This window comes from Malus domestica, chromosome 01 (assembly GCF_042453785.1).
Source record: "Malus domestica chromosome 01, GDT2T_hap1".
NCBI lineage: Eukaryota > Viridiplantae > Streptophyta > Magnoliopsida > Rosales > Rosaceae > Malus > Malus domestica.
The window spans coordinates 30,958,396-31,028,957 of record NC_091661.1 but is presented as its reverse complement, the minus strand read 5'-3'; the positions used below and the strand labels follow the sequence as shown (position 1 = coordinate 31,028,957).

General features: G+C 39.2%; 6 protein-coding genes across 8 annotated transcripts; 1 reads left to right on the top strand and 5 right to left on the bottom strand.

The window, feature by feature from the left end:
* Window positions 1-1,678: 1,678 nt before the first annotated feature.
* LOC103444340 (caffeic acid 3-O-methyltransferase-like) lies at window positions 1,679-12,522 on the bottom strand. Of its 2 annotated transcripts, none has more exons than NM_001328989.2 (4): window positions 12,017-12,508; window positions 10,258-10,568; window positions 10,018-10,082; window positions 1,679-2,209 (listed from the first exon to the last, which is right to left on the bottom strand). In NM_001328989.2, exons 1-4 carry the CDS (start codon window positions 12,433-12,435, stop codon window positions 1,907-1,909), a joined length of 1,098 nt encoding a protein of 365 aa, NP_001315918.2. In that variant the 5' UTR covers window positions 12,436-12,508; the 3' UTR covers window positions 1,679-1,906. The 2 variants fall into 2 exon arrangements, with proteins under 2 accessions (NP_001315918.2, XP_008380838.1); XM_008382616.4 differs by lacking the exon at window positions 1,679-2,209 and adding an exon at window positions 9,359-9,893 and having other exon boundaries at window positions 12,017-12,522.
* A 29,652-nt stretch (window positions 12,523-42,174) lies between these two features.
* On the top strand, window positions 42,175-44,365 carry LOC103443707 (pentatricopeptide repeat-containing protein At3g49240, mitochondrial-like). Its single transcript, XM_029104441.2, has one exon. It carries the CDS (start codon window positions 42,248-42,250, stop codon window positions 44,201-44,203), a length of 1,956 nt encoding a protein of 651 aa, XP_028960274.1. The 5' UTR covers window positions 42,175-42,247; the 3' UTR covers window positions 44,204-44,365.
* On the bottom strand, window positions 44,339-47,154 carry LOC103443714 (E3 ubiquitin-protein ligase SINAT5). The gene is made up of 3 exons (XM_008382606.4): window positions 46,401-47,154; window positions 45,156-45,542; window positions 44,339-44,864 (listed from the first exon to the last, which is right to left on the bottom strand). Exons 1-3 carry the CDS (start codon window positions 46,650-46,652, stop codon window positions 44,502-44,504), a joined length of 1,002 nt encoding a protein of 333 aa, XP_008380828.1. The 5' UTR covers window positions 46,653-47,154; the 3' UTR covers window positions 44,339-44,501.
* A 2,192-nt stretch (window positions 47,155-49,346) lies between these two features.
* Window positions 49,347-54,361, bottom strand: LOC103443696 (CLP protease regulatory subunit CLPX1, mitochondrial). The gene is made up of 15 exons (XM_008382590.4): window positions 53,552-54,361; window positions 53,389-53,450; window positions 53,056-53,156; window positions 52,725-52,804; window positions 52,372-52,422; window positions 51,881-51,955; window positions 51,718-51,795; window positions 51,442-51,498; window positions 51,127-51,197; window positions 50,909-51,008; window positions 50,693-50,797; window positions 50,295-50,357; window positions 50,010-50,132; window positions 49,766-49,921; window positions 49,347-49,674 (listed from the first exon to the last, which is right to left on the bottom strand). The coding sequence occupies exons 1-15, from the start codon at window positions 54,116-54,118 to the stop codon at window positions 49,600-49,602; spliced, it is 1,764 nt and encodes a 587-aa protein (XP_008380812.2). The 5' UTR covers window positions 54,119-54,361; the 3' UTR covers window positions 49,347-49,599.
* A 767-nt stretch (window positions 54,362-55,128) lies between these two features.
* Window positions 55,129-61,979, bottom strand: LOC103443682 (lysine-specific demethylase JMJ26-like). 2 transcript variants are annotated; one of them, XM_008382575.4, is made up of 13 exons: window positions 59,383-61,979; window positions 59,065-59,180; window positions 58,823-58,922; window positions 58,592-58,724; window positions 58,422-58,485; window positions 57,361-58,132; window positions 56,951-57,277; window positions 56,493-56,837; window positions 56,333-56,405; window positions 56,155-56,240; window positions 55,914-56,033; window positions 55,561-55,631; window positions 55,129-55,449 (listed from the first exon to the last, which is right to left on the bottom strand). In XM_008382575.4, the coding sequence occupies exons 1-13, from the start codon at window positions 61,684-61,686 to the stop codon at window positions 55,401-55,403; spliced, it is 4,560 nt and encodes a 1,519-aa protein (XP_008380797.2). In that variant the 5' UTR covers window positions 61,687-61,979; the 3' UTR covers window positions 55,129-55,400. The 2 variants fall into 2 exon arrangements, with proteins under 2 accessions (XP_008380797.2, XP_070676736.1); XM_070820635.1 differs by having other exon boundaries at window positions 55,129-55,365.
* A 1,417-nt stretch (window positions 61,980-63,396) lies between these two features.
* On the bottom strand, window positions 63,397-67,958 carry LOC103443673 (protein DEFECTIVE IN MERISTEM SILENCING 3-like). Its single transcript, XM_008382568.4, has 8 exons — window positions 67,832-67,958; window positions 66,816-66,959; window positions 66,440-66,554; window positions 66,023-66,260; window positions 65,450-65,641; window positions 65,019-65,339; window positions 64,572-64,797; window positions 63,397-64,214 (listed from the first exon to the last, which is right to left on the bottom strand). The coding sequence occupies exons 1-8, from the start codon at window positions 67,850-67,852 to the stop codon at window positions 64,173-64,175; spliced, it is 1,299 nt and encodes a 432-aa protein (XP_008380790.1). The 5' UTR covers window positions 67,853-67,958; the 3' UTR covers window positions 63,397-64,172.
* Between the last annotated feature and the right edge of the window lie 2,604 nt (window positions 67,959-70,562).

Below are 70,562 nucleotides of genomic sequence, written 5' to 3'. Positions count from 1 at the left end.
ATAGTTGCGTTAAGTTATGGGTATGTTATTTGGACACACAAAAACTAATAGTATATGCATTTGTTAATACATTTTTGACTTTTGATACTTGTATAAGAAACTTTGATTGTAGTTTGGCTAGATAATTTAGCTTTCTGCATATCTCACGTGGCTTATATATGGTTTACAAGAGTGAGTTTGAAATAAGATCAAACTCTTCTAAAAAATAACTCATAAATTCAAAAATTCAAACCCCTAAGGTCTTTGAATGATTCAAACTGAGTAGAAGCATCAAGTGATAATGGACTGGATGTGATGAGAGAACTATTTGAAATTTGATTTGGCGGGCTTAGCCTATCAACTCGCGCATAATAATACAGCTCAACTCTATTAGAAAGTGTGTTAGCTAATGTTGCGTGTCCGATAGTTTTATTGTGAAGCCATTCATTGATCAAGTCACCTCCATTAACAATATTGGAACGCAGACAAAATCTTGTTGAAGGAGATGTGACCAATAAAATATATGTTACAATTGAGTGCACGTTAGCTGGCTATGCTTCTCTGTCTTTATCCATTTACATACTTATTCACACTAGTGACCGGAGCAATCTAGCGAAGGTCACAAACTTAATATGTTCTGTTGTACCAAAGTCCTTACTGATTTTGTGCATCAACATTTAACCAAATGCATCCAATAATAGAAAACTACGTAAATTTCCTAAGAGAGCTCTTGAACGGAAGAACAGACAAAGTATTGAGTTGATGATGGCTTTTATACCTACCCCAATGAATAGCTGCTAGAAGAAGTATCTCAGGAATAAGCAATGCCTATAATGGATTGCTCGAAAGTGCATATTCTTCGAATTCCTCATCGCAAGGACAACAGCAAAGAGCACCGATCTCTGCATTTTCACCAATATATACAAAATAGTCAACATTTGAGTTTATATTTTTTTTTCATTTTCTATTTCTTCATTTTCTTCTATATCACTTTCTATACTCATAGTTTAGTTTATATTAGACAGGATCGATCATCATATGCTCATATATATGCGTTTGTTTAATCAATAATGCTATTTAAAGGTACAAAACTAATCCCATTTCTGAGACACTCTAAAATAGCGGTGGACTCAACAAATACATGCAAAACATACATGTGCTAAAGAATCTATAACAATGCGATTAATTTTGGGAGTCTAAATAGTATAACTTGTTATTTATTTATTGCCTATCTGATTATGGCTTCTCATGGCAGGTAGGAATGCTTCTGTAATTTGGTTGATTTAATTTCTTGATCATAATACCAGTTTGAATGAACATCATGGATAATAATTTGATAGCTACGTCAAGAACATAATATGAATGTCATTTTATTATTCCCTTCTTGCCATTTCTCTGTTTTAGGAGAGTTCTTGTGTATGAGCGGTCATGTGTCGAAATCTATTGACGGGTAAGTTCGAGTGATAAGAAAATCCATGAGGTCCGATTTTGTGTTTGTGGCAATACAGACATGTAATTTGTCCGTTGTACACTAGATTCTCTCATTTTTTTAGACCCTATTGCATGGGAATGATTCCAAATTTATAACACACAAACATGTTAGAATAGAATTAATTAATCCAGAATTTTATTCGTAGTTGTCACATGTATTATAGGAATGTAATATTTAATTATAATTAGTGTAGGATCCTATTTCAATAGGGACTAATGTAACCTTGTATATATATATTGTAATATTTTTCACACAACAATACAAAGAGTCATAATTCTACATGTTATCGAAGCAACAAAATCACTTTCGTAGTATTTTTTTCTAACATATGAAAACCTACTTATCGTGTAACATCCACGTATGGATACACGATCACCATATAAAAAACCAAAGCAATATAAATGCAGATGGCAGCATACCAAAGGTAAATTATACTCAATTCTTCTTAAGAAATTCAATGGCATAGGTGTTGAAAGCAGAGCACACGACTCGAAAGCCTTGGAATCCAGATCCCTTAGCCAAGGCCTCGAACTCCTTCTCCGTCCTCTCTTTTCCGCCGGGGTTGTGAGCTAACATGATCGCGTCGATATGGACAACTCCCTTGGTGGCAAGGCTACTGTCCGGAGCTACCGGAAGAATGCACTCAGCAACAATTACCTTCCCATTGTCTGGGAGCGCAGAATAGCAGTTCTTCAAAAATTTCAAGCAATGCTCGTCACTCCAGTCGTGGCATATCCACTGTAAGATTTCATACAGGATTTGATATTAGTTCCAAATATGTTGAGCAACTAAGCTCCTATGAGAAATGAATATTAGCACTACAAAATAATCATCGGTTCTTTTTTGATAAATAATAACTCACCTTCATAAAAATTGCATCTCCCTTTGGAACACTCACAAACATGTCTCCTCCAACATGCTCCACACCTATATTCAACATCCATTGACCTGATATTCATTAGGAAAAATGATAAATAGTACCAATATTATTTTTATATGCAATAATGTTAGGGGAAGAGAAATTGAACTTGAGAGATCGAATGTAAAGGTGAATGCTTTTAAGTAATTGAACTACGAACATTATTAGAAATGAAGAACATACCAGGATATTGGGGAGCATCTTCGATGACATAAGGCAGGTCGAAGTTAATGCCCTTAATCGAAGGGTATTTAAAGACGATCATGTTAAGGACAATGCCGGTGCCACCACCAACATCAACGATGGATGTGAGGCCCTCAAAGCCATTGTAGTTCTCAAGAAGGTTCTTCATGGTAATGGTAGAGTGGTTAGCCATTCCCTTGTTGAATCTGGGGTCAGTGCCATGGTACTCAAAAGCAGTCATTCCGTAGGCCTTGTTGAATGGGATACCTCCTTCAAGGACTGCATCTTTCAAGTTGTACTTGCACAAACCCAAAACAAGCATGCATGACTCATCTGTGTTTAAAGCTTAATCTACAAGGAAAGGGATCCTCTTCAGATCTCTTCCACCAAGTTCATCCATCCGGACCCTTGAAATTTGATCCAACGGCTACAAATAAGAGAGCCCCTTCAAAAATTATAATAACTTTAATTGTTGAATCAAATTTCAATAGTCCAGATAGGTGGACTTAGTAGACTTGGTAGAAGGGATCCGGAGATAATCCATTTCCAATCTACAATACCAAAGTACAAGCAATCTTGTAAACTAGGCCAACCCACCTACCACGTGTTTCAAGGCCCGCGTAACTCACAATAATAAGATAATTTATGGGTTTGTTAAAACAACTCCCCCTTCTTTTATTGAATCCGGATCCTCTTTGTAGGAATCTCAAGGTCGGCCTTGAGGGTAGCCGAAGTAGGTGCCCGCCTAAGGCTTCCACTTTGGAGGGGCCCCAGATTTTTTAAAAATATATAAATAAAAATTTTACAATTAAAATTCAATAAAAATTTTAAAAAAATAATATCATAGGCTATTGAAAAAGAATTGGTTGAAAAATTAGATTATGTAAACTTAATTAGTACATATGACATATTTTGAGGAAGATTCCTTCCAAGGATTTGTGGGGGACGTCTCTAGCTTTCAAAAGAGACATTTTGGGACCAAATCGAAGTTGATTTGGTCGGTCAAAAGTCTGATTTTCTAATAAGTCTGAATTTAAGTTTACATAGAAACCTTTTATTTCAGTTTTATTATTTTATTATGTTTCCTAGTTTTATTCTAAGACTTTTTAGGGTTTTATTTTGTAGTAGTATAAATAAGACTTTTTAGCCGTTAGGGTTAGAAGGGAAGGAGAGGAGGAAACGCACGCATACTTTAGAGAGTTTTTCAAGTTTATTTTTTAGGTGTTTTCTATCCTTATTCTTAATAATATTTTGTTTTATGATTGTTAGTAGGTAGTTTCTTTTGCTAAAGGCGAAGCCACAAGCCTTAGCATGAATATGTGATTTTATTAATTAGCTTATGAATGAATGCATGTTTGCTTGAAATTATTAATCACCGGGTTTTTAGACAAATAATTTGATGCAATTTCTATTGGAACATCACCTTGAAATTGAGGAGGGCTTCTTGTGATTAGTAATTGTAAGTTCACTTAAGGCAAACATCACGTTTTTAAGGGTTGCATGATTTTTCAAAGGGTTTTCACAAAACTTAATGAGTCTTGCATGTTTATATTTGATATGAACATCATAGACGGGTTGCATGTTAGATATACGTTTTCGCTTGAACATCACGAGGAAAATATGCATTAGGAAAACCTAACCTTCAAAGCATGTATGTATAAATTCATAAGTAATTGGTAAAATTGCATAGGATTATTAAGGGGACGGCAGAATCCTAGGCTTTTACAATTTGATTTTCAAAACGTTGTTCTTTTGCTTTCTTTACTTTGTCAAATATTTAATTATTTTCATTTAAATTCGTTTTTATTATTTTAAATTCCAAAATCAACAGTTTCAAAACTTTGTTCTAAATAATTAGCTAAAAATTAGTTTAAATACAAATTATTCATTCAATTCCTGTGGAAAATGATATTGCTTGAGTTGCTATTCTACGACAATCTTGTTGTCACAACCCATCCCGAAAATGTACATTATTTTGTTATCGCGGATGTGAAAAGACTAAAATGCCCTTGAGCGTTTATGGCATTGTGAGTCGTATGTGACAGTTTTAGAAATGGACCAATGTGGTTATTTTCCTAAGTTTTTGGGGCCAATGAGAACTTAACCTTAGTTAGTTGTGATTGGTGTGTAGGTTGGACCACACACACATATCCACATCACCTCAATTCTCTCTCTCATTCCCGTGCACTCTCTCTCTCTTGGACTCACTCTCTTTTCCCTCTCCTCCGTACGGACAAGGTCAAACCAAGCCAAATCTTCACTGATCGAGGAAGAAAATGGCACCATTGTGTTTGTGAGGATCATATGAGTTCAAGGGTACCCATTTCAGGTAAGAACTCGTTCAATATCACGTTGAAAATTCAAGCTCCAAGTTGAGCACTATTCATGAACTTTTAAATGGTTGTGTTTTAGGACAATCCAAGCTTATAGCGAGCTTAGTGAGGTCACAAGGAAGCTCGGAGTGCTTCGTTTGAAGCTTTTGGACGTCGGGATCACGAGGTTCGAAAGTGGCCGGTTTTGACGAGATTTTTCAGAGGTGTTTCCGAAGGATTTAAGGCTCCAAAGAAGTATAACCTTCTTCCTCTTGAAATTTGTGACATTTGGGTGAAAATTTCGTAGAAAATGGTTGAGAAATGAAGGAGAATAGTGGGTTTGAAGGTCTGCCCAGAATCTGGTGCCGGTGAACAGTTCTGGTGTCTGGAGGTTGAAGATGATGCGCGTAGGGGGCGCGTGGGGCGCGTGAGCCACCTAAAAATTTATCTAAAAATATCACGATGTTCGTGAGGTTGTATAGATCACTGTGGTATATTCATATACCCATTTTGAGCAATGTATGAGAAGTTATTAGCTAGTTTTGTATATGTGCTTTAAAATAACGTTTTATAGTTAATTTGCATATAGGTGAGGCTTATCCCGAGGACGAGCGTATCCACGGGCGACTCGGGGGTTACAACCCTTCAACATATCAGTGAGTGGGCTTTTGCTTTCAGTATATAATTATATACTTGATATATTTCCCAGAAATGTGTTTTAAATGAAAATATGCTTTGAAATAATATGTCAAATGCCTTTATATTCTAAATATGCATTTCATGGTTGTATATATTTATATATATATATATATATATAAATGTGGTGTTGTGGAGGCACATGTAAGTTCAAGTAAGTTATGTTTGATTAGGTGAACTACGAACGGCTTGATCCCTGTTTAGGGTACGTAGGCAGTCTAACGAGATGTTAGATGTAGCTATTCAATAAATGAGATGAACATGTTGATTTTCTATATGAGTTATGATTGAAAACAATGAGCTCATAAACCTGCACCCCGGGTGATTGCGATTTAGCCAGAGAGAGTTGGCACATGCCTGTATATTATGTCACCTCTCGCACCATATGCTCACATTGGATCCAATTTAGGTACACAGTCTTGTCATACAGACCACTATAAGTGGTTCCGACTCGTAGGTGACTAACTATTTATCGCACAGCTAGCATGAGGGCGTATCATTGAGCATAATTATATTTCACCCAACTTTGTCGTACAGAACATTTTCAGTGGTTCCAACTTATGTGCAGTATATTGCCGTATAGGTCATAGTAGTGACTCCGGCTAGATTGAGTTTGAGCTATGAATTCAGCCGTACAGACTACCACATGGGTTCCAGCTAACATATCATATTCTATGAATTTATTCTTACCTGAATTGCTTACTCTGTTATATATTAACATGGTATATATTTGAATATGATTATGTGAAGCATGAATTGAATTGTTATGATTTCATATATATTTATATATTATGCATATGCTTATATTCTGATTCTGGGAAAAATTATACATGTTTTACAGCGAGGGGTTAGATATGTTGATAAAGAAAACGATTTTGTAAAACATTTGTTTTTACCCACTCACGTTTTCTGTTTTGCGCCCTTTCAGGTTTTAAGTAAGTCGCTGTTGGTGGCTCAAGGACGTTGGTTGTTCTGACTATTCTATATTATAGTAGGACATTCCTTGTACTGTGTAACTAGTACTTGTCCTACTGGACTGCACCTAGACTTATTATGCTCTGATTAGGAGAGTTTACGGTTGTAACTAACTCCTATCACTCCCTGCTAGTAGTGCACTATATTAATATGGTTTTTAATTATTCGTATGTTTGCTATCTTTATCGCTTCCGTACTATGCACATGACTACGTCACTCTCACGTAACGGCCAGCATGCCTTGGCCTCGGTTGGGGCGTGTCACTTGTACTCTTGCAATTATTTTTTAAGTGTTTTTATCCCTACTTTTGTAGGTGATAAAAATCCTATCAAAAATCATAAATTTTCTCTCAGAAATTCAAGAAACGAAGATTCTCTGTCTGTTTTTATCTATTGTGGAGACCCAATCTGACTTGTGTGTTCTTCCAGGTCGATCTCGGCCGAGGGTTTTAGACCTCTTTATTTTTCCAGATTTTCGGATTATTCCCTCATAATTAGGGAATTAAATTGTTCCTATTATTCGGTAAAATCTAAAACGACTTGCAGCTTTGATTTGGCCTTTGCATGTTTGTGGTATTTGAAATTATGGTTTTTTTGGGGGATTGGATTTTGGGATTTAAGTTGAATTCGTATGGGTATTTTTTCAGAAATTTTTGTTGTTTCTGTGTTGGAATTAAAAGAACTATGCATGTTGGATTTTTACATAAGCGTGTCTCAGCTGTTGTTTTCGTTTTTTTGTGTGATTTTTATGTGGTGTTTATATGTGCAGGCGCTTGAGTTAGTATTTTGTGTTTTTATTTTTGTCCCAGCTGCTGAACTTCATTTTCAATTTCGTTTAATTTATGGATTATCAGATGTTGTGGTTTGGCATGCATTGTAATATGATTCGAACGAGTCTTATTAATTTTAATTTTTCATGATTCCGGTAGCAATTTGCATCGCTGCAGTTTTCTGGGTCTCTTGGACCGTAGTCAGAGAGGAAAAGAACTAGAAATAGCAAAAGAAATCAGGGGATACAAGAAGATCATACTTCTGACATTGCAAATGGAATAGAAATGTTTAATGAAAATGTTTGTAGTCATTCGTTTCTTCTCAGCTATCAATTTCTTGCTTGGAGTTTCCGTTTTTTTTGCACACAATGCCAAAAAGAACTAGGAATAACAAAAACAATTAGATCGTATAAGATTATATTTGTGTCATTCCCTGCAGCGGAGCGCGGACGTTTTTGCTAGTGTTATACTCAATTAGTCAATGGGTTATTTTTTTTTTATGATTTTACTGGCTTTTAATTTTGTTTCTTATTGTGTTCTAAGCTGAACAAATATAATGACAACATGAATAACGGGAAAGCCTATAACATAATACCAGTTTGAATGAACATCATGGATAATAATTTGATAGGTACGTCATGAAAATAATATGAATGTCATTTTATTATTCCCTTCTTGCCATTTTTTCTGTTTTAGGAGAGTTCTTGTGTATGAGCGGTCGTGTTTGCACCCAAAATGTGCCCATTTTTACTTATTTGGGCCATTGGGGTAAAATATGGTATTTGAAGGATTAATATGCAAGAAAGCTAACTTGGAAAGATATTTGGCTGCAAGTGGATGGTTTGGCACTATAATATTGTTTTTCCCATTTGTTTGGGTGGTGGAGCTTTGTCAAGAGAGTTGTTTAATCAAGATAAGTGCATGCTTTTTCATGCAAGTGGATGGAAATATACCATGCATGCTTTCGGGCAAGAATGTGTAGTGAAAGAAGCTAGTTTGCTTTTTTTAATTATTTTATTGCAAGTGGGAAAAGGCATGTGGTGGAGATGCAATTTGCTTCTGTTTTAATTGTTAGTTTATTACAAGTGGGGAGACATGTGCTAAAAACATGTGGTGGAGATGCAAGTTTCCCTTTTAATATTGTTTCTACATGCAAGTTGGCAAATGCAATGCAAGCTGCCCAAGCTTCTTTCGGGCAAGTACAAAGATCTCAACAAGGGGGCTCTTCCAGACCTCTATATAAAGAAGCAGATGGAGAAGGATTATGGACACTCAATCAAACAAACAAATACAAGCACAAACTCTGCTCAAACTAGATTTGCCTTCACACGAAGCTGTAGTCAGCCCCCCAAACCTTCATCATTTTCAGGATCAGCCCTCACAAAAGCCATCTTTTGTCTAGTTTATTAGTTGTGCTGCTCACTTGTAGTATCGATCTCCTTTATAGTTTTCATGTACAAAAGCCATCTTTTGTCTAGTTTATTAGCTCTGCTGCTCACTTGTAGTATCGATCTCCTTTATAGTTTTCATGTACAACTCATTTTCAGTCATTTAAATTACAAGCAATCTGCAATATTAGTCACTTTCCTCTATCATTTACATTTCCGAGCAACCTTATCATTTACATATTGTTCTATCTCTCCATATAAGTAAAGTCCTTATTTTTAAGGCAAAGAAAGAACCTTGATTTGAGCAACTCCCACTCAAATGGCACAATCTCTTGATTTGAAGTCAAAAGGCGCAACCTCAATCATTCAAATCCCGTCTACTAGCGGCATCTAGTAGTGGCACGCCCGCACCTATCAATCTCGTATGTGAAGTAAATCCCCGGCTTGCCCGCGAGGCCCATGGCGGATTTAGGCACCAAACAGGTCGTATGTCGAAATCAATTGACGGGTAAGTTAAGGTGATAAGAAAATCCATGAGGTTTTGATTTTGTGTTTGTGGCAATATAGACATGTAATTTGTCCGTCGTAGTTGTCACATGTATTATAGGAATGTAATATTTAATTGTAATTAGTGTAACATTCCTATTTCAATAGGGACTAATGTAACCTTGTATGTATATTGTAATATTTTTCACATAACAATACAAAGAGTCATAATTCTACATGTTATCAAAGCAACAAAATCACTTTCTTATTATTTTTTTCTAACATATGAAAACCTACTTATGTGTAAAGTCCACGTACGGATACACGATCACCATATAAAAAACCAAAGCAATATAAATGCAGATGGCAGCATACCAAGGGCAAATTATACTCAATTCTTCTTAAGAAATTCAATGGCATAGGTGTTGAAAGCAGAGCACACGACTCGAAAGCCTTGGAATCCAGATCCCTTAGCCAAGGCCTCGAACTCCTTCTCCGTCCTCTCTTTTCCGCCGGGGTTGTGAGCTAACATGATCGCGTCGCTATGGACAACTTCCTTGGTGGCAAGGCTACCGTCCGGAGCTACCGGAAGAATGTACTCAGCAACAATTACCTTCCCATTGTCTGGGAGCGCAGCATAGCAGTTCTTCAAAAATTTCAAGCAATGCTCGTCGGTCCAGTCGTGGCATATCCACTGTAAGATTGCATACAGGATTTGATATTAGTTCCAAATATATTGAGCAACTAAGCTCCTATGAGAAATGAATATTAGCACTACAAAATAATCATTGGTTCTTTTTTGATAAATAATAACTCACCTTCATGAAAATTGCATCTCCCTTTGGAACACTTACAAACATGTCTCCTCCAACATGCTCCACACCTATATTCAACATCCATTGACCTCATATTCATTAGGAAAAATGATAAATAGTACAAATATTATTTTTATATGCAATAATATTTGGGGAAGAGAAATTGAACTTGAGAGATCGAATGTAAAGATGAATGCTTTTAAGTAATTGAACTATGAACATTATCAGAAATGAAGAACATACCAGGATATTGGGGAGCATCTTCGATGACATGAGGCAAGTCGAAGTTAATGCCCTTAATCGAAGGGTATTTAGAGACGATCATGTTAAGGACAGCGCCGGTGCCACCACCAACATCAACGATGGATGTGAGGCCCTCAAAGCCATTGTAGTTCTCAAGAAGTTTCTTCATGGTAATGGTAGAGTTGTCAGCCATTCCCTTGTTGAATACCTTGTTGAATCTGGGTTCAGTGCCATGGTACTCAAAAGCAGTCATTCCATAGGCCTTGTTGAATGGGATACCTCCTTCAAGGACTGCATCTTTCAAGTGGTACCTGCACAAACCCAAAACAAGCATGCATGACTCATTTGTGTTTAAAGCTTAATCTACAATACCAAAGTACAAGCAATCTTGTAAACTAGGCCAACCCAACTACCACGTGTTTCAAGGCCCGCATAACTCACAATAATAAAATAATTTATGGGTTTGTAAAAACAACTCTCAGTTCTTTTATTGAATCCGGATCTTCTTTGTGAAAATCCTAAAGATTCGTAAATTGTGTTCGTTCATTGTACATCGTGCGGTCATAAATTATTTTAATTTTTTTATTTAAAATTAAACACAACAGTACTTGACGAAATCTGACCGCACGATACATGATGAATGGACACGATTCACAGATCCCTAGAATCCTCACAAATATAATCCGAAAAGGATCCTATTGGTCTTTTATTGACATGGATTACGTCAGTCAGTTAGTAAAATAGTATCCTCTTAGGTTCAAGTACAAATTATCATTTCTGTGGTTTTGATAAAAATGAAGGAGAAAGTTAATTTAAATTTCACCTCTAGCTAATTGACGGAACTTACGCTCTATATAGAAGAATAAAATAGTTAAAACATACCGTTGTCTTAAGGAAAAAGATTGATAAGAAATAAATGTGTAATATCGAAACACTATGGTGTGGTTGGCGAAGTGGTGGTACCAACTTTTCACTCCTAATTTGATTAAGTGGTAATCGTAAAACAAGTAACCAGTCATCATATAGCGTAATACTAGGAAAATTAAATTTATAATTAAAATTTACAAAATAATTGATATAAAAGTTGATGATTGAATTATTACTTAGACGTTGATAAACGTGCTTATTTTTTAGGGAACTTTAACAAAAAGCTCCTGATACAGTTCACTTTAATGAAAAACCACATTTTTACACTAAAAAGTCAATTCTAGTACTATTCACTTTACCCTTTATTTTGACATTTTCGTTAAAACTCAAAGTTTTCAAGCCCCTTTCATTAGTTTTCCCTATTTTTATTGGTGATATATAATTTAGCTTGTAAATTTTGTTTAAAAATTTGGTTTCTTTATAAGGAACTTTAACGAAAAACTCCTGATATTGTTCACTTTAACGAAAAACCACATTTTTACACTAAAAAGTCAATTCTGATACTATTCACTTTACCTTTTATTTTATCCTTATGGTTAAAATTCAAAATTTTCCAGGATTTTTTATTAGTTTTGCTTTCTTTATAACTCTGACAAGAAGTCAATTTGGAATCATGTCCGTCCCCAACCGCCTAATGGGCCAAAAGTAATATGAACAACGAAGAACACGTTAGGAAAAAATAGAGAACAAACACACATTAAAGCCATTACTCACAGTTAGTACGTAACATTTTATGAATATTGTATTATGATCAACCTATTTGAACCCCATTAATTAATGTTTGTTAACGATCAAATTAAGATGATAAATAAAGAAGAAGAATGGTAATTACCAGCTCTCCATAAGGACCTTGTCCTGAATCAGGAGGCAGAGAGAACCAATGGAAGCACCATCCTCGTTCTTTGTCAAGAACTTGCAGACGGGGCCGAGGCCGTACAGCCGCTCGACTTTGCCGTCGGGAAGTGTGCGGAGGGAGTAAGTGAGGATGGAGTAGCTGGCCAGGAGGCGCAGCATGCGGTCCAGCATGACGGGGGAGTCAGGGTTCTTGGTCGGCAGCTGCGAAGATAAGTCAGCCGGAGAAACAAAAGCGCCAGGCCCGGCTTTTGCCATGATCTCGAGGAGGTCGAGCTCGATGGCTGCCTTGAGCACCATGTGGAGGATGGAGCCGGTGGCTAGCTGCATGGCGAAGAGGTTGGCTTCTTCGTCGGAGACTTGGGTTGGAGTCATCTGAGTCTCTGGGGTCGAACCCATTTTTTGGATTTGGTGTTGTTGATGTTGTTGGTGTTGGTGGGGGGAGAGAGGGAGAGAGAGAGAAGGAGGAGGACTGAGAGTGGAAGAGATGGTGTGTGCTAAGTGGTATATGTAGGGGTTTTTCAACTTTACCTTGAAGAAGATTAAAATTTAATAAAAAAAAAAATGTGTGCTTAGTTCAAATTCATATTTTAATCATTTAATGTGTGTTTAATTCAAATTCATATTATAAAATAAAAATAGATATTTTATTTAGGGGTGTGTTATCCACACACCCTTTTTTACTTCTCACACACCCCTTGTTAATTTCTACCATTTGATCTTCTTCAATTCACACTATCCAAAGGCCAAAACTTAAAAGGGTGTGTGAGAAGTAAAAAGGGGTGTGTGGATATCACACCCCTTTTATTTAATGTCATTACATTAAATTTAAAATTTATTATTATACACATTTTAATTCATTAATTTTATTTAACTTCCACAATTAGTGTACCTAAACGTACCTATCATAATATATTTTACTAAATTAGTGTACCGAAATGCCCATACCTAAATATATTGTAGTAAATTAGTGGCACATAAGAAAATATGTAAAAACATAAGTGTATAAAAAATTCTGTACCTAAATATATGATACTAAACTAGTGTATTGAAATGTCGGTACCTAAATATGTTATACTAAACTAGTGTACCAAAATGTCCATACCTAAACATATTATACTAATGTGGTGTACTAAAATGTTTGTACCTAAATATATTGTAATAAATTAATGGCACATAAGAAAATATGCACAAAAATAAGTGTACCAAAAAATCTCTACGAAAATATTTTCTTATATAAGATACTTATCATAATGAGAATTAAAATTTATAATATTTTCATAAAATTTAATATATGAACACCATAAAATTATAAATAAAAAGAGAGAAATTGCATACATATGTTGGCATTAAATAGAGTTTAGGGACTAAAATCAATTTTAATCTTGTATAAGACATTTTTCTAAACTTCATCTTATTTAAGGTTTAAAATCTAATTTTCTATAATATTTACAAGCATTTGCCTACACACTTTGTGTGTATGAACACATTTTTTTAGAAAATGAGAAAGAGAGAGGGAGAGAGAGAACGTGGGGGAGTGGGAGGTTTTCTTTTTGTTTTTGTTTTTTTTTTCATTTTAATGTTGGAGATATTTTAACATCACATGTAGGTGAGATTTCAATAAAAAAACAATAAAATTTGGACCTATGAAATTACATTATTATCCATCATGTTTTTTTTTTGTGTGATAAAAGACTTAAGTTATCTTTTCACCCTTTTTTTGTTGACAAAGAGAGTTTCATTAATTATTAGAGATTATATGTGTTGATGCACAAAATCAGTGAGGACTTTGGTACAACAAAAAGTGTCAAGTTTGTGACCTTCGCTAGATTGCTCTGGTCACTAGTGTGAATAAGTATGTAAATGGATAGAGATAGGAAAGCAAACTAAAGATGTGTGGTTTATCCAAATTGGCTACGTCCACGAAGTAGAGGAGTTCTCATTAATTGTGAAGGGTTTACACAATTACATAGGTTCAAACTCTCCTTTAGTGAGTACAAGTAAATGATTTAGTACAAATGACATAAGGAAATATTGTGGGAGAATAATCTTCTTTTATAGAAGAGAGTTTCTAGCTTTGTTCTAACATTGACACGTGTCGTGTTGTGATTGGCTTCTGATGGTGACACGTGTCGCACTATGATTGGCTTCTGATGTCGACACGTGTCGCGATGTGATTGGCTTCCTAGTTGGAGGGAAACTCTTCTGGGTCCTTGATGATATAACGTTGACCTGTGCTCGGTAATTTCGAGATTGGTCAAGTATGGTACAAACAGTGCTCTCCTAAGTTCCCGAGTGATGGAAGCTCCTCGGTTAGGGACTTGTAAGATCCAAGCCGCTGAGTAATCACGAAACTTCTAAGTACCGAAGTGTGGTATCATTTTCACTTGCCTTATCTATCTCATAGGTGAATGTGGCATCTTCTCTAGAAGTACTCTTCCTCCATCCAAGGGTGGTACCTTTAACCGGTGAAGATGCACAAGGTAATGTATCAATTTCACTTGAAGCTTACTTGTAGTTTCAGGCTTGGTCAAGCGCGATACAAACTATGTAGTAGAAGTTCCCCAAGTCGCCGAGCTAAGAGATTTGCTGAAAGAGGTGACGGACAAGGTAAGCAATCAGAGCTCCCAGCAATCAGTCTCAGATCAGAAGTTTGATTTCGAGTTTCGGCTGATTGTTCTCATTCTCTGTATTTTGCAGGCAACATGAATGATAAAGAGAAGAAAATTGAGAAGATATGATATGAGATACTTTTACTTTTGAAGAAGTAATTTTCCACATACTTATTCTTAAACTGGGCTAGAGGGTTTTCTGGTTTCCTCCAGAGTATAAGGCCGACTCAAGAATTTGAAGGTCAAAACAAGTCCATCAAATCAAGAGTGCGTTCGACCTTGATGATATGGGATACTTTTGCTGTTGACAAAGTAATAGATGAATCGGCACGTGTTCTGTTGCGCTTGTCTCCAGATGTTTCCTTGTATCCTTTTTACTAGCCCTATCTGTTCTTCAGGCAGATGTGGTATCTTTTCTGGAAGCATAAAATGTTGAAGATAAGTACCCGAGAGCAATGTCAGGTAAGTAATCAGGTAAGGAGTTCCAGGTCGTCAGTTCCTGACTGGAAGCTTGATTCCAAGTGCTGACTGTTTGCTCTCTTTCTCCTCGTCTTGCAGATAAGAACAAGGCCAAAAGAAAAGACAGGGAAAAAGCATGATATGGGATACTTTAGCTTTTAACCTTGATGATATGAGATACTCTTGCTCTAGTGTGGCTTGTTTGCAGAGGTATTATCGGGGGGAAAAAAAGTTGAGTATTTCGAGAGACTCTGCTGAAAGTGCCCTTTCAGATGTGAAGAAAAGTTTAGCATTTTTTTATTTGCAGGTCTGCCTGGCTGTAGATGATGAAGGTCGACATATATAAGAATTGTCCCAGCAGCGAGTGGCAACACTGTTCCTTTACCCTACTCGGTCATAGCAATGTAGTGGGAGCTGCAAATTCACGTGTTTTAACTTTATGAGAGCACTTTGAAAAAGTGGTCTGTGGTATCTAGAAAGCTGATGTTGCGTGTGAAGATTGCAGACAAGCTTTATCCAAGGAAATCTGACTCTCGAAGTTCGGAGAGCGGTGCCTCTTCGATTTTCGAACAAGCAATCATGTCGGGGATCTAGTTCTCGAGATTCAGAGAACGGTGCCTCTTCGATTTTTAAGAAAGCAATCATGTTTGGAGTCTGGCTCTTGAGATTCGGAGAGCGGTGCCTCTTCGATTTTTAAGAAAGTAATCATGTTGGAAGTCTGGCTCTTAAGATTCGGAGGGTGGTGCCTCTTCGATTTTTGAGCAAGTAATCTTGTTAGGAGTCTAGCTCTCGAGATTCGGAGAGCTGTGCCTCTTCGATTTTTGAGCAAGCAATCTTGTTAGAAGTGTTTTCTCGAATGTGAGTAAAGGTCGGGTATTTTTGCCAGTCTGGCTTGCCATGGAGCACGGATATTGACACACATAGGGACTTTCCAGTTATCAAGCAGTGGTGCTGTTCCTTTACCCTTGTAAGTAATAGTAAGGTAGTTGGACCTTCAAAATGTATGTGTCTAAACTTTGTCAGAGATCTTTGGAAAAATTATCTATGGTACCCGAGGAGCTGATGTTGCGTGTGGAAATTGCGACATATTTTACTCAGGAAAATCCATTTCTCGAAATCCGGAGAGTGGTGTCACTTCAATTTTTGAATCAACGGCCATGTTGCCCTTTCTTTTATAGGGGCACCAATTGTGTGCAAGAAGTACATTTAAAGAGTTATTGCTTGTAGGAATTTTCCCCTTATTTTTTACTTCAGAGATTTATTGGACCTCATTTCTCCTTCATCATTTCTGAAAATGTATGGCCCATTCGACCGTCGTTTTGACTTGAACTTTGGTAAAGAGGCATCTATGGCTCCTTAAGACAACATATGGCGCCCATCATTCTTATCCCCTACTGGTCTTTTTACCATTAGATACTATGTGATGAAGAATGATATGACTGCTGCGGTGATGGCCAGGAACCTTTTCACTCCCAAAGATAACAACCTACTTTTCAAACAGTCTGATGAGTTGGTTGTTAAGGATTCTCTGGCTTTTAGTGTTCAGTGTGCAAGTTCTGTGTTTAATATGGCCCTACGCCTATTTGCTCGAACCCGCAAAGTTAAATCATTGGCAGCTAAAATGATAAGTCTCAAACAGGAGATTATAGGGCTTAAGCATGAGAACAAACATGAAGAAGAAGCTTGACCAGATGCAGGAATCTGATTGTCAAATTTTACTGGATTGTCAGAGGTTTATGGGTTTGTTCCAAAGGCATTTATTGCCTTCATCTTCTGGGGTTGTACCGCGTAATGAAGCTCCAAATGATCAACCTCTGATGCCTCCTCCTTATGGGGTTTTGTCCAATACTGAGGCTCCGAATGATCACCCTCTGGTGCCTTCTCTTTCTGGGGCTCTGTCGACTGCTGAGACTTCTCCTGAGCAACCTTTGTGAAGGCTCCCTCTTATTTGTTTATTTTGATTCATATATATGTACATATTTGTAACTTATCGGAGATATCATTAAATAAGCTTTGCTTCATTTTAACGTATTGTGTTAAATACACCGAAGCCTTCTTCACTAAGTTCTTTGAATTTTTTTCTTTTGTTGAAGCTTGTATGTTGAAGCTTTGTGAGTGAAGCATGTAGTGTTCTAAAACGCGTTTGGGCGGCCGCCTAGGCTGCGGTGCCTAGGCAGCCCACTAGGCGGGTTAGGTGGCCTAGACGTCGGGTTAAGTGGCCTCCGCGGCGGTTATGTTAAAATTTTCCGTCTCACTACACCGCGATGGTGACGAAAGAGAAATCGGGAAAGTGTGAGGGAAGAGTAAACGTGAGAGAGATATGTAGAAGGAATCAGAATAACAATGCATTTGCAAGAAAAAAAACGAGAACTTTGACCAGGAAGCCCAGATTTCTTCGCTAGAGAAGACTTCTTCGCTGTGCTTGAGGAAATTGACTGGACTCATGATTAGGTTTTAGAAAATTATACAAAGCAAGAAGATGAAAATTAGGTGGAGAGATGGGGAATCAGGAAGAGCAATCGAAGAAGAATGAAGGGAGAGGAAACGAGAAACTTAATTAGGCGGAGAAGATAGGGAATCAGACGGAGCAATTGAAGAAAAAAGGGAGATTTTACGGAGGGAAAATGGAAAAAAGAATAAGAAGAGGGAACTAAAAGAAGACGAATAGGATGAGGAAACGGAAAGAATAAAAAAAATAGAAGATTCATGTTTTCAAAGCATCAAAATGGGCTTTTTGGTTTGGAGTCTCTGACCGTCTTGGTTGATGTGAGGCGCCACATGGCAACTAGGGTTAGAGGGAAAGGTCACACACACCACACACGTGGAATGGGAAATGATGCATATGTACCTTTTCAAAATTCTTTTTATTATGAACCACCTAACCCCATTTTTAAAAATTAGATATAGTCATTTAAAATATTTTAAATTATATGGTATACATGCTTAATATGTTTTTAAATTCTGGACTCGCTAGATATTTTGTTTGCATTTTATCATTATTTTATTATCTTATTTATCTATTTCATATAAGTATAATTTTTTGTAAGTGTCAATATGCACTTATTTACAAGATATATAAGAAATTTACCTAAATTTGCCTAGACCGCCTAGGCGCCCGCCTAGACCCCGCCTAGTCGCCTAGGCGCTAGGCACTAGGCCTCTGCCCGACTAGCGCCTAGCGTTTTTTAGAACCTTGAAAGCATGTATGTTGAGGTAGTGCTCCCTTAATTTCCTGAGTGAGGAAAACTTCTAGGTTGGAGACTTGAAAAATTCAAGTCACTGAGTGGTCGTGAGACTTCTGAGTATCAAGGTGCAGTAGCATATGGTAGGAGTTCCCTAAGTCTCCGGTCGAGGGAGTTGACGAATGAGGCATTTCTTTTCTAAGTGGTAGCCCAAAACTCCTCCTTCATATATATTTGTTATGAAAGTTGTTAGGCCCAAAGAAGATAAGGTCTAGGCAATTTTTTTTTTTCTTTTTCGAATTTTTAAATTTTCGAATATATATATATTGTCGATGCACAAAATCAGTGAGGACTTTGGTACAACAGAAAGTGTTAAGTTTGTGACCTTCGCTAGATTGCTCCGGTCACTAGTGTGGATACATATGTAAATGGATAGAGACAGGGAAGCAAACACAAGATGTACGTGGTTTACCCAGATTGGTTACGTCCATGGAGTAGAGTTCTCATTAATTTTGAAGGGTTTACACAAGTACATAGGTTCAAGCTCTCCTTTAGTGAGTACTAATGAATGATTTAGTACAAATGACATTAGATAATATTGTGGGAGAATGATCTCCTTTTATAGAAGAGTTTCTAGCTTTGTTTTGACATTGACACGTGTCGTGTTATGATTGGCTTCTGATGTTGACACATGTCGCGCTGTGATTGGCTTCTGATATCGACACGTGTCGCACTATGATTGGCCTCCTGGTTGGAAGGAAACTCTTATGGGTCCTTGACGATATAACGTTGACCAGTGCTCAGTAGTTTCGAGATTGGTCAAGTATGGTACAAACAGTGCTCCCCTAAGTTCCCGAGTGAGGGAAGCTCCTCGGTTGGGGACTTGCAAGATTTAAGCCGCTGAGTAATCACGAAACTTTTAATTACCGAAGTGTGGTATCATTTTCACTTGCCTTATTTGTCTCATAGGTAGATGTGGCATCTTCTCTGGAAGTACTTTTCCTCCATCCAGGGGTGGTATCCTTAATCGGTGGAGATGCACAAGGTAATGTATCAATTTCACTTGAAGCTTACTTGTAGTTTCAGGCTTGGTCAAGCGCGATACAAACCATGTAGTAGGAGTCCCTTAAGTCGCTGAGCTAGGAGATCCGCTGAAAGAGGTGACAAACAAGGTAAGCAATCAGAGCTCCCAACAATCAGTCCCAGATCAAAAGTTTGATTTCGAGTTCCAACTGATTGTTCTCATTTTCCCTATCTTGCAGGCAGCAGGAAGAATAAAAAGAAGAAAAAGGAGAAGAGATAATATGAGATACTTTTGCTTTTGAAGAAGTAACTTTCCACAGGCTTATTCTTGAACTAGGCTGGAGGGTTTTTTGGTTTCCTCCAGAGTATAAGGTCGACTTAAGAATTTAAGGATCAAAACAAGTTCATCAAATCAAGAGTGTGTTCGACCTTGATGATATAGGATACTTTTGTTGTTGACAAAGTAATAGATGAATCAGCACGTGTTCTGTTGCACTTGTCTCCACATGCTTCCTTGTATCCTGCTCACTTGCCCTATATGTTCCTTAGGCAGATGTGGTATTTTGTCTGAAAACATAAGATGTTGAAGATGAGTACTTAAGAGCAATGCCAAGTAAGTAATCAGGCAAGGATTTCCAGGTAGTCAGTTTCTGACTGGAAGCTTGATTCCAAGTGCTGACTACTTGCTCTTTTTCTCCTTGTCTTACAGGTAAGAACAAGGCCAAAGGAAAAGACAGGGAAAAACCATGATATGGGATACTCTTGCTTTTAACCCTGATGATATGAGATACTCTTACTCTGGTGTGGTTTGTTTGCAGAGGTATTATCAGGGGGAAAATAAGTTGAGTATTTCGAGAGACTCTGCTAAGAGTGCCCTCTCGGATGTGAAGAAAAGTTGAGATTTTTTTTTATTTACAGGTTTGCCTGGTTGTGGAGGATGAAGGTCGACATATATAGGAATTGTCCCAACAGCGAGTAGTAATGTTGTTCCTTTACCCTTCTTGGTCATGGCAATGTAGGGGAAACTGCAAGATTCACATGTTTTAACTTTGTCAGAGCATTTTGAAAAAGTGGTATGTGGTATCTGGAAAGCTGATGTTGCGTGTGAAGATTGCAGATAAACTTTATCCAAGGAAATCTGGCTCTCAAAACTCGAAGAGCGGTGCTTCTTCGATTTTCGAACAAGCAATCATGTCGGGGATCTGGCTTTCGAGATTCGGAGAACGGTGCCTCTTTGATTTTTGAGAAAGCAATCATGTTGGGAGTCTAGCTTTTGAGATTCGGAGAGCGGTGCTTCTTCGATTTTTGAACAAACGGCCATACTGCCTCTTCTTTTATAAGGGCACCAATTGTGTGCAAGAAGTACGTTCAAAGAGTTATTGCTTGTAGGAATTTTCCCTTTATTTTCATACTTCAGAGATTTATTGGACCTCATTTCTCCTTCATCATTTCTGAAAATGTCTAGCCCATCCGACCTTCTTTTTAACTTGAACTTTGGTGAAAAGGCAGCCATGCCTCATCAAGACAACATATGGCGTCCATCCTTCTTATCCCTTAGTGGTCCTCTTACCGTTAGGGACTCTGTGATGAAGAATGATATGACCGCTGCGGTGGTGGCCATGAACCTTCTCACTCCCAAATATAACAGACTACTTTCCAAACTGTCAGATGAGTTGGCTGTTAAGGATTATCTGATGGCGCCAAAAGACTCTCTTGACTGAAGACTTGGGGGACTCCTATTGGTACCATATATTGGGCCTCGTCTTTAGGCCTAATCCTTAAGCCCATGATTTATGTAAAAGAAGATGGAGCCCTTATTCTATGAAATGGACTCTCCTTCACCCTCATAAACAGGGTCTCACCTTCACTAAGGGAGAGGAACCAGAGAGTCTCACATCCCTCACAACAATATAGGGCAATACCCTCTCAGCCAAACAGAGAGCAAAATGGCAAGGGCTGCATCTACAGAGAGCTCCATTGCCGATCTATTGTAATCCATACATACACACAGTGAAATGGAATCAACATCAGTGTGGACGTAGCCCAAACATTAGGGTGAACCACGATATATCTTTGTGTTCTTGTGCGTTTGTGTGATTCACGACCGGATTTACGTTGGTCCAAGATCCTCCAGATTTTGTGCATCAACATAGGTTCATGGAGCATGTCATATAAGTTTAAGCTAGATAGAAAATGAAAAATGATCATCTCCAGATCCATTTTGTGGGAATCCTAGGATCTCCACATCCTAATCGTTCATTGTACATCATGCAGCCAGTTTTCATCAGATACTATTTGTGTTAATTTTAAATAAAAAAAAGTCAAAAGATTTCTGATCGCACGATATACGATGAATGACTAAGATGTGGGGGATCCGAATGGGATCCAATTTCGATAGAAAATAGTTACTAAATCCTTATGTCTTCACTTTATTCATTTCCTTATCTCATTCCCTCTCTTGTCTGTATATACCCTCTTTTATCACGATTTTCTCTTCATTCACTCTCTTCATACTCTCTCGTCCTTCTCTCTTTCTTTTTCTCCATCTTTCTCTCTAATGAAGAAAAAGAGATAATTGGTGACAACGAGGAGCACCAGTTCCCAATGGCTCAGGTGATCAACGACTGCTACATCGTGATTGAAACAATTACTTCCAGAACCATCAATGACCTATATGGCTCCATGAGATTATGAAGCGGATAGTGGTTGCAGGGTTCGTGAATGAGTGATGGCACGCGTACATCAGCTGCTGAAGAACCAAGAAACAAACACTCCAACACAGCAAATGTAAAAAACATAGCCAGAAAATGGACATTGTGTTGCAATTTCTTAATGTAAAAAAAGAAAAAAAAAAGGGTCATGTGATTGCGAAGTGTGAAGCGTAGGAAGTGTGTTATTGATGGAAAAACATAGTGATGAAACGAGCATTGCAAACCAATGTCTGACTCCAAATGTAAAAAACAGAACCAAGAAATAAACAATGTTTGAATATGTATTGACTTATTCTAAAATATAAAAGAAAAAAATATTAGAAAGGAGGTGTCAGATAAAATGGGTCCAACTGTTGTAGCAAATTTTATAATTTTTTTTAGATGCATTTAAGTATCATAAATATAATACAAAATTAACCTATTTATAATTAACGTAAATATTATTAATGTTGTTTGTACCATACTTGACCGAACCCGAAACTACTGAGCACCGGTCAACGTTATATCAACAAGGACCTAGAAGAGTTTCCCTCCAACCAGGAAGTCAATCACAGCGCGACACATGTCGACATCAGAAGCCAATCATAGCACGACACGTGTTAACATCAGAAGCCAATCACAACACAACACGTGTCAATGTCAGAATGAAACTAGAAACTCTCTTCTATAAATAGAGATCATTCTCTCACAATATTTCCTAATGTCATTTATACTAAATCATTCACTAGTACTCACTAAAGGAGAGTTTGAACCTATATACTTGTGTAAACCCTTCACAATTAATGAGAACTCCTCTACTCCATGGATGTAGCCAATCTGGGTGAACCACGTACATCTTGTGTTTGCTTCCCTGTCCCTATTTATTTACATACTTATCCACACTAGTGACCGGAGCAATCTAGCGAATGTCACAAACTTAACACTTTCTGTTGTACCAAAGTCTTCACTGATTTTGTGCATCAACAAATGTTATAATTTTTATTAATTTATACAAAATAGCTCGAATTAATATATAATAATTAGCAAATAAAAACTAGTGAGGCCGACTTGAATAACATGTACTTTAGATGTGTCTTCCCTAAATGTCCCATTTCGAAGTGGATGGAAATTTTGCACCAATGCACCATCCTTGGTGATATCCCAATTGAGATGGGGTGATATGATCGGTACCAAATTAGAGATGTGTGGCTATCCTAGCTTCTCAACTACTTTGGAGTTGGGGGACATTAATTTGTGGTCTTCAAGGTTAGCACTTTTTTTAGAGATAGTCTTCCATGTGCGAGTAGGCAACTGTCACACTAACGTTTGTGATGTGTGTGAGTTTATTTTATTTTTATGTTTTGTTAAATGATAAGAAATGGATATGATACTTTTGCCTTGCCACCTTAAACATATACAAGTCACTTAGTGTATTAAGATTTTTATGGAGTTTTGCTAGTGGATTTTCACATATTTAAGTAAATTTTTGCTGATTATTATAAATTTTATAAAATTTCATAGACTTTTGATAATATAGTTTCGTGAAAAATAAAATGAGTTAAATGATAGATTTTTGCAGAATTTTAGAAAGTTCAATGTTAGAATTCTTTAGAATTCAATGGATTGTCATAGATTTTTAACGAGCAATTTACTAATAAGCTTATATTCTTAAGTTTTTACTATTGGATTGGTGATCATGACCATGACAAAGTAGTCTTAGAGGTCGCATGGTGATTGTCAACAAGATGATGGTAATAAAATTAGTGTCTTTAGTGTTGACGAAAATAATAGGAGTAGTGATTGTGGTGGTGAAGGGTTGTTGGGGTGGTGGAGAAGGGATGAGGGCAGTGGTGATGGGGTGGTGATGACGATGGTAAAGGCAGCGGTCATAGTGATGGTGGTCGTCATAATAGGGTTGATGGTGATGCTCATAGGAGTGACGGTGGTGACACTGGTTATTATGGAGGTAAAATAGTGGTTATGGTAAACTAGTGTTGGTGACATAATTGCAAAAGAGGTATTAATATAGTCATTGCTTTAAAAAAGTAGCAATTTTTGTATATGCGGTCATCTCCAACCGATCCGACCAGAAAGCTATAGGGTCAAAAATAGCTCGAAATGACACAAAAATAGTCTCCAACCAAGGGTTAGACCAAAGGGCTTGTGGGCCCCATTGGGCCAAAAACACCAAATTAGGCTAGCTGGCTGGCCATCTCCAACTAGCCAGCTAGCCCACTTTTTATTTTTAAAAAAATTCTAATTTTTTTCCTACACTATTTCTCACATACTTTTTCACCATTTTATACTATCTTACCTCATTTCTAATAATCTTCCTATGTCCGAAAATCTTATTTTAATATGGTAATTAATTTAATTAACTATATTAATTCAATTAAAATAATAAATTATGTTTGGCCTATGGCCCTTTGACCCCTTTGGTTGGAGATAGTTTTTTGTCACAGTGCTATATTTGGCCTATGACCATTTGGCCCTTTCGGTTTGAGATGGTTTGAAATATGGTATGACACTATTCATTAAAATATAATTTCTTGGAGGGCTATAGGGTCAGCCATCTAACCCTCATTCGGTTAGAGATGGCATGAGTTCTCATACCCCCTAAACAAGTACCACTCTTTGCTTGAAAAGAAAAGAAGTGGGCTCTATTTAATTATGGTAGAAAACTATTTGATGGAGATGCTTGGTGAATGAGGATTCTCTTCAGATCCTCTTTGTGATGATCCTAAGGATTCTCAAATCATATCCGTCATCGTACATCGTGTGGTCAAATATTATTAAAATTAAACATGAATAATATCTGACGAAAACTGATCTCACGATGAACGAACACGATTTAAGAATCTTCAGAATCCTCATAAAGAGGAGAGGATCCTCATTCAGTAACACGACTTTAAACAAATCACACCGACTAATAATTGTAATAATGTGGGTCAATTTGTGCATCCTACCAATTACTTGATGGTACTTTTTGTTTCACTACCTTTTATTTTTGCACGTTTCGTATCATGACATTGCATCATTATCTATAATCTTTATTCTTCTCATGAGACCAATTTATATAAAATATGTTTACCGTCACGTGATATTGTATAATTAATCAATTATATATATTAAAAACTTACACATGTTATGTTTTATTTAAATAAAGTGTGACGATAACGGTGAATCTGTTTCATATAAGTCATTTCCTTCAATGTGACACAATACTTTTTATTTTTTATTTTAACATTTTATGATAAGGACATGTTTTAATTTCTGCTAAAATACATTCTATTATGTTTGCAACTTGCAAGCTGTATTGGAAAAAAAATATAGGGCACGTTAAGAAGTATTTTTTAAAATGGCTGAATTTTTTTTTTATGAAAATATTTTTGCAACTAATCTTTAGTGAAAATCTAAGTAGATTCTAAACAAATATTATTTGTCTTTTCTCATATGATGGCAACGACCTTCATAACCTTTGTCCAACCATAAACGCTATGTCTACTGTGAAGAAGCTCATAGCTAGAAGGAAAGGAAAACTGCCATGAGATGAGGGCTCCTAAAGTAGCTTGTCATCCTTCACAGCCAACAGGAGAGTAAGACGTAATACCTTATCCGCCATTGAAGAAGAAAAAAAGATCCATAAAAAATTCCAGTAATATCCAACAGTGAGCTTGAATGGCATTTGAAAATCAAGAAAGTACTCTAAAGCTACACAGAACTTTATGGATATGGACTAGGCAATGGCGACAGTAGACGTGAAAGAACACCATGCAGAAATGGTGTTCGTGATCGCAATTTGCCGACCAAAAGAAAAGGTTACAATTTGTGGACAAAACAGCCTGTCGCACAATTATTTATTGACAATTTTTCAGAAGAAAGAAAAAGAAAAATATTTTCTTGGCCCACTGTCTGAGCTCTATAATATTCTCCATTTTTTGGTAATTTGAACTGTAGTTTTTACATTCTTATCAATTAATAAGTAATTTAAAAAAAAAAAATGGGAAGAGAGTGACTACATTGGATGTAAATGGTAACAAATGATCTAATCAAAACCTGATGGTTGTGAACCAATGAGGATCGGTTGAGCTTGAATGTCTGGCCCATCCGACCATCGTTTTGACTTGAACTTTGGTGAAGAAGCAGTCATGCCTCCTCAAGACAACATATGGCGTCCATTCTTCTTATCCCTTACTGGTCTTCTTACCGTTGGGGACTCTGTAATAAAGAATTATATGACCGCCGCGGTGGTGGCCAAGAACCTTCTTACTCCCAAAGATAACAGACTACTTTCCAAACGGTCTGATGAGTTAGCTGTTAAGGATTCTCTGGCTCTCAGTGTTTAGTGTGCAAGTTCTGTGTCTAATATGGCCCAACGCCTATTTGCTCGAACCCGCCAAGTTGAATCATTGACGGCTGAAGTGATAAGTCTCAAACAGTAGATTAAAAGGCTCAAGCATGAGAATAAACAGTTGCACAGTCTCGCACATGACTATGATACAAACATGAAGGGGAAGTTTGACCAGATGCAGGAATCTGATGGTTAAATTTTACTTAATCATCAAAGGTTTGTGGGTTTGTTCCAAAGGCATTTATTGCCTTCGTCTTCTGGGGTTGTACTGCGTAATAAAGCTCCAAATGATCAACCTCTGATGCCTCCTCATTCTGAGGTTCTGTCCAGTACTGAGGCTCTGAATGATCACCCTCTGATGCCTTCTCTTTCTGGGGCTCTGCCGACTACTGAGACTTTTCCTGAGCAAACTTTGTGAAGTCTCCCTCTTGTTTGTTTATTTTGACTCATGTATATGTACATATTTGTAACTTATTGGAAATATCAATAAATAAGCTTTGCTTCATTTCAACGTATTGTGTTAAATACATCAAAGCCTTCTTCACTAAGTTCTTTGAATTTTTTCTTTTGTTGAAGCTTGTCTGTTGAAGCTTTGTGAGTCAAGCATTATGTTGAGGTAGTGCTCCCTTAATTTCCCAAGTGAGGAAAACTTCTCGGTTGGAGACTTGAAAAATCCAAGTCACTAAGTGGTCGTGAGACTTTCGAGTATCAAGGTGCAGTAGCATATGGTAGGAGTCCCCCAAGTCTCCGATCAAGGGAGTTGATGAATGAGACATTTCCTTTCTAAGTGGTAGCCGAAAACTCCTCCTTCGTATATATTTGTTATGAAATTGTTAGGCCCAAAGAATAGGAGGCTTAGGCAATTTTTTTTTTCAAATTTCTGAATTTCTGAATTTTCGAATTTTCGAATTTTCGAAAAAAAAAAAATTATATATATATTAAGCTTTGTAGGTGAAACTTTGGTGTTGAAGCTTTGTAGGTGAAGCTTTGTTGGGTACCATGAATTGATTTTGCTTCACACTATCTTGATCAAGAGTGTGTGAAGCTTTTGTAGGTGAAGCTTTTATGTTGAAGCTTTGTAGGTGAAGCTTTTATGAGTAGGTAAAGCTTTTATGGGTGCGTGAAGCTTTTGTAGGTGAAGCTTTTGTAGGTGAAACTTTTGTGGGTGAAGCTTTTGTATTGAAGCTTTTGTCGGTGCACGAAGCTTTTGTCGGTGCACGAAGCTTTTGTAGGTGGGTGAAACTTTTGTGGGTGAAGCTTTTATGGGTGGGTGAAGCTTTTGTGGGTGGGTGAAGCTTTTGTAGGTGAAACTTTTGTGGGTGGGTGAAGCTTTTGTGGGTGAAGCTTTTGTGTTGAAGCTTTGTAGGTGAAGCTTTGGAGTTGAAGCTTTGTAGGTGAAGCTTTTGTGTTGAAGCTTTGTAGGTGAAACTTTGGAGTTGAAGCTTTGTAGGTGAAGCTTTGTAGGTGAAGTTTTGGAGTTGAAGCTTTTGTCGGTGAAGCTTTGGAGTTGAAGCTTTTGTAGGTGAAGCCTTGGAGTTGAAGCTTTTGTTGGGTACCATGAATTGATTTTGCTTCACACTATCTTGATCAAGATACTGTGAAGCTTTTGAGAATTTGTAGTTGCCCTCCATTTATGAAGCTCTTGTTGGCACCATAAATTGATTTTGTTTCACACTGTCTTGATCAAGATTGTGTGAAACTTTTGAAAATTGTGGTTGCCCTCCATTAATGAAGCTCTTGTTAGCATCATAAATTGGTTTGCTTCACACTATCTTGATCAAGAGTATGTGAAGCTTTTGAGAATTATGGTTGAACTCATTTGATGAAGCTCTTGTTGGCACCATAAATTAGTTTTGCTTCACACTGTCTTGATCAAGAGTGTGTGAAGCTTTCTACTAGTTGTAGTATTTGCATTGTTACTGAGGATAAATGTCTGAAGTAGATGCAAGAGGGTTGAATAGCTTGATCTTCGTATGCCATGCACTGAAGTTGTTGTTGGCTTGCAATAAGACTTTGTTGGTGACTATAACTCTTGTTGGGCATAAGTGCTCCCCTAGTTGAGTTATCAAGCTTGAGGGTTTTTTATTATTTGTGAATGCTACGAGTTCGCATGTACAAGTTGTACCACTTGTCTTCTGGTAGGTGGAATGAATGGTGAGTTACTTTCATCACTTGGTTGGTGGTACGAAGGTGAGCTCCTCTATCACCTTTCATCACATGGTTGGTGGCACGAAGATGAGTTCCTTCTTCACTTGGTTAGTGGCATGAATGGCAAGTTGCCAAATGATATTAGAGTACGGGTTGTACATTTCATCACATGGTTGGTGGCATGAAGATGAGTTCATTCTTCACCTGGTTGGTGGCATGAAGGAGAGTACAAGTTGTACATTTCATCACCTAGTTGGTGGCATGAAGATGAGTTCCTTATTCACATTTCATCACCTGGTTGGTGAGAATAAGGACAATGTGTCAAGGCACATTGTAGCAAGTGTCGAATGACATAAAGTATGTTGAACCCTTTCGAAGCACAGTTGGCTTATGTATGAATGTGTTGGAATGTATGATTGAACGAATATACTGTGAAGCTATTCGTTTATTTATAAGTCTTGTTGACATATACTTAGACTTTGTTTCATGTTGGAAGCATTCATGTTGAAGCTTTGAACTCGAGTGTTTCATTGCTAGGAATATAAGAAGATTAGGACCGAGTTGTCTAAATCACCTCTTTATTGAATTCATGCCAAATGGTCTTTGTTACATAGGATGTCGAACTACTGAAGCTTAACACTTGTACAATGTGAGTTTACTTGTAATAATATTTCAAGTGATCAATGTTCCATGGATGGACAAGGGTCTTACCATCGGAGCTTCTAAGCTTGTAGAAGCCAGGGCGATTAATGCCAACAACTTCAAACGGTCCATCCTAGTTTGGACTAAGTGTTCCTTCACTCGGGACTCTATCGCAGAGTAATCTTTTCTTCAATACCCAGTACCCCACTTTGAAAGAACGAGGTTTGACCCTTGAGTCATAGTAGTTAGAGATGCGCTGCTTGTAGGCGACATTCCTCAAGTGAGCTTGGTTTTTGTGTTCCTCGACTAGATCTAAGTTGAGGGTAAGTTGTTTGTCATTTTCGCTTTGCACGTAGTTCTGGACTCTGAACGTTGCTTGCTTAAGCTCAACTGGGACAATTGCCACTGTACCAAAGGTAAGTGAGAATGGGGTTTTTCCTGTTGATGTTCAATACGAAGTGCTGTATAACCAAAGAATTTGGGGTATTAATTTTGGCCAACAACCTTTAGCCTTGTCCAAGCTGGTTTTCAAAGTTCGCTTGATTATTTTGTTAATGGCTTCGACTTGTCCATTAAACTGGGGATGAGCTGGAGAGGCAAAACATAAGTTAATGTTGAACTTAGAGCATAAAGGAGCACATCTGTGTGTGGCTTTATAGATGAACCTAGTTAAGGCTGCCACATTGCCAGTAAGGCTCTGGATGTCTTTTAAAGTTACCAGTTCCTTCATGTCGAGGATTGCTTTGATCTTCTCGAGATTAGCCTCAATGCCTCATTGGCTTATATGAAGCCTAAGAATTTGCCAGAGCCTACGCTGAAGGCACATTTGTTGGGGTTCAACCTCATTCGATACCTCTTCAGAATGGTGAAAGTTTCAGATAGGTTAGAGATGTGTTGGTCAGCATGTTTGCTCTTGACTAACATATCATCAACGTAAACTTCCATGCTCTTCCCAATCTGTTCAGCGAACATTGAATTGACTAGTCTCTGATAAGTCGTTCCTGCATTCTTTAGGCTGAATAACATGACTTTATAGCAATATAGTCCCCTGTCAGTAGTGAAGGTTGTGTGTTCTTAGTCCGAAGGGTTCATGGGGATTTGGTTGTATCCTGAATAAGCATCCATGAAGCTCAGAAGTTCACACATTGCCATAGAATCTATAAGTTTGTCAATGAGAGGAAGAGGAAAGCTATCATTCGGGCATCCTTTGTTTAGGTCGGTGTAATCGACACACATTCTCCACAAGACCTTTTGGAGTAGGAGACTTTCTTTGGTTGGATTTTTCTTAACAAGGACCACATTTGCTACCCATGTTGGGTAATTGACTTCGCGGACGAAGCATATGCCTTTGAGTTTTTCAACTTCTGCCTTCATTGCTTCGTATCGTTTAGCGTTATAAGATCTTCGCTTCTGTCTCACCGGCTTGGTCTTGGGATCAATACTCAAGCGATGACATATGATATCGGGAGAGATGCCTAACATGTCCTCGTATAACCAGGCGAAGACCTCAATGTTCTCTTGCAAAAAAGAGATAAATGCCAACCGAATGGGTGGTGACAAGGTGGTGCTAATCTTCACCATGCGATCTGGATAATCTTTTGAGATAGAAACCTTCTCCAACTCTTCAGCAGGTTGTGTTTGCTAGGTGAAAGAGTCGTCTCGAGGATCATCGGGTTGACTATTGCCACCGTGAAGATCCAAGTTGGCTTCGTCTAGGTTGGTCTTTATGACTTGGTCATGTATAAAAAGGGTTTCCTTGGGCACAGGCAGGTATTGTTGCTTGACCGAAGTGTTGTAACATGATTGTGCACTAAGTTGATCTTCTTTGTTGTAACCAATGCCATAGGGGGTTGGAAATTTCATCAACATATGTGTGGATACCATGGCCTTGAGATCATTGATACATGTGCGTCCGAAGATGACATTATATGTCGTTAGGCAATCAACCACCAGGAAGTTAGTGATAATGGTAGCAGTGTAAGGGCATGTACCAATGGTGAAAGGTAAGTGTATGCTCCCTAAAGGTTGCACGATATCACTGGAGAAGTTTCTCATAGGAGAAATCGAGCGATCGAGCAAGTGTTCAGCTACATTAAGTTGCCTGAAAGCTTTAGCAAACATGATATTGACCTAAGCCTCCGTGTCTACCAGGATTTGTCGTACTTCAAAGTTAGCTATGTGAGCATCCACGATCAGTGGGTTGTTGTGAGGGTAGATGATACCTCTTTCTTCCTCGGGGTAGAAACATATTGGATCCCAGTTAGGCTTTTGATACTTACCTCCCCTGATGTTTTCCACGTGAAACACTTGATGGCCAGGCCTTAAAGCTCGTTCATTGTTTTTCATAGCCATGTTGGAAGATTTAGATATGGGTGTGCCACCACTTATGGAATATATCACATTAACCTAGCCAAAGCTTCCATATGATCACGAATGGTGATACACTTCTCGCCGTCATGGCCGTTATGCTCGTGGTAGCAGCAAAACGTGCCCATGTTCTTCATGGTGATACACACCCCAATCTGAAACCATATGACTGTTGGATTAAAGGATTATGGCTTCTTTGCATAACCTTATTTGTGTATTTTCCTTACAGATGAATGTCTTAATGGTTTTGGACTTGTCTAATTTTTTGCAAGGATGATCTATGAATGATGTTCTAAAAGATAGACGATTCAAATCATTAAAATACATTACGAAGGGGATGCACAAAATGGTATAACATAAATTGTCCATAGTAGATAAATGCGTGAATGAAAAAAAATGTCTCTCGCACGTGCGAGAGCACTTGTGAAGAGCAGCAAACTAATAAGGAAAAAGATCCTCATCGGATTCTTTTCCTGGGGATCCCGCGATAGTGACTATTCATTGTATATCGTGCGGTCAGTTTTCGCTAGGTACTATTTATATTTAATTTTAAATTTTAAAAGGAAAATTATTTCTAATCGTATAATATACAATGAACGATCACGATTACAGAATCCCCAGAAAAAAAGATCCGACGAAGATCGTTTTCCAACCAATAGACATAGACAGAGAAAAATATCAACACAGATTGATATAATAATATGAGGGACAAGGATTGTCTGCCCTCCCACTTCCCGTGCCCTCCTGTTTTATGTGGTCACGGTTAAGCTACGTCAACATTTTATATTATTGTTTTTATAGAGATAATAAGACAAAAATGAATAGTGATATAAAATGTTGACATAGCTTAACCGTGACCACATAAACAGGAGGGCACGGAAGGGCACGGAAAGTGGAAGGGCAGACAATCCTTGTCCTAATATGAGTACAAAAAGATGCCTAATTCATGGTCACGCACCATTTAATGAGGAACAACATCAATGGGATTAACATATAATTAAACTTACTAATCCCTATTAGCATAAACACAGGTTTGCCACATACTTATCAACAACCATACTATTGATGCATAAAACTAGAGAGGTCTTAGAACAACGTAAATCCGACCGTGAATCTGTAACAAAGTAAATAACACAAGATGTATCGTGGTTCACCCCAATGTTTGGGCTACGTCCACACTGATATTGTATTTCTGAGGGAGAGATAGCTCTGAATATGAGAGTGAGAGTTTTGAAAGAGCTTAAAGCTTAGGGGATGTGAGGAGGCTCTCTGGGGTGAGAAGGCTTAGGAATTGGCCTCCCCTATTGTGAGGGTGAGGAGTCCCTTTTATGGAATAAGGGCTCCTCGCTTATTACATATTTGCCCCTTCCATTATTACATAATTATATTTGAGTCCGTCGAGTATTTATACGAGATCTAAATACGGAGGCCTTAAGTATGGTATAAATAGTAGTCCCCCAAGTCTTCAGTCAAGAGAGTCTTTTGGCTGGAGACTTGAAATTCAATCTATGTGTGGGCCGAAGTAACTAGATATCATCTAGAACTGATGCTCGATATGAGGCGGTGCCCAATCTAAAATGATGCTCAACTAGAAGTAGCACATGTTACGAGGCTGCTCTGCTTGTGTTTCCTTGGTTGGCTCGGCTTGTGATGTTGAAGGTGATGGAGTTTCTTTTATAGAATAAAGGCTCACTCCTCAATACATAAATGGTGGGCTAGAGTTGATGCTCGCGGCGAGGCGGTTGCTCATTTGGCGGCGATGCTCTTTAATGAAAATGAGGGAGTCCCTTTTATAAAATAACGGCTCGCTCTTCAGTACATAAGTAATGGGTTAGGAGTGATGCTTGCAGCAAGGCAGTTGCTCAACTGGCGGCGATGCTCTCTAGTGAAGAGGAGGGAGTCCCTTTTATAAAATAAGGGATCGCTCCTCAGTACATAAGCAATGGGTGCTTTTTAATGAAAGTGAGGGAGTCCCTTTTATAGAATAAAGGCTCACTCCTCAGTACATAAATAATGGGTTAAGTCCCCCAAGTATTTTTCATGAGGCCCAATATATGGTACATAATGTAGTCCCCCAAGTCTTCGGTCAATAGAGTCTATTGGCTGAAGACTTCAAATTGAATCCATGTATGGGCCGAAGTGGCGGCTGTTCGGATGCGGTATTTGTATACCCTGCACTGAAGCTTTGTAGGTGAAGCTTTGCAGCTGGAGCTTTTGTAAATGAAGCTTTTAAAGCTAGAGCTCTGTAAATGAAGCTTTTGAAGTTAAAGCTTTTGTAAATGAAGCTTTTGAAGCTAGAGCTCTGTAAATGAAGCTTTTGAAGCTGATTGACATGAGTGATGCTCATGAATGTTTATGTTGATTGACATGAGTAATGCTCATGGATGTTGATATGAGTGATGCTCATGAATGTTGACATGAGTGATGCTCATGAATGTTTATGTATGATTGATATGAGTGATGATCATGAATGTTTATGTATGATTGACATGAGTAATGCTCATGTATAATTTGAAGTACTGGGCGTACTTTTGATCACCTGGTTAGTGATAATAGCGGCAGGCTACTGAATAATTTTTTAGTACTGGGCGTACTTTTGATCATCTGGTTAGCGATAATAGCGGTGGGGTGCCGAATAATTTTTTGTAGTACTGGACGTACTTTTGGTCACCTGGTTGGTGCCATTTTGGGTTTATGGGCATTTGCCCTCCACACAACATTCCAGCCTATTTATTTTGGGCTTTGTAGTTTTTTTTTTTTTTTACCCTCTGATGGGGTTTATACAGATGTCTCTGAAAGATAAGAAAAATAAATTACATCATTCAAAAACAAGAAAAGTAAATCACCTCATTTTGGTGAGATGTTTATTCCTTGCTTTTGCTTTTTGTTTCTTCTTTTCTCTTTTCTTTTCTGCTTTGCTTTTGCTTTTGTTTCTGTTTCTTGACCCTGATGAATATGGCAGACAAGGAATGATAATAGATTTCAATAATAAGCAAAGAATCTTATCTCCGTTTTTGCTTTTGCTTTTTTTTTTTTTTTTTTGCATGGTCCATGAGTCCATCCCCAAGGCTCCATTTTTAGTGAAAAAGAATTCCTGTGAATCATAATTGATACCACCTCCAACTATATCCCCAGATGTGTAGGTTAGGCCAAACACTTCTCCTTTTCCATGTCCCCGATAAAGTAGTTCATCATTGCCATCATGGCCATGACTATTTGCTTTTATTATTGCTTTCCCGATCTGTCAAAATATTGTTGGGTATTCTGAACTTATCACATGGTTACTGGCTAAAGCTCCGGATGACAGCTCAAAGTAACAGAGCAGTGCGCTCGTGGATCGATGCTTAAACCCCTGATGTAGTCAAATGTCGGAATTGAAGACGAAGCTCCTAATAGAGGCGAGGGAGCTGAGATCGAGCGCCATGACGGGATCTGGGTGCGGGAGAAAACCCGAGTACGATATACTGAAGATGTAACACTGTAAGCTTCTGGGTGCGGGAGAAAACCCGAGTATGACGGGATCTATCATCAAACGTGACCCACGATTCACAGAAGTTGAAATGGGGTATCGACCCAGGAACAGGTAACAAGGTATCGACCTAGAAGCTGAAAATGGGGTTTCAACCTAGGAGCAACAATCAGAAATATGGTCAGCCCCAACGATCTTACCTCTGGTCCAAAAACGATCATCCCCCGAAGGAAAAAATATATTGATGCCCTTCCAATTCTGGTGTGCTCGATGTCTTATGCAGATTTTTTTGTGCTCCCCATGTGTATGTCTTATACAGCAACCACATTCGCGTCCCAGCTCCCATCTCTTATGTAGAAAACCCAGCCGTCAATTCCTCTCCGTCCGATTCCTCTCCGTCTCCACAACCACAGCCGTCCATTGCCCATTTCCCGATGTGGGTCCGTCTTGAAACACCGACCCATCGAAGATTACAGGTGGGTTTTGGATGTTGATGATGATTGGAGAGCAGGGTGGAAGGCATGAGAGAAAGAGGAAGTAGCCGAGTGAGATTTGGATGGAGCCAGGGTAGTTGGGTCCGGTGCAGAGCCTCCATTTACGATTCTGTTGAACTTGAATCTTCTCGAATTCACAAACCAACTCTTCTTTCTCTATAAATTCGACAACCCAGTAAGCAAAACTGGAGTAAACATTCGAACTTTTTACCAATTATAGAGAAAGAGGGAAGATAGAGCATCCATGGGGGCGAGAGAGAGGTCGTTGTCCTTCGAGTTTCTCAGTTTTCATGCTCGATTTCCTTACCGGTCTCCCACGGTTTTTCTAAGTTGCAGGTTTCTATTTTTTTTGTTTGGCCCTCGTGAAAGTGGAAAGGAAAAGGAAGGGAAAATTTGGGGATTTTGGAAACTAGGTTGATTTATTTGGTGTGAAAAGATATGTTGTCACGTCAGCTTGAAGCGGGCTGAGTTTTATACAGTAGAAAATGGATGAGAGAAATGGCGAAGGTTTTTCTGGAAAAGCCAAAGAGTGAGGTTTTGGGTTCTTGGGTTGTGCAGATTCACAGCAGAGGTGAAAAATTGAGAGAGAACCGACATAACTTTTCGTGTTGATTCCCACAGACGGCGCCAAATGTTGATGCACAAAATCGGAGGTCTTAGAACAATGTAAATTCGATCGTGAATCATGCAAGAAATGTAAATAACACAAAATGTATCGTGGTTCACTCCAAGGTTTGGGCTACGTCTACACTGATATTGTATTTCTCTGAGAAGTGAAGGGAGTGAGGGAGAGAGCTTATAAGGGTGAAAGAACTCTTCCCATGGCCTAAGAAATGGCCTCCCCTAATTGTGAGGGTGAGAGGTCCTTTTATAGAATAAGGGCTCCTCACCTATTACATATTTGCCCCTCCATTTATTATATAATTACATTTGAGTCCCCCCAAGTATTTATACGAGGTCTAAATACGGAGGCCCTAAGTATGGTATAAACAGTAGTCCCCCAAGTCTTCAGTCAATAGACTCTTTTGGCTGGAGACTTGAAATTTAGTCCATGTGTGGGCCGAAGTAACTAGATATCGTCTAGAACTGATACTCGATATGAGGCGGTGCCCAATCTGAAATGATACTCAACTAGAAGTAGCACATGTTGGGTGGCTGCTCTGCTTATGGCTTATGTTGCCTTGGTTGGCTCGGCTTATGGCGTTGAAGGTAAGGCAGTCACTTTTATAGAATAAGGGTTCGCTCCTCAATACATAAGTGATGGGTTTGGAGTGATGCTAGCGGTGAGGTGGTTGCTCAGCTGGCGGCGATGTTCTCTAATGATAGTGAGGGGGTCCCTTTTATAGAATAAGGAATCGCTCCTCAGTATATGAATAATGGGTGCTCTCTAATGAAAGTGAGGGAGTCCCTTTTATAGAATAAGGGCTCGCTCTTCAATACATAAATAAAGGACTAAGTTCCCAAGAATTTTTCATGAGTGCTCTCTAATGAAAGTGAGGGAGTCCCTTTTATAGAATAAGGGCTCGCTCCTCAATACATAAATAATGGGCTAAGCCCCCCAAGTATTTTTCATGAGGCCTAGTTGAGGCCCAATATATGGTGTATAGTGTAGTCCCCCAATTCTTCGATCAATAGAGTTTGTTGGTTGGAGACTTCAAATTGAATCCATGTATGGGCCGAAGTGATAGTTGTTCGGATGCGGTATTTGTGTACCTTGCACTGAAGCTTTGTAGGTAAAGCTTTGCAAGTGAAGCTTTGCAGCTGGAGCTTTTGTAAATGAAGCTTTTGAAGCTAGAGCTTTGTAAATGAAGCTTTTGAAGCTAGAGCTCTATAAATGAAGCTTTTGAAGCTAGATTGATATGAGTGATGCTCATGAATGTTTATGTTGATTAACATAAGTGATGCTCATGGATGTTGACATGAGTGATGCTCATGAATGTTAACATAAATGATGGTCATGAAAGTTTATGTATGATTGTTATGAGTGATACTCATGAATGTTTATGTATGATTGACATGAGTGATGTTCATGTATAATTTTGGAGTACTAGACGTACTTTTGATCACCTGGTTGGTGGTAATAGCGGCAGCCTGCTGAATAATTTTTTGTAGTACTGGACGTACTTTTGATCACCTGATTGGTGATAATAGAAGGCCTGACTCTTTTGGGCATATGGGTCTTCGCCCTCCACATAATATTCCAGCCCATTATTTTGGGCTTGCCATTTTTTTTATTACCCTCTGATGGGGTTTATACAGATATCTCCGAAAGATACGAAAAATAAATTACATCATTCTGGTGGGGTGTTTATTTCTTGCTTTTGCAGTGTCCCCATGTGCCCCCCTTTTGCTTTCTAAAAGCCGTGTATTAGACACAAGATTATCAACAACAGCTTTCCATTGGTCAAGTTGAGATTTCAACGTATTAGAATTATCTTGCTTTCCAGTGGCTTCTTCAGAAAAAGTGGGAGCATGTGCAGCCTGGTCAAGATATATCCTCCTCCTTTTTCTTTTTCTTACTTTTGCTTTTCTTTCTTTTTCCTAAAAGATGACCCATAGCACATGATTATCATTCCCCTGTTCAAATATGGAGTTCTAAATGTAAAACTCGCCGGCTTGACTCAGCGCCTCTGCTTCATAACTCGTCCAAGTTGCTTGAGTCGACTCAGCATCTTTTCCTTTTCCTTTTCCTTAGCCTCATCGAGGTCTTCAGTGAAGATTCGTATACGCTGGTTGATCCACATAATGCCTTAACCAGTATGCCTCTTCCTTGGATAGTCGCCGCTTTGTGATCCGTTTCCAAGCATGAGCGGCTTTTTGCAGAGTGTTTTTAAACAAATCCTTCATACTCAGCAATGTTCTATTATCTTTTCTAAAGATCGGATCGCTAGCGACGAGGCAAACAATTCGATCGGAGACTTTCAAGGTATGGCGAGAGCCGGCCCAGATGACCTTCATCTGGTCGACATCAAACTGTGCCTTGCTCCGTTCTTACGCTAAATGATCCACCCCCTCCATTTTCACAGAAAGAGAAACCTTAGCAACCCAAGCACTACATCAATCGAAAACTCAGATTTCTACCATCTCTCATTCGGCTTCTGGTTTTGTGATTTGTAAAAGGAACCGATGAGAAGACAACCCAGCCTTTCCCTTCTTCTTCACAATGAAACTAGCACCGATAAACAAACTTGAAAACAAAGCAAAAATCAAACCCTTGAAGTTGTCCAATAGCAAGGGTCGCGGATCATATTGCATGTGGCTACTGTTTATCGGATACTACTGTGGGAAGATTTGAAATTCCAGAAATTGGAAACTGCAATCGAATTCGGAAGACAGGCTGTTTTCCATCGCCCAAACACTCAACGACGGCGGGAACAAGCACATTGAAATAGAGCTTGAGGTGGTCGCCGGAAAGCCCAGCGACGGAGACAAGGGCCTGCAAAGCTTGAGGTAGTCGCCGGAGAGCACAATGACGGAGGTAAGGGCCTGCAAAGCATCCTGGGAGACTCTGAAGTTGTTGTTCTTGAGAAGATCCAAGCAGCGGTTAACGAGCGACGTCAGGCTCTTTCTGGACGCTTCTAGAAGCTGATGCAGGCACTCAACTCCTGCCATGTGCTCCTTGGTGTCCTTGGCACGCGCGAGCTCCAGTGCTTCCTCTATCAGAGAAACTCTAAGGTTCGATCTGGTGTGGTCGGGCTCAGATCTGGTGAATTAGGTGCTGAGTTAGGGCATGAGAGAGAGGGATGGAAGGGGGAGAGAGGAATGGGCGTTTGGAGTTGGTGGCGTGAGAGAGTAAGTGACTGAAAGTGGAATGTGGAGAGATAAAGTTAGAGAGAGAATGAACTGTTGGGTTTTCTGGGAAAGCTTTGGGTTTTTAGGTTTTTTGGGTTTTTTGTAGATTCAAGGTGGACAGTGATGAGGTCTCACGATGGTGAGATGAAAAAATGAAAGAGAACCGACATAGCTTTTTGGTGTCAATTCCCACAGACGGCGCCAAATGTTGATGCACAAAACCGGAGGGGTCTTGGAACAACGTAAATCCGACTGTGAATCTGCAAGAAAGTAAATAACACAAGATGTATCGTGGTTCACCCCAATGTTTGGACTACATCCACACTGATATTGTATTTCTGAGGAAGATAGAGCTCTGAATATGAGAGTGAGAGCTTTGAGAAAGCTTAGAGTTTAGGGGATGTGAGGAGGCTCTCTGGGGTGAGAAGGCTTAGGAATTGGCCTCCCCTATTGTGAGAGTGAGGAGTCCATTTTATAGAATAAGGGCTCCTCACTTATTACATATTTGCTATTTCCTTTATTACATAATTACATTTAAGTCCCCCGAGTATTTATACGAGATCTAAATACGGAGACCCTAAGTATGGTATAAACACATGCGTTTAATTTATTTCATTCATCAAGTCCCTTCTTGAAGTATGTATTAATTTTGGACGGTGCTATCCACATACTTCTTTTTACCTCCTATATACCTTATGTCATTTTATGTTCTTCAATTCATTCGATCTAATGGACGGAAATTAAGAGAAGTCTGTGGATAATAAATGAGTTTGTGGATAGCACTGCCCTAAACCATTTCGGCTTAAATTGTTAATGAAATTTCCATTTGATAAATGCAAATCTCTTTCGCTTACCATATTTGTGATAGTTGCGTTAAGTTATAGGTATGTTATTTGGACACTCAAAAACTAATAGTATATGCATTTGTTAATACATTTTTTACTTTTGATACTTGTATAAGAAACTTTGATTGTAGTTTGGCTAGAAAATTTAGCTTTCTGCATATCTCACGTCGCTTATATATGGTTTACAAGAGTGAGTTTGAAATAAGATCAAACTCCTTTAAAAAATAGCTCATAAATTCAAAAATTCAAACCCCTAAGGTCTTTGAATGATTCAAACTGAGTAGAAGCATCAAGTGATAATGGACTGGATGTGATGAGAGAACTATTTGAAATTTGATTTGGCGGGCTTAGCCTATCAACTCGTGCATAATAATACAGCTCAACTCTATTAGAAAGTGTGTTAGCTAATGTTGCGTGTCCGATAATTTTATTGTGAAGCCATTCATTGATCAAGTCACCTCCACTAACAATATTGCAACGCAGACAAAGTCTTGTTGAAGGAGATGTGACCAATAAAATATATGTTACAATTGAGTGCACGTTAGCTGGCTAGGCATTCCATTTCCATAGAAGTTGGTTAGAAAGTAATAATTTATACAGCCCGGCAAGGACGAAGCTAGAAATTTTTTTGATTAGGGGTGTTTTAAAACAACCAAGTAAAATGATGGGTTTTAGGTTATTGATGACCAAATACAGTAAAAAATCTCTAAATTAGAAAGTTAAATTCTAAATTGTAATGCCACAAACAAATGAATGAAGTAAATTCATATAAAATACTTTGGAGTAAAATTTTTGTATTAAATTATGATACTTCATCAATTGAATCCAATGTATTTATGAAACCCCTAGTTCAACTGAGTTTGATTTAGGTTAGAAAACGTGGAATATTTGGAACCAAAATCAAAATTTTAATTGTTGTTTTAATTGTCATGACATTTTTGCTTTCCTCACCCAAAAATCTGAGTGGGGGCGGATGCCATCCCTAGGCCTTATGTAGCTCTGTCCACGCAGCTTGGGGGTGGGGTGGGTGTGTTGTGGGGGGGGGGGGATCGAAACCCATCTAAAACCTGGGGGTGGGGTGGGTGTGCTCGGGGGGGGGGGAGGGATCGAAACCCATCTAAAAAGTAAAAGCTTATTTAAGTTGTACTCTTAATAATGATATTGAAATTAGGCTCGATATAGCTAATCTTAATGTGTACCTTACTTAAATTTTCATTAGTGTGTCACAAAACAAAAAGTACGTCAGAAATCCATGTCGTTATTTAAACCCAACTTGACTAACCCGTTAGCTGCAAAATTACGTTTTCTATGAACATATGCTGCAAATTGCAACTCTAGTTCTCTTTGATCAAACTTCTGCACTCTTAGACAAGACCATAGAAAGGATGATTACAGCTAGGAGAACCATGAATGAGAAAGACCACCAAAGCAGAATCAGCCTCCATAATAAGATGAGAGAAATTTCTAGCTTTAGCTATCTCAACCCATAAAACAAAACCCAAAGCTTAGCATGGAAACTTCTCCAACTTCTTTTTTAACAATAAACCAATGATCTAGTTACCATACCAATCTATAATTAATCCTCCACTTCCAGTCACCCTGTTACAATTATCATCTTTCAGTTCTGACCTAAAATTAGGTCAAATTATTGGAGTAATTCAAAAAAATAAAATGATTAAGGTCGTATTGACATGGTATTTGATTTGACAAAAAACTTACTAACTAGTTAGCGGTGGAGAAGAGATCCTCTCCGGATCTCTTCCACCAAGGCCATCGGATCAAGTGATCCGGGTCTTTAAAATTTCATCTAACGGCCCACCTGTTTTGACCCCTTAAAAGCTATAATGATTTTTGACCGTTTGATGAAATTTCAAAGGCCTGGATCACTTGATCCGATGGCCTTGGTGAAAGAGATCCGGAGAGGATCTCTTCTCTTAGCGGTGGAGGTTAAATGAATGGGCCTACTGATAAAAAATGAGAGCATAGAACCTAATGGGCCTATGACAAACTCTAAGTTGAAGGCCCAATTTTTACCACAAAATCGAGTTGATCAAAATTCAGTGAAATCCCTTTGTTCCATTTCAGGTTTTCTAAACCCCCTCAGAACCCCAAATCTCTGAAACTCTGAACCAAATCAATGGCTCTCTCCAAACCCACCTTCCTTACCCACCTCAAAACCCTAGCAAAGCCCCCAATTCGCCGCCGTTTAGCGCCACCCTCTTTCATCTCCCTCCGTTTTCTCTCCTTCGCCACCCCCGAAGAAGCCGCCGCCGAACGACGCCAGCGCAAGCGCCGCCTCCGCCTCGAACCCCCTCTCTCCTCCCTCCACCGCAACCAGCAGCAACAACAGCAACAGTCCCCAAAACCCCAAATAAACCCTAACGCCCCCAAGCTCCCTGAACCCGTTTCGGCCCTCTCCGGCAACCGCCTCAACCTCCACAACCGCATTCTCACCCTCGTCCGCCAGAATGATCTCGAGGAGGCTGCTCTCTACACCCGCCACTCCATCTACTCCAACTGCCGACCCACCATTTTCACCGTCAACGCCGTGCTCACTGCTCAGCTCCGTCAGTCCAAGTACTCCGACCTCCTCACCCTCCACCGTTTCATCACTCAGGCCGGCGTTGCCCCCAATATCATCACTCACAATCTCATCTTCCAGACTTATATGGATTGTCGCAAGCCCGATACCGCCATGGAACACTACAAGCAGCTGATCAATGACGCCCCCTTCAACCCTTCCCCCACCACTTATCGGATTTTGATCAAAGGGTTGGTGGATAACAATAAATTGGACAGGGCTATGGAGCTCAAGGAGGAAATTGATGTCAAGGGTTTCGTGCCGGACCCGGTTGTTTACCATTACTTGATGCAGGGATGTGTGAAGAATTCGGATTCGGATGGGGTTTTCAAGCTTTATGAGGAGTTGAAGGAGAAGTTGGGAGGGGCTGTGGAAGATGGGGTTGTGTATGGGAGCTTGATGAAGGGGTATTTCATGAGGGAGATGGAGAAGGAGGCCATGGATTGTTATGAGGAGGCTGTGGGAGAGAGTTCCAAGGTGAAGATGAGCGCCGTGGCTTATAATTCTGTTTTGGATGCCTTGAGCAAGAATGGCAAGTTTGACGAGGCATTGAGATTGTTTGATAGGATGATCCAGGAGCATAACCCGCCGAAGCGTTTGGCTGTGAATTTGGGAAGCTTCAATGTGATGGCGAACGGGTATTGCGCAGAGGGGAGGTTTAAGGATGCCATTGAGGTTTTCAGGAAGATGGGAGACTATAGGTGTAGTCCGGACGCATTGTCATTCAATAATTTGATTGACCAATTGTGCAAGAATGGGATGCTGAGTGAAGCTGAAGAGCTTTATGGAGAAATGCCCGACAAGGGAGTGAATCCAGATGAGTTTACATACGTTTTGTTGATGGATACTTGTTTCGAGGAGAATAGGCCCGCTGATGCAGCTGAGTACTTCAGAAAAATGGTTGATGCCAAGCTGAGGCCGAATTTGGCGGTTTATAATAAGTTGGCTGATGGATTGGTTAAGGTAGGAAAAATTGACGAGGCTAAATCGTTTTTCGATTTGATGGTGAAGAAGCTCAAGATGGACATTCCAAGCTATCAGTTTATAATGAAGACGTTGAGTGATGCTGGTAAACTCGATGAGGTGCTTAATGTGGTAGATACAATGCTGGATGACGATGGGGTTGAATTCGATGAGGAGGTGCAGGAGTTTGTTAAAGGGTTGCTGAGAAAGGATGGGAGAGAGGACGAAGTGGGGAAGCTTATGGAGGAGAAAGAAAGGCAGAAGGCTGAAGTTAAGGCTAAGGAGCTCGAGGCAGCAGAAGCGGCAAAGAGAAGTGCAAGAGCTGCTGTCTCCTCCTTACTTCCATCCAAGTTGTTCGGGAATAAAGAACCTGAGGCAGGCTCTACAGAGGCCACTGAAAATGCAAGTGAAGCTGCCTCAGCGAGTGAAGCTGCCTCAGCGAGTGAAGCTGCACAGACTGGTCAGGAGGAACGTAGCGGAGAAGAAGGCCAAGGCTCAGCTGAGATAGAGTCCAAAAGTGACGGCGCAACTGAGCAGGTATCGGTTTGAATTTGGGTAACTGGTGAAAATTTGTGATAGATCGTTTTTCTCAGTTGGAATTAGTGGGTTTATGGCATTGAGGCTTATTGGAATTGTCTTGATTCAAAAGCATGCTAGTTGTATTGTTACCAAGCAAATTGAAAATGAAGAAAACGCCTGCGTATTATACAATTTTATTAAAGCTGAAAACTTCCCAAACTCAAGAAACCGGGTTCGTTACAACGTACCAGGAAGAAGCTGGCACAGGTACAACAACACACGACAGTGTCTCAAGTAACAAACATTAAAGTTTTCAAAATCATTTGTCTTAGCTACACAGGTTTGGTATGCACACCCCAGAATCTTGATTTTGCTGTTCCTTCCATATCCTCCCGGTAACTCTCAGCTTCAGCTCCTTCCTGTCGCCTCCGGAGAAGAACAGAGCCATGTTTCGTTGGATAATGAGACCATCGTGGCTATCCCTGACCTTCCGGTGGCTATCACGGACACTTCGTGGTGTCCCCTCCCATATGAGTTTCCTGCCATTCGCTCCAACCTCTAAGCTGTAGCTGTAATTCCGGGCCTCATTCTCGTCGCCCATAAAACGTAGGAATGCCATATAAACAGGAGCCATGCCGAGCTGGAAGGCTTCAAAATGTAGGCAGAAGTATTGACCAAAACAATGGAAGACCTGACAGGAAAAGCAGACAATTCAGGTATAAGCACATTGAGAATGAAGCCTAGCTTGCAGGCAGTCCCGATTGGCGGGATGGAACACGGTTGATTTAACCACATCCTCTAACATGCTACTTACAGAAAACAGAAAACGCGATCAACTGCATGCAACCCTTAACATTAGGAGCAAATTTAACTTGATTGTTCCATTCTCGATAGAGCAGTAATCATCGCCAAAGGCGTTAGAGGGACAAACAATAGACAAACCACAGAAATTTGCATTATAGTTAAATTCCATGCCACTTACTGTTAGCATCCATGTGGCGTTCTCTACTTCCCGCGGATTTGACTTCACATAACGATGGTTGAATGTGCATCCTGTGTGCATGTCCACCTTGTGATCATCCCTTAGATGGGCAACCAGGAAAGGGATGTCTCCAACAACAGAGCACTCCGATCCAGCATAAGGGCAATTGTACGGTCTGAAGTTGCACACCGATTCATGCTTTAGTTTGCTGTAGTACGGGAATATCTCTGGGCATCCCAAGGCGTAATACTTGCAGGGTAACTCAAGTGACTCGGCCACCTTCTCCAGCGCTAAACACCTAATATCTCCAAGCTCCTGTCTACAAGTGGGGCAGCGATTGTGTACCCTCGATTTACAAGTGGAACAGAGTGTGTGGCCATTGTGGCACTGCAGATAAGCAAATTTTATATCAGAAAAGGAGATCAGTTCATCAGAATTACAATAACCATCATGATATTAGAGAAATCAATACAGTATCCATCTTTCAATAACAAGAAAACTTTCCGCACGACGCACCAAACTCACGTCAATGCAAAACTACGGTTCAGACCAACGGAAATAAGCATATGCATGCCAAGGAGGTCTTGGGAAAAAAAGTTCCAGCTACTTAAAATGGTAAATTGTGCATCCTCAGTAAGGAACCCGTGTTTCATTGGACCGCAACAACAGTTAATGTACTATAGTTTTCACAAGAACAACCAGAAGTGATTGAAACTACAACCAGAAGTGATTGAAACTACAACCAGAAGTGATTGAAAGTTTCAATGGTGCCCGGAACACACCCTTCTTGCAGAGTCAGGAGCTTGTATTTGACAAAGTTGACTAACTTTTACATTCTTAGTAAGAACATTCCATGACTCCAAATACTAAATCAGCAGCACCTGGATCATCTACCTGGATCATCTATCTGAATCATCCGCGGACCCAAAAGATCCGTAATCTAGTTATCATCGCTCGTTCATACAATCAAACCCCAGTCGGCTTTCAGTAGAACCATATATCATCTATCCAAAATCCTAAAGCCAAACTCGACCCAAAGCCTAGTTCCACAAATCGAATCAAAAAGACCAATTTCCAACAGAAGAAAACCACAAATACATCAAATTAATCAATTCATTCAAAAGCCCAAGTTTCCATTTGCACTCAATAAACAGAAATGCAAGCAACAAAATTACCAATACCCAAACAAAACCCCAATTCAATAAAATTAAAACCAAATGCAGGAAAAATAGAGAGAAAAATGACCTGATGGATTGGCGGGTACATGGAATTGGTGCAGACGGGGCATTCGAGCAGCTCGTGGACGCTGGTGGCGGGAGCAATGGCGGTGGGCCCGTTGATGGTGGCGTTGGTGGTGACATTGCTTCTGGGCTTGGAAAATTCATGGTGGTGCTGATGAGGATGAGGATGCGGGTGCAGAGTGTTGTGGTGGGGATGGATCTCGTCCTCATCGAGTCCATCTGAGGACGACACACACTCGATGCTTTCCAAGTCCATCGCTCTTCCCCTCGAACACCCCCAAAAGATCGAAGTTTTCACCAAACCCAATTGAAAAAATGGAAACTTATCCAAAACCCACTAATCAAAATCCCGAAGCGAACCCATAAATCGAAGGACCGATTGCTCGGAGCTGCTGGGTTTCTCTCGGACCTTCCTTCTTCCCTATTATTTTCCGGGAAATTTTCAGAGAGTGGAAGAAAAAGGAGGGAGCGAAGGAGGGGGAAGATGGATTGATGGGATTCCAACCCCCTCTTCTGTGAAAAAAAGGTTCTTTCTTTCCTTCTCCGCTCCCTCTCTCTCTCTCTTCGTCTGAGTGAGGAGAGAGAAAAAGAGAGGGACAAGGGTGGCCGTTGATTCGAAAAGTAATTGAGAGTGGGATTGAAATCGGACGGCTATTGTGGATTGAGTTAATTATTTAATCCGCTTTATTGTCCTAAGCCAAAAAGTTTCAGGACAATTCGTTTACGATTTGATTAGAGAATGTCGTAGTGCCGCACATACGTCATTACCGGTTTGGTTCTACGCTTTATACCACACACGTAAAACGTGGAATTTTTTTTCTTTTCCAATTTTTTCTGATTCTTATTGATGTTGTATAACGATCCAAATCGCTTATTTTCTAGTTCTAGGCGTTTTCTTTTTTAGACTAGATTATCGTTCCACTTATCTTCAAACATGGATTCATTATCGAAAAAGATGCACCGCACTCCAGACCAAACAGTACCTGCCAAAGAAAAGTGAAGTAAGAATACTTTCCTCTTTTCTCTCCTTGTGAGAGTCCTTCCCTTTGTTTGAGGGTGCTTCTCACCATATGGTGTGAGTGATTTCCCAATCGTGTTTTTGTTTGGTACCGCCGATCCTAGCTGCAGGTGGGATCGGTGGGTGGTTTTTGGTTTTTGTTTTTTCTTTCTTCTCCCCTTCCATTTGCTTATGGTTCTTCTAATTTTCCTCTCTGGCCTTTCCAATTCCTCAACCCCGGTGGGTATCCCTTTTCATGGCCCTTCCTTGCAAGGCCGGTCCAGAGATTATTATTTTCATGGCCCTCACTTCATATAAAAAAATTATTTGTTTTCACACGTAAGACATCGATAAAATTATATTTAGAAAAAGCACTTCAAACTCAATAATTTAGAAACACATAATAACTAATTTATTTTGTATCGAGAGAGGGAAACCAAGAAACTTCGAGCCTACAAGTAGATAGATTATGAGTTTCGTTTTCCATCTGAACTTTTAAAGTGTTTTTATATAAATCTTGAGGTATTTTTTCTTATTTACTAATCTCGTCAATATAAGACTAAAAAAATAATAATGTTTTCGAGTCCTTAAGGATATGTATAAGTAATGAATGACCACTAAGTTAAACCTTTTGATGACATGTAATATTATTTGCAAATTTGGTCAAAAAATTTAGTCTACACGTTATTCTTTGTTGAAGATTAGACTTGAATTGGAACAGATGTTTAAAAATAGCAACTCATATAACTACGAGCTAGTAAATAAATTAACAACCAAACAAAAATTTGTAAAAATTGAAAAAAATAGACATGCACATAGCATTTCGAACTTATGACCTCTCATTAATTTTAAACAACAAAAATCATTGCTTCTAATTAAACTTCTTGATCATTTAGCCAAATTTTATAAATTTATACAATTATGAAAAGAAATTTGTAAAAATTGGAATGTAAATAAGCACCCATGGTGTTTTGAACCTAATACCTTCTCATTTCATTAATTTTAAACAACAAAACCACCCATTTTGGTTAAATTTCTTAGTCACTAAACCAAATTTTATAATTTTATACTCTTATAAAAACATATATAAATATATCACCCTAATAATTTTGGTGCCCCCAACTTTTTTAGGCCCCGGACAGTCGCCCTGCCCTCACTGAGCCTGAGGCGGCCCTGCTTCCTTGCTTCGTTTTTCCATGTTTTATGTTGAGTTCGTGTGTAGAGTTCCGGTGTTGTATCCGACTCGGGTGTCTCCCACACCACCACGGTCTCCTTGTTGTCCACCGTTTCCGGCAGTGTTGCTCGGGAATTTCCCAGAGCTTTTTTCCGATGGTTGGCTTCTCTCTCGCCAACTATCTCTTGTTGATGGCTATGTGCAAGTGGTGCCTGTGGAGGTGATGATCTATGGTGGAAGGTAGATCGGACGGCTGGCTGATTCTCGGATCGGCGGTGGAGAACACAGTGGGTGGTTCTTGGCAGTTCGTTTTTGTTTAGGCTTCACTATTGTTGGGCTCTTTTTCTGTGTTTTCTTTGTTTTCTTTGTTTTTAAGTCCGTTCTTTGTTTGTTTCTAGGAATAATTTGGACCTTTGTTTGGTTTGTAAGTGTGTGTTTGTTTTAATAAAAGTTCCTCGTTGGCGATCCTTTTGGATCCCACTTACCCAAAAAGAAAACAATACCCGCCAAAGATTGAACTCGACTCAAGAGATGGAGATCTAAAGGTGCGATAAAGTCTTCGGTGGATGAGTCTCTCGATATTGATCTTTCAAAACCAATTATGTGAAAAATAATCTAAATATAGAACAAAAAGATTCCTATCACTCCTCTAATTTAAATCCGAAAATAACATAATTTTTTTATCATTGTCTGTTTAGCATCCTCAAGTTCTATTTCTGATTAAAAGTTATTTGTATATTTCCAAGGTTCTGGGTAAAGCAGAAAGTCAAGCTCACAAATTTCTACCGAGAAGCAAAGCATCCTGCTGCTGAACAGGGCTGAACCAAAACCCTTGTGAGAAATATACAACGTGTTGTATCAAAACAACAACAACAACAACCAAGCCTTATCCCGCTAAGTGGGATCGGCTACATAATGCTTTGTATCATTAAAAAAAATTATACATTACGCTTATCTGATTTATTAAATTAATGTTTATTATGTACAAGATTGGGATTTGGGGACACAAATAAGGTCCAACAAAAGCCAAGTTTACATGCTAGCAACAACGGAAGAAAGCTCTGTTTCCGCCTCCGGCTCTCCATCGGAACCCTCCGTGGTTGCAATCTGCTAGACGAGAATACGGCGTCAGCAGATAAAAACATGAGGGTGGTAAACTGAAAGCAGGATGTTATTGACGAATACGAGAAATACGCACCTCTGCATCCTTCGCCTTATTCTGCGAATGATAGCGATCCAATGCACCCTTGCCATAAAGGATTTTAGCTCCACAACCCTTGCCGTCCAATCCAACGGCTTCTTCATCAATTACAACTGCGTCTATTATGTCATCGCCTGTTCTAACTTCAGGAATCTGCAAAAGATACCTAGAGAATTAAATCATCTCTGACATATCAGATGACTCGCAAAGATGCAAAAGATTCAAGGAGAAGTGGGAGTACCTCATACATGGCATCCATCAATATATTTTCTAAAATTGCTCGTAGGCCACGAGCCCCGGTGTTTTTTGATATTGCCTTTCTAGCAATTAATCTCAAGGCACTTTCTGTGAAATGCAGTTTGACCTGAGAGAAGTGAAGCATAAACGATTTAGCTAAAAACCAATTGTGTCTCGAACCATGGAAGTGAGAGAATTGCAACAACGGACTATGTAAGTAGGACATAACAAGCAAAGATTTCAATAGAAGTGCACAAAACCAGCACGTTGATGGATAAGAATTACTTACTCCATTCATTCGGAACATCTTCTTGTATTGCTTCCCGAGGGCATTTTTTGGTTCTGTCAAGACCTACAAAACATATTTGCTGGTAAGAAACGCATGGGACAGTACATTTAACAAATAACGTTAAAAAAAAAATCCAAACAAGAAAAACAATACTTGTAAAAGCTTTGAGCACGACAAGAATAAGTAGACCACCATGTTGATTAAAATTAACATATTTCCTCTCAAAGGGGAAAAAAAATTTCAAATTACTGGACGGATCAGTAAGGACTTATTCAAAAGCTTAGTAATGAATAATTAGCCATCAATCCATAAAGACTTTCTGAGATTAAAAATGGTCGAGTAAATGACATAGATGCCTGAGCTGTTTCTACAGAAACAAAAAGAATGCAATGTATTACCTCAACCAATTGATTTTCGGTTAGTGCTGACAAGCTGACAAGGATGGGAAACCGGCCAACAAATTCTGGTATCAACCCATATCGTATAAGATCACTACTTTCAACCTGACAACAAAACCAGTTCTCACATATTTATAAATTTCTAAAGAAGAGATAAAAATAGAAGGAAGGTTATATAAACTGCTACTTGTTGATTCAAAACTGATGGGAACTTACAATCTCCAATAAGGATGATGTAACAGCAGCATCTGTAACCCCGCCGGTCCTCATATTTGCCCTAACAGGGGCACCAAACCCAATAGAGGAATCTTGGCGTCTGTAGGACCAGAAAAAGCCGAAGAAGTACATTAGAGAGAGAGAGAGAGAGAGAGAGAGAGAGAGAGAGGGACAAAACCAGAAGATTATATAATTTCAGTGTTGGGGTATAGAAGTACCTTTCTGAGATTGTCTTCTCTAAGTCAATAAAGGCACCCCCACATATGAAGAGAATATCCTTTGTGTCAATCTGCGAAGAAACATGGGGGAAAAAGAGTAAAATTACAAACTGATTTTCAATGATCTACCCAACCGAAAATCAGTCAACCATAATACACCAAGATATTTTCTAGGCTGAGCACTAGTTAAATCATAAAGAATAGAAGAATAGGCTTATTTTATGATTATGATCAATATGTAATTGTATCCATAAGATAATGCAGTTTAATATAATGTGTAGATAACTCGACATATATCTTCAGCTACCGATATACCTGAATGTTTTCACCTCTAGGGTGCTTTCGAGCTCCCTTCTCAGGAACATTGACAACCTAGATCATAAGAAATCCACAGATCAGAATACAACGAATTAAACCCATATAGGTTAAAATCGTTGATATGAATCCAAGTCATAAATGAGACATCTATGACAGCGTACAAGAATATCCTGACATGGGCCTTGAGGCCCTTGACACAGCCTTAACCAACATGCCATCTCCACAATGCCCGCTAGCATTAGTACTAACAAAGTATGTAAAATGTGCACTTACGGTCCCTTCCAGCATCTTAAGTAAAGCCTGTTGAACACCCTCTCCAGATACATCCCTACTAATATTTAGGCTCTCAGCCTGCAAAATAGAAGCAGAGGTCGGTACACATAAAAGAGTTGAAAGCTTCTTCCACAAAGAGAGAAAGATGAACATAAAAACACACCTTTTTGGTAATCTTGTCAACTTCATCAATATAAACAATTCCCTGCTGTGCAGCTGTTACATTATAATCGGCAACCTGGCATTGAATACAGAAGCACATAGATGAACTTGGGATTACTAAGCACTATAAGCATATAAGTGCACGTTTCAAGAAAATTTTCACGATAAGTGGGAACTCGGTAAGTAATGATAACAAAGGTTTATGGCAAAAATACAACTTTCAAATTTCCCCGCAGAATTATGGCATAAAGCAATTAAAACAGGTTTGCTCTTCTTATAGACTTAAATATAAGATAAGAATGAAACCATAAGCATAAAAGATGTTTCAATAATAGGATTCTTGTTGCCAATTCCAAAATTAATCACAAGAAGCAGAAAACAATTAACAATGCGATGCACATGTAGCACCAAAGGGAGCCCTTGCTATTGAGCATCGACTATCAACACACGAATTCAGACGGACAAAAATAAAATATGTTCAAGAAAATTTACCGTAAGGAGTTTGTATAAAATTGATTCCACATCTTCCCCTACATATCCTGCCTGCAAGTAACAACATTGTGTCATGACTACCACAATGACAAGAACAATGCCATTGCAATCCATATTAATCTCTTACAGTTCTCATTACATAGCAATAGAAATTTGGAAAATAACCTAAATAATAAACCATGCATGTACGATGAATATTCTGGGGACCATGATGGCCAGTGTTTTAAAAAAACATCCAAGGTTGATCCTTGCCTAGAGCATAGTGACTCCAAATTTAATGGTAAAGGAAAAACCACTTTCTATTACAAATGGACTCCAATTACAAAACAACAACGAAGAATAACAAAACTTACCTGAGTTAATGTTGTCGCATCTGCAATAACAAATGGAACATTCACAAACCGTGCCAAGGTTTTGGCGAGTAGTGTCTTCCCTGTCCTTGAAAGAGCATCAAAGAGAACAAATGAGACCAGTAACCAAAGCAACATACTAATGAAGACTTCAGTAGCAAACCATTAAAAGACATCCAAACAAGAAAGCATTAAAGACACAAATTTCCAGCTATAATGCAAATACATGCAACATCCATGACACTAAGACGCCCGTCAAATCCAAGCAGCAATTGAACAGTTTAACACATAATGAAAATGTACTTCGAAGTTTTCAAGGATAATTCTAAATTACCTGAGCCTGTTGGCCCCATTAAAAGAATGTTACTTTTTTCAAGCTCCACTCTATCGTCATCCATTGCATCTACTTTCCCGTTACTTGAATCTCCTGTGGACCTAATTTCCCAAGAAGCAGCATTTTAGAAGGTAGGAGTTAGCTTCAGTCAATCCAGTCGGGTTTTGAGTAGACACCAAAACTAAACTGAATTTCACTTTTCATAACTTATAGTTAAAGCTATGAGATATAATTAGTACAAATGCCTTCAATCTACGACGCGAGCCTCGAAATGATTCTTCTTCACATAAAACATAGACTCAAACAAGATATGTATATGGATATGGAGCTGACCACTTCTGCAGGGACTCATGATATATCCTCTTATAGTGATTGTAAACAGCAACAGATAGCACCTGCATAAAATATATATAAATTTTATAAGAATTGCAGAAACATAAACTTCTCCTATATGGAACTCCAAAAGGCAAACAAAAAAACCAAAGCAAAAACTCACCTTCTTGGCCTTCTCTTGCCCAATTACAAACGTGTCAAGCCCCTGACAAATTTCCTTCGGAGTAGGAAAATTATTCCCCAAATTGGAACCACCCCAATTCTCATCCTTCGAATTCGAATCGAAACCACCTCCGGAACCAGGGCTCGGACCGCCTCCACCGCCTCCTCCACGAACCAAATTCGAGCCGGGAGCAGTCCGAACCACAATTCCATCACCGGACCACACCTCCGGCGGGTCCCCCTGAGACGACACAACAGTGTTACACCTGCTGCTGCTCAATTTCCGTCCCCAATTCTTATCACTATTCTTGCTAACTCTCTGGGAAGCTCGCGGGTGATTGAAAATCTGCGAACCCTTTTCAACAAAGTTGCCGCCGGGCAACACCGGCTTGAAGGAAGTGAAGTGGTAGGGAGTGTTCATGAACAAGTCGTCGCTTTTGGTGCGGTGGGCATGGTGAGAGCTGGCCACCCTGCCGGCGTGCATGTAGTTGAAGACAAAGTACCTGAATTGTGAGACGGCGGACGACGCCGTGTCTCTGGAGGGCTTGGATCTGAGCGCCGCGGCCATTGGGGGCGTGAGGAATTTTCCGGGAAAATGAAGGAAAACGAGGGAAAATTAGGATCGAAACATGGATTTTTGGGTGAAAAATGAAAACTTGGTGAGGGGTTTGGGAAATTTGGGGTTGAATTCAACTGGGTTTATCTAAGATTTTGGGAAGTGTGTGTATGGTGCTGGAATTTTGATGGTGGAGTTGAAAATTGAAATTCGGAAGAAGAGTACAAAGGAAAGCAGAGATATTTGAGCTCGATTGTTGCATTAACTTGCAAGAAAGACAATGGAAATATATGAATTTACATAACAGGGCTTGAGGTTTGATCGATTTTCTATTTCACCACGTCTCGTTTGAAGACATCTGCAAGGATAAAAATGTCATTTAACTTGATCAAAATTATATCGCTATTTAATCTTATGTGTTTTGAGATGAGTCCGAACTTAGAGCAACTCAGTAGTCAGTACTCATCTTTTTTTTTTTTTACTGGATTAAATAGTTAATTGTTAGGGGAAAGAAAATCAATAAAAATCGAATTTCTACTATAATGCATAAGCATGATTACTTTATGTCACTGCCATAAAAAATCATAGAACAACTCTTTTACTCATTTTCCAAGAAACTATTTAGAAATGAACAACATCAACCCATACTCATATACTATCTTCAACCGAAGGGTTGAACGTAGCTCCAACAATAATTTATTAATTTTAACTTTAAATTTATTAATTAATTTAATTAACGTACCATTGGACGTTTTCAAACCTAATCATTCAATCATTCAACTGGACTCCAAAAAGGCCAAGGAGAGGCTACATTTGACCAAACGACGCCCTTTAGACAAATAATAATTATAGGCTTTTAACCAGCCACCAATTAGAGAGGAATTTTTGGATAACGCAGACGATTTTTTAGCTTTTAGACCTTTAACCCTCTTCAAGATTGCCTAAACTTGTGAATTATCAAGAAAGTGACAAATGAACACATCAAAATAGGGGCTTATTTACGAAAGAAGGGTGGACTGCCGTGACGCGAGCTACTCCCCTTTTTTGAAAAAAGGGGCTTATTTACGAAGAAATCTAAACATTATCATTTACATCTTTACATGAAATAGTCACAATGCAAGCTATGAAGGCGAAAGATCACTTCTCTACGAGCAAAGCTTTCATAATCCTCAACTCTACAACGTTAAACCGACATCTCCGACCGGCACTTTCAATCGGAATGGCTGCTCCTCCTAAGCTCCCACGCTCCGTTTAATGAACTGCAGGGTTAAACCGATATCTCCGACCGGCACTTTCAATCGGAATGGCTGCTCCTCCTAAGCTCCCACGCTCCGTTTAATGAACTGCAGGGTCCCCGAAAACAATCAGAATCCGTGAACAGAAAACAAGAACTTTCATCATGAGACTGTTATTTTTCGGCATTGGATGATGAGCTTCAGAGAAAGATCACTCACTCATTTTTTGACATCAGATTTTTGGCTTCATTTATAGCATCGCTCGCCGCGAATAGCGCCATCTTCTTCACCTGAAAACAGCAAAATCGTTAAGCGCAAGAGACAACTCCAGGCATGCCGCATTCTGGCATTGTATCGTATACATTCTACGGAGACAATATAAGATTAAGCCCGTAGCATTTTCGCTGTGCAGGTATAATTCTTTGCTAACGTATAGAAATATAGATACGAAAATCATATAATCGTAGTGCTGCCTGCATGCAAAACTAATAGTTCAACCTATTATGATCAGATTATTCGGGATGCAAAACCACCTAACGATGAGCTCCAGGACCAATCCAAATTAACACTACCTCCAATTTATCTTCCTTGGATCTATGCTTTTCCGGAAGCAAGCGAAACTCCTCTGTTAGTCGGATGCATTCTTGAATATTTTCGGGGGAAACAAAATCGAGGGCCACTTTAATGCATGACTGAGAGAAGAGAAAATGAAGACAGTGTCAAACTTGATACATTACACGAATACTGATAATCTAGCGCTGCTAAAGAAAGTAAGTCGTGATAAATTGGCATATCAATGGGAGGAAATCTCACCTTCCTATTTCTCACTTGATGTGGGCATCCAGCAGGAATGAAAACAGCCTCGCCGAGGTGTTGCTCAAATGTCCAAGGCTCAACATCTGAAAGTAATTCACATTCATGGTTAATAACTCGTCAAGCAAGAATTACTCGGTTAACAAGAATGACTACCTAAATGCACGCAACTCCTTACCAAACTCTTCCTTCAACTTCTTTTTATGCTTCTCATTAAGATAAAGAGTCTGGTCGTGAATAGGATGAATAACCTGAAGCAAATTCAAGTGCAGCACATCAACTTAGAAACGACTTAATTCAAAGTAATATTTGCAAATGGGATAAGCCATGATACGTACAGAATTCACGGGGGAATTACTGATGTGGTAGAATTCTTTGTGATGCTTCTGTAGGTACTCTTTTAACTTGGGTACATCTTGGCGACGGAAAATGTCCCACACAGCACCTCCATATACAACCTCTGAAGTATCATTACTTCGAGCATTTCTAGTTGGAATTGAACTGGACTCCAGGGCATTGACAAACTTCATGTCTTCTGTCAAATTAGAAGGCTCAAGATATTCGTTACATGAATTCCTTTCAATTATTTCATTTTCAGCTTCATATTGCTTCTGTAATTGGTTGATGATTTTCCGCTGTCGTGGAGGAATCTTTACTTCCGTTGTGTGTGTCAGCACATTAACCTAAACAGAAATTGTGAAAACGGTTGAAGTAGCAGTGGAATTGCATAGAAAAATGAGAACGATACGCAACAATAGCTAATAAAGAATAAATCCAAAATTGATTAATTGTGTACCGCATCAGAAATGTCACAGTGCAGTTTTGTTACTGAATCACCTCTACCAAGCTCCTCCATTGTTCCATAAGCGATGTACGTCTTTGGTCCCAAGTCTGGCTTTAAGGCAACAGGAAGCTTAGTCGCAAGATTTAGAACACCCGATTTGGGATGGGTATAGTCACAAAATGGAAGCATGGCAATACATTCAGCAAAATGCCTTGGTAAACACTCGTCAAAGGAATTTGATGCGGGCCAATCCTTCAGCTTCAACATCTCTGGCCACCCAGTACTATACTTACGGCCCTCTATATAGCCCTTAAAGAACTGAAAAATATTAATCTCAACCTGCAGTGCCAAATTGAAAGACGGTTAAACAAATATAGGGGAGATGAAATTCGCATTCAACATGTTGAAAGTTCACCGCGTACCTCACACCAATCAAGGCAATCAATGGCTTTGACCCTGACAGCCTCCTCTTTCAATACTTTTTTCGCCCCAATAAAAGCCCTCCACATAACCATTGGTTCCCAGCTCAGGCCAGCAGCCTTTTTTAGTACATTCCTAACTACAACAGGTTCGCCTCTCGTCCAGTGTAACTGGAAATGCTCAATATCATTGTCCCCCAGATGAACAGAATTTGGGCAGTAGAGAAAGTTATCATGGGAGTGCTCCCTATAAGCCGCCTGCCTTACTTCAGAAGCTTTTACTCCATCTCCAGCAGAACTGATAGAATGGCACAAAGAACATCCTCGAGAAAAATCAATATCTGGTGCCTGATAATTGATAGTGAGGTACTCGGAACTCAAAATTAGTTTTTCAACCCAATTCGCTTCAAAGATACGTCTCAGTTCAAGTAACTGGGCACCACAACCTCCCCGTGCTTTCGGAGGACAAGGAATCCTACCATCAGCCTCCGCTATCCAATCAGGAAAATCAGATGACATATCAGTTGTGCACCCATTTAATGGTACAGCCATTTCGCTCTGCGATACATTCCCATTAGCAGGAATCTGGCCATTTGTGACTGTGCCTTTACCATATACTCTTTGAAAAGACTGCCGACAAGATGATTCTGCTTCACCACCTCCAGGCTGGCATCCTTCCCTTAGTTCCGAGCAACAAGTGAGACAGAGGTCGTAAGAACAATCAGGATTAGGGCAGCTTCTGTGGAAATTGACAATGGATGTGTTGCAATTGTCACTGTAGAATTTGTTCACGGTCACAAACTTGTACCATATGAATGAAACTAAAATACATTTGACTCAAATCGTAGGATATTCATGAACACCAGTACTTATTGGTAAGTAACCCCCCAGAAAACTATGTGATCAGTCAAGTCCAAACCTACCTAGTAAGATGGTAACAGAGTAACCATTTTATTTATCAACATAACCGATTATATTAATATACACTTATGAAATTGCTGAAAAAGTAACTTCATAGATAACCAGTATTTCAACTTCAATCATAAGGGCGAATGAGATGATACCAATACACTCGATCATCATCCTCTAGTATGGATCTCGTGAGGTCCTCCTCTGTCATCTGGACACCTATAAAAACAAGTAGGGAAAACCCATCCTTAAAACATTTCTGAACCATCAACCCAGCGTATAAAATGAGATTTAAAGAAAGAAAAAAAAAATCACATTACAATACCCTGCAAACAGCATTCCACATCTAATTCAGACTTCTGCTCCTGTTGGATATGCCGAAGGAGAGGAAGTGTCTTGCATAGCAAGTAAAGCAACTTTTGCAACTTAACATTTGCATTTGTTTCTTCATTCCCAGCCTGTAAAACAAGTACTTTGTTTGGTATAAAAAGGAAAAATTACTTTCCTAGGGCAGGAAGAAACGAAAAGAAGAAGAAAATCAAGGTAAGGCTCACACCACCACAACTAAATCCTCCTTGAGGCATATTCGGCAGTTGCAGTTACCACGACAATATGGACATGCAATCTCTATGTCCTGTTTTGTCTTGTCTGGGTACCTATTCATTTAAATGAGCACACCATCAGAAACATTTGATGAGACTCATTCATATCAGCGCTATAAAAGAACATTCATATTAATCGACAATTAACAGAAAAGTTTACGTTGCGACAACCAAATGATCATTGAATTGGAATTACCACTTTGCAAGGCATGCGTAGCAATAGCGTTTCCTTCTGCAGTTTAAACAAACGACGACACCTTTTCTGCCATTCTTCAAGCACTGGTGGCACATTAAACTCTCCTTTTTATCATCCTAAATGAAAAAAAAACTGTTAGAATGCATTGCAATAGACTATTTGAATTATTACTTGTAGAGATATATATTCTATATGTAGGGAAAAGACACATAGGATGTTTGTACAAAGAGAAGTGGCTTGTTCAAATGAGTAAACATGCTGATAAGCTTGTTCAGATAATTAATCAAGTTAGGAAATATTGAATGTAGGACAACTCACCGACATATCAGTAGATTTTCCCCTGTTAAACTCACTGGTAATCGGATGCTGGTTGTTGAACTTCCGGGGTCTCCCTCTAGGCCTCTTATGGCAATTGTTTTCTATATCATCAGAGTTTTTCAATTGCTCCACAGGGAAAGCAAAGTTCTTCCGGGGTCTCCCTCTAGGCCTCTTATGATAATGTTTTTCCATATGAGAGTTTTTCAATTGCTCCACCGGAAAACCAAAGTCCTCCTTCAAATCCTTTTCTTTCTGATGTTCTACCTCCAATACTGATGTTGAACTTTGATGCTGCAGTGCTGCAATCTTACTCCAAGCTTCAGCAATAAGAATTTGTCTCTTTTTCTTTGAACCCTTAGGTCGGCCACGCTTTTTCTCTGATCTCTCATCTCTACCATCAACTTTTTCAACGTTTTCCCCTTCCTGCCTTCGGTGTTTTCTAACAGCAGCATTTAGTCTCTTGGTTTTTGTACCCTTCGATCGACCATGCCTATCTTTTTGTTGGGAGTCCACATTTCCTCCTCCATTATTACCAGAGGCTTCCACAGGCATTCGCTTATCTTTCTCACCCAAAAGAATAGGCATCTCATTCTCCAAACCCTTCACGGAAGCATCTTCACCATTACCGTGATTGCCAACTACTATATCACCAGGCATTTCCTGAATTGGCTCACCTACAATATTTTTCTTCCTAGTCTTTGAACCCTTTGGCCGACCACGCTTCTTCTTCATCAGAACATCCTCAGAAGTGGCTCCACTTGGCAATCTCCCCATTTCTTCTCCAATAATGATCTCATCCTCCAGCCCTGTCGAACAGACAACCTCAATCTTACTATCATTACCAACATTTTTCTTCTTATTCTTTGAACCCTTAGGCCGACCACGCTTTGCCTTCAACCGCACAATCCCATCTCCAACTTCATAACCACTGCACACTTTAACTTCCATTTTCTCGCTTTGTTCACCCATGAGATCAAGCATTTCTTTCTTCAAACCGATAGGCGGAGCAGATATGTCAATGCCCTCGGCCCCTAATATTGACATGCCATAATTTTCCTCTCCTATAAGATTTTTCTTGGTCTTTGAACCCCTTGGTAGACGAACCTTTTTCTTTGGCTGAACGATCTCATTCCCAACTCCATTGCTGGTGGTGGCTATGGCAATCAATTCCTTAGTTTCGTCACCCACAACTGGCGCCAAAGCCTCAATTTTATCATTCACAATAGCCTTCTTTCTAATTTTGAAACCCTTTCGTCGAGCTTGCCTACTCTGTGGCTTCACAGTCCCTTCTCCACCCACATTTTCACCAGGCATACCCTCATTTTCATCATCTGCAAGGTTATTCTTTTTCTTGTTCTTGGACCCCTTCGGTCGACCTTGCCTGCTCTTTGGCCTCACAATCTCGCCTTCACCCACATTTTCTCCAGCAATTCCACTCGATTGCACAACACCCTCTTCAGCACCAACAACTTTCTTCTTGTTCTTTGATCCTTTCGGCCTCCCACGCCTCCCTTTTGACCCAACCCCCTCTTCTTTAGCATTTTTTCCAAGTTTATCTTCGCCACATTCACCTCGTCTCTCCACCATTCCACCTCCATTTCCAGACGCATTTCCACTCAAACAGCCCTGATCTCTTTCACCACCCCATATCGAACCACTCTCAGCGCCTAAAAGCCCGGCGGCTCCGCCTCTGACTCCACCACCAAACAGGCCTTGAATTCCCTCACCGGCATTTTCACAAGCATATAGATCACACCCAACAACTTGATTTCCCACACCACCGCCAAGTCCGCCACAAGAATGCTCACCACCCCAAAACCCAATGCCTCCACCGCCGCCGTCAAGACCCAAACCGCCAACGGGGTCCTTATTTCCAACAAACCCAAATCCAAAATTCTCGCAACCCAAAATCTTACCTCCATTTCCAGAACCAGCTCCGCCGAAGCCACCTCGAAATTCTTCAATTCCAAAACCTTGACCGCCAAATTTACATACATCTCCACCACCACCACCCCAAAAGCTCACACCTTCACCATCAATCCCAAGGCCGCCGCCACTCACTTCACCAAAAAGGCGCGCAATTTCATCCCCAACACTCAGCCCTCCGCCGTTTCCACCGCCAAACCACCCTTCAGCCACCTCCCCAGCAATTCCCAGATCCCCATTTCCCAAAATTTCACCACTTTCCTGCCTAATTCTCTTCTGCCTCTGTTCACCCCCTTCAGCTCCCCCGCCATTTCCACCATTCCCAACCTCCTCCTGAGCTTTCCTCTTCCTCTCCCCTTCTTCCACCACCTTCTCCATCCTCCTTTGACCGCTCACTCCTCAGCTGCAACCAGACATACCGCTTCAGCTCACAGAATTCCAAGTTCTTACAACAGGAAAATGATCAAACATCCAAAAAACCACCTTGGAAAAAGAAACGAAACTGCCTACTGTTTGTGTTTCTGTCACTCGTAATTACTATTGTTTTGGGACATTAAATGTTGTTGGGCCGAACAGACACCGAGAAGTCCATCGGCTTTCGAACTATCTTTTCTGGCTTTTTTTTTTTCAGTTGGAAGGGACAGACAACACCCATGTGTGACTTTGGGCGACGTCATTTTCATGGATGGGTGGTGGACCAGAGATTTTTTAGTGTGCCGCTAACACATTTTGTTACACCGAAATTTATGACACTTAAAGTACTCTATCATGTTCTCGACATACTAAAAAAAATTTCTCCGTTGAACCGTCTATGTGATCTTATTTTGCTGGCAAAAGGTGGAGAAATATGACTTGGGAAAATGATGTCAGTAATAATTTGATTTCTAATTTTTTATTTTAAGGATCGATAAAACTCTTACTTAAAATTAAATAGAAATAAATTAACGTTGAAATCAATATGAATAAGTTAAAATATTTAAAATTTGGAACACTTACACAATTACGGGCGTGAAAAAAATAAAACGTCATTTATATTTTTAATTTTTTCAAATATAACGTGACTATTTTGACAAGACAATAGTGGCATAACCGGAAGTGAGCTGACACAACTAAAATCTATGTGATCTCATGTTACACTAGGGTCCAGGAGGATACCCTTCCGATTCTCTTGATGAGAATCGAGAATCTTTAAATCGTGTTCGTTCATTTTATATAATATGATTGGCTTTTGTCAGATGCTATTCATATTTAATTTAAAATAAAAGTATTTAAAGTAATTTTTAGCCACACGATATAAGATGAACTAACATGATTTGAAGATCCACATCCTCATAAAGAGGATCCTCATTCCAGGAAATGATTCTCTCTGGATTCCTTCCACTTAATCCATCAAGTTCGGAGATATTGGTCATTGAAATTTAATCAAATAGCTAAAGTTACTATTTATAGCTATTAAATCAAAATTTAATGACATGAATCCCCGAATTTGATGAATTATGAGGAAGGAAAATGAAGATGATTATTTCCCTCATTCCACTGGGGCGGCCACATCTGATAAGAGTTTCATTTTTTAATTATTTTTTTGGGTCTGACAAGCCAGATTTTTATTCGTCGTGATTTCCTCGGACTGGAATCTTTGACTTCATACGACCTGTCGTTACCATTCAGCAGTCCCTTGAATTGAAACAGTTAAATATCAAACTACAGGCGATTTTAACAGCAAGGTTTTATGGTCTATTGGTCAGGACACTGGACCCCGGATCCCATAACCCGGGTTCAAGTCTTGGTAGATCCTTTCACGCAACCCTTTTTTTGTTTTGTTTTTTTTTTCATTTTTTAGATTTGGCAACCAATGGATCCGGTCTCGCCATGACAATTTTGAACACAACCCGTAACGCCATGCGTACATGATTAACACTCTTTAACCTTTTTAGTGTCGATCAACTTGTGAGTTAACATAAACACAAAACATCCAAAAAGGATAAACCCGATCGTGCCCATCGCAACAGCGGAAGAAAACAGATTCCTCTCTTTGGTTGGAGATCGGATTTCCGTACCTCAAAATTGTACCTCAGTTCTAACACAGGCTTGATCCAACTGGTGATTTATAAGCTTCAACTACATTTGGGAAAACAGTTTCAAGACAGATGTTACACCTTCTTCTGATTAATAAAAAGGGCGACACCAAGCCAACAAGGTTTCCCGCTTTTGGAAGGTCGGGCAACGTCTAGCGTACGCAGCCTTACTCTTGCTCTGCAATGCACACTTTTGATCAATGAGGTCCTAAAAGAAAAACAATAGCCAACAGAACGAGATGTCAGTATTTGCGGCATCTTCGCCATTAGCCTCTCAGTGTTGTCCCGTTTCTCCTTGGCCATCCGGTCAACCGTCTGCCCTTTCCTCTTGGTTTTCATTTCTTTCCTCGCCGGGTCATATGGCCAGTCCTCTCCTGCAAGGAGAACTTCCCTTCGAATTTTAGCTCGATATTCTAGCAGACAGGGTGTTAAGTTTCTATCCCGATATTCTAGCAGACAGGGTGTTAAGTTTCTATCCTAGTAGATAGGTCGTCTTCGTATGGAAAAATGGTGCATACACTTTTATCACAAAGTCACAAGCATTTGAGAGGACGAACAAACAGAAAAATTCCTCAACCTAATTCTGGTTCTACGAGGCCCTAAACTTCAACAAACGAGCCCCCTCACTAGACTCAAAGAATATGCATTTTCCCACTACGCTTTCGTGGCTTTCTAAAACATAGATGAAAACGTGATCCTCAGCCGGACTCTCAACCAGACAAAGCTCTGAAGGCTCTCCCTTCTGTTTGGTTCGAAGGTGCCTCGTTCCTTCAATGTACTCGTCAGTTGTCACCTCGGGGTCATTCTGCCTTGCGGTGCATAAAGTTGATGCTGCAACGATAAAGGCCGCAATTAAAACTCAATGACGAAGGAAGGAAAATAAAGCAAAACTACACAGATGATAAACTACTCAACACGGGCTACCGTCTAGTGCAATAGCAAGTTTGAAATGATTTATTCAGTATCCACGATTTATATAACTATTCATATTCCCTAATGTCCCACAACAATGTGATGAACACGTATTTAACACTGCCCAAGGACGGAATGAAAAAGGGTCCTAGAATCCAGCACTGGTCTAATAATTTCGTTTTATCGGGTTGGTGCCTGCAACTGAAGGCACATGGCAGGTTACTTTTACGCCTATACTGCACCTTATTGTTAGTTAAGATATGTTACGGGTGTTACCTGAGTTACATATGATGAGCTATCCGCCAGGAACTTGAGAAAATCTTGCTTCTTTCTGTCAAAATTGAACTTTGCGTTGTCCAATAATGATTGTTCACTCTTCATATCTTCCTGCAGTTTGTCTTTTTTCCGCTTCAACTCATTGATTTGTCTTTCAGACTCGAAATAGTTTTCGGGTAGGCCTGATGTTGCTGACAGTATGGGGAATCTCACATCTACATCTTCCCTGACATCAGATATGTTTTAAAACTAAGACGTTAGCAGCAAACAAAATCCATGTTAGCATTAACAAATGACAACAATATCTAAACAATTCAAAAGTTATATATATCTTAAATTGTTTGCACGTTAAAATTTACAAAAGATGGTTTCAAAAGACAGAACTACTTCAACACAATATGGGGTTAAAATTAGTTTTTGATTTCATTTATTGGCAGAGCTTCTTACCGGTTGCCAAGAGAAAACACACCAGTTGACCTAATCATCCCGCCATCTAAAGAAATGGCTCCATCACTAATACAAGGAAGAGCAGGAACCATATCTGCCCTTGTTTTATATACTTGCAAGTGACCAAAGAGGCTATAAAATAAAGTCGCTCTTAGTCCATGCCCAGTGGCTGTGAGACAATATAAGTTAGCGCTATCCACATTAATCATATTTACAGCATAACCAAGAAATCCAGGTGGACACTCCCCATTGGCTAACCTAGGCTTTATAATATCAAGCCTCATCTGTGGGTCATTGGGCACAGATGCACCAGCATATGGTCTGCAGAAGAAGAAAAAAAATAGAATTTGATTTCATAGTCGATATAGTGAAGTTTACAAATCAATATTTGTTCAGATTGCTTGAGGTGTGACAGTATATAGGACACATACCTTAAATTTTCAAGACAAATGACCTGAAATCGGCTGTCCAATGTCCTACCAATGGATGAACCAAGTCCATGAAGACCAGCAGATTTCTTTATGCAGCCTTCATTCTCATACACTTCTAGAGCTTTAACACCCTCATAAGTTTTACAGACAATTGCCAACATAGTCTCGATCCCTAAGTACTCTGAAAAAATCCTGCACATTCCAAATAAGCCGAATGAAAACTAGGTCCGGTATAGTTATAGGCCTAGATAGATAGGGTGGGAAGGGGAGAGCTGGAGAGGGGGTCAATTAGAAACATTTTCATGGCCAGGTGTTATCAATGTGCTCATTCTACACTGCCCCTAAACTAATGGGTCCGTTTACACCTGGTCAGTACAATTCCATCTCTATTACAACAAATATATCTATTGCAGTACTATGGTGCCTAAACTCACCCCTCACTATCCAAAATCAAAGGACTAGTAGTGAAATGCACGGAAAAGCACAGACACAACTACTAATGTGGTCATATGACTAAAGCACAATTTCACAACTTGAGAAATAAGTAACAACAAACAATATGGGAACTTTGACCTGCTAAGATTATCATCCTCTACTTTGCCAAGCATACCAACAATACCCACGACATCCTTGATCGGGGAAAGAAGGGCAGCCTGAGTACCATGACGAGTTTTCAACTGCCATAAAATGCCTGCGGCAGACTTCTCATGCTGAAGAATCTTTTCAGTAGTTTCCTCCTCACTTTTACGGCAGGAATGGCCATCATCTTCGATTTTAGGAGTGGTTGAGGTGTGATACTTGCCTAGAATAACTGAAAGGAAATGCTTCAGTAGAGAAACTATGGAAACAAAGAAAAAGTGCCCAACAAAGTATTGCGAACTGTGTACTTACATATTTATTAACAATTTTAGTTCACTTGTTTGAACTAGATTTATTACATCACCAATGAAATGTAGATAATGGAGGAAGAAGAAAAAGAAGATATTATACCTTGCAAATCGAGAATAGAGTCATCTAGTTTGTGCTTCTGAGACTTCAGCAGTTTTATGTTGTCCTCATGTTGTTTAATTTTCATTCCCATCATTTGTAAATCGTCTTGAAGTTTCTGCATAGATTAGCTCTTTGAAAGTCAGTTAGTTTGATCCATCCTTGCTCCAAAAAGGATCCTCCACGATAATTTCATTAATCATGAATAACAAAAACATCAAAATGCTACAATTTTGTCATGATTAATTAATTACCTTTCTTCTCAAAAAATTAATTAATTACCTTGAACGGAAATGCAAGGTGAAATATCAACTATATATTACCAAAATGCATGGAAAATCATAATATAAAGGGTCTTGAGAACAGGTTCTTGTACAACCTTAGTGTAATAGATGATGGATTCTGCTTGCGAGAAGCCTCCAGTTTTGACTTCATCCTGCACAACCACACTAGTTTCTTTTTTATCTACTTGCATCAAAGCTGCAGGATCTTGAACAGACAATGGCGTCGGCTGACCTGGAACCTGCAAAAGAATGATTAAATAGCATCAATAGTACAGACAGAAACCAAAATGCATGTACACAGACTATGCAGACTGTTCATTAAGTTTGACGTTGGGCACGAAAAAAATGAGCACAACCTAGAAGTGATCTCCGCTCCCTAATAAGTTCGTGGGAGTACAAACTAGCATCTACAAGTACAGGGTTTTCTAAATGCTCAATATGTTTCTTTACCAACAAGAAAAGCCTGCATACAATATCCAGTCACCACTCACCACTGCAGAAAGGCACATACACATTTCTATGCCTCAAGTTCTTAAATTAACGGCAGTGTCAACAGCGAAAACTAAATCAACCCGAAAATCGATTTAGAACACTACCGCCTCACGCCACAAAAGAATTCACACAATTCAAGACCGCAGTTTCGGACTACAAATCGCAAACGCCTCCAAAAGGGTCAATTCGAAAATTTGATTCAAGCAATTACAAGCACCACATTCCCCATAAAACTGCCAATGCCGAAAATGCAAAGATGCATGCTGATTTTCCCTTCTTTCTTCTTCCTCGTGGAAACTTACAGTACCGGAAAATTTAGTTCTAAAGCTAAAAATTTGAGAAAATTAACTAAACTCAGTTACCAAAAAGCTCTTAAAAATCAAAGAATTGCATTGAGCACCGAATTGAGGTTTTATTTTTTGGCATTCGAAGCAGGAAAAATCAATGGCGAAGAGAATAACGACATGCATTTGAATTAACACAGTTAATTCCGTGCTGGGCGTTTGACAAGCTAGTAAATTTGGAAACTTTACAACCTAAGAGAGGTACCCAGTTGTTTTCTTGCATTTTCTCGGCTGCCAAACAGAGGGCGGAGAATGAAAATTTAGAGGGTTCTCACCTGGTTGCTGGGTTGGAACATCTTCCGAGTTGACTCAGTGTTCTCGCCGGTGGCTCTCGCTCACCGAGTCACTCCCTCTCTCTCCAGTTGCCACTGTCTCTGTGATTTTCTGAGTTATAAAGTTGGGCCTTATTCTCCGCGGCGGAATCGAGGACCGTTGGATCAAATTGGATCCACCGGTATAGTTGGGCCCATATGATCCAAGGGCCGTAACTTGATCACTTACGAATAAAGTGGAATTCTATAGCTTTTTTAATTGTTTATAGGCTGGTTTAGGGTTGTTTAAATTTTTTTAAAAGCAGTTTGTTAGAAAAGTTGAGACCTTAATTGTGTTGCAAAATAGATTTTTTTTTAATAGGTCCAAAACAAAAGCAACAGAAACCAAAAACAATTCTTCACATGTTTCTAAAAAAAACGTATTTTTTTCATCGAGGGCAGGCAAATAATACCAAGTAATGAAATTTTTATATTGATCATTTTTTTTTTCAATAAAAACACTTTTAGTACTATAGTTTACTAAATATTTAACTGCTCTTTTCACAGTTGTTTATTCTCAAGAAGACATAGTAGAAGCAATTTTGAAAAAGAAAAACATTAATTCAAAATATAAAATCCTTTTCATGTCAATGCTATCGAAATTTAATTTATTTGAAGTCACAAAAAAAAATTCATATTAATATTAATATAATCAACATTTTGTGATTTAAAAAAAAATGTCAATCAAAATAAATTTTAGTAACGAGTATTGATCTTAATTCAGTTAGTTGGAGCGAAAATTAGTTTTTATTCACTAATTTAAATAATTGAAAATTTATTTTTAGTGATGTTGGAAGACAGTAAATCAAGGGATGTATTTTTCTTTTTTTTTCAAAAATCAAAGGATATATTGAACTCCATACTTTAGGCAAGGGTGTTGGACGACATATTATGTTGATGTGGAGAACAATTTTGAAAAAAAAAAAACAAAAACGCTGTTTGACTTATTACACATAAGTTGCGGTACATCATAAATGTCACATCCCGGCCCAGGCCTCCATCACATTCCGGGCTCGACTCTACCATAGTACGATATTGTCCGTTTTGGACCTTGACCAAGCTTTCACAGTTTTGTTTCTGGAAACTCACACGAGAACTTTCCAGTGGGTCACAAATCATGGGAATGTTCTCGCGTGAACTCGCTTAACTTCAAAGTTCCGACGGAATCTGAAACCAGTGAGTTCCCAAAAGGTCTCGTGCTAGGTAGAGATGAGAATATACATATAAGGCTCCACTCCCCTGGGCGATGTACCAATCATAGGAATGCTCTCGTGCGAACTCGCTTAACTTCGAAGTTTCGATGGAATCTGAAGCTAGTGAGTTCCCAAAATGCCTCGTGCTAGGTAGAGATGATAATATATATATATATATAAGACTTACATGATCTACTATATTAGGCGATGTGGGATGTTACAATCCACCCCCTTAGGGGCCAGACGTCCTCGTCGGCACACTTCCAGCCAGGGATTGGCTTTAATACCAAATTGTCACATCCCGGCCTGGACCCCCACCGCATCCCATGCTCAACTCCACCGTAGCACGATATTGTCCGCTTTGGACCCCGACCACGCCCTCACGGCTTTGTTTCTGGGAACTCAAACAAGAATTTCCTAGTGGGTCACCTATCATGGGAATGCTCTCGTGCGAACTCGCTTAACTTCGGAATTCCGATGGAATCCGAAGTCAGTGAATTCCCAAAAGACCTCGTGCTAGGTAAATATAGGAATATACATACAAGTTTTACATAATCCACTCTCCTAGACGATATGGGATGTTACAATAAACCGCTGCAAGTCTATCAACAATATATTAATACATTTTTTTACATATCAATAACATGTTGACATCCATATTGAAGCATTATTGACAATTTGACATTGATATCAATATCTCATATCCGCACACAACGATACTGTAGCAGTTGTATGGATGACATACTACAACCTATCAAGTCTCCCACTTCAACATAAACAGTAGAGCGGAATCTCTTTTCTAAAGTTTCTCTCCTATAAGATAAATCGAAATATTATGGTTTTTCAGTATCCTATGAACTAAAAGAGAATCAAACGACAGTCAATCAAAAGGATAATGAATTTGAAATTTTGCATAACATCATAAACTCCAACCACTGCAACTATATATAATAATATATATATATATAAAACTCAGAAGAACACGATCCCAATGTCAGTGCTGCAAAACTAGTTACAAGTCATCAGTGATTCCTACGACGGACAAATATATATCCACTACTTGTAGCACTTCCTGTGTGCACAAAACAACCGTGTTATCGGACCCGAAACGTAAGAACCTATGAACAAGTAACTGGAGAAGTAAGAAGAGACGCTTCATTTCTCAACTGTAATCTATACTGCAGTCATTTTCTTTTGAAACTCCTCCCCCATCTTTGTTATCAGCTTCTGTTGCTTCTTCAATTTCTTCCTGACCTTCTTCAACGCTTTCTTGCGACTCGTGCCCACCACTATGTAATACTGCTTAGTACCCAGAACTTGAAAAAAATCTCTCCAAAAACAGACCATACAAACTTCGGTGTAACAGCCAAGTAACCTAACCCGATAAAGCACGGTGCTACCCGTTTAAAGCTCTCAAACCACCCTAAGATATGCAATTAACATGTTAATCCATGAGAAATTTTTCATTATGTTTGGAATACGGGTGGTACAATGTATGTCAT

Coding starts and splice junctions, on each gene's coding strand:
- LOC103444340 (XM_008382616.4), bottom strand. CDS start 12,435: ATGGGTTCGACCCCAGAGACTCAGATGACTCCAACCCAAGTCTCCGAC. Junction 10,569..12,016: donor AAGGTCCTTATGGAGAGCTG/GTAATTACCATT, acceptor GGGTTTGTGCAG/GTACCACTTGAAAGATGCAG. Junction 10,083..10,257: donor AGATGCTCCCCAATATCCTG/GTATGTTCTTCA, acceptor TGTTGAATATAG/GTGTGGAGCATGTTGGAGGA.
- LOC103443707 (XM_029104441.2), top strand. CDS start 42,248: ATGGCTCTCTCCAAACCCACCTTCCTTACCCACCTCAAAACCCTAGCA.
- LOC103443714 (XM_008382606.4), bottom strand. CDS start 46,652: ATGGACTTGGAAAGCATCGAGTGTGTGTCGTCCTCAGATGGACTCGAT. Junction 45,543..46,400: donor TGTACCCGCCAATCCATCAG/GTCATTTTTCTC, acceptor GCTTATCTGCAG/TGCCACAATGGCCACACACT. Junction 44,865..45,155: donor ACGCCACATGGATGCTAACA/GTAAGTGGCATG, acceptor TTTTCCTGTCAG/GTCTTCCATTGTTTTGGTCA.
- LOC103443696 (XM_008382590.4), bottom strand. CDS start 54,118: ATGGCCGCGGCGCTCAGATCCAAGCCCTCCAGAGACACGGCGTCGTCC. Junction 52,423..52,724: donor ATGCGACAACATTAACTCAG/GTAAGTTTTGTT, acceptor TGTTACTTGCAG/GCAGGATATGTAGGGGAAGA. Junction 49,675..49,765: donor ATAAGGCGAAGGATGCAGAG/GTGCGTATTTCT, acceptor CTCGTCTAGCAG/ATTGCAACCACGGAGGGTTC.
- LOC103443682 (XM_008382575.4), bottom strand. CDS start 61,686: ATGGAGAAGGTGGTGGAAGAAGGGGAGAGGAAGAGGAAAGCTCAGGAG. Junction 56,838..56,950: donor ACTGTGACATTTCTGATGCG/GTACACAATTAA, acceptor ATTTCTGTTTAG/GTTAATGTGCTGACACACAC. Junction 56,241..56,332: donor GAAGTTGAAGGAAGAGTTTG/GTAAGGAGTTGC, acceptor AATTACTTTCAG/ATGTTGAGCCTTGGACATTT.
- LOC103443673 (XM_008382568.4), bottom strand. CDS start 67,852: ATGTTCCAACCCAGCAACCAG. Junction 66,960..67,831: donor TGTTCCAACCCAGCAACCAG/GTGAGAACCCTC, acceptor ATTCTTTTGCAG/GTTCCAGGTCAGCCGACGCC. Junction 64,798..65,018: donor GTGTTTTCTCTTGGCAACCG/GTAAGAAGCTCT, acceptor ATCTGATGTCAG/GGAAGATGTAGATGTGAGAT.